General features: G+C 40.0%; 1 protein-coding gene across 1 annotated transcript; it reads left to right on the top strand.

Moving 5' to 3' along the window:
• Window positions 1-27836: 27836 nt before the first annotated feature.
• LOC308689838 (uncharacterized protein) lies at window positions 27837-61964 on the top strand. The gene is made up of 3 exons (XM_081363875.1): window positions 27837-27908; window positions 47892-48039; window positions 59983-61964. Exons 2-3 carry the CDS (start codon window positions 47955-47957, stop codon window positions 61215-61217), a joined length of 1320 nt encoding a protein of 439 aa, XP_081220001.1. The 5' UTR covers window positions 27837-27908; window positions 47892-47954; the 3' UTR covers window positions 61218-61964.
• Window positions 61965-72089: the final 10125 nt, after the last annotated feature.

Genomic DNA, 72089 nt, shown 5'->3' with positions numbered 1-72089 from the left:
GTTCTCATTCTGTTTATGCCAAATTCTGACTCTACCATCTGAATGTCTCAACAGAAATCGAGACTCATCAGACCAGGCAACATTTTTCCAGTCTTCAACTGGCCAAATTGTAGCCTCTTTTTCCTATTTGTAGTGGAGATGAGTGGTACCCGGTGGGGTCTTCTGCTGTTGTAGCCCATCCGCCTCAAGGTTGTGCGTGTTGTGGCTTCACAAATGCTTTGCTGCATACCTCGGTTGTAACGAGTGGTTATTTCAGTCAAAGTTGCTCTTCTATCAGCTTGAATCAGTCGGCCCATTCTCCTCTGACCTCTAGCATCAACAAGGCATTTTCGCCCACAGGACTGCCGCATACTGGATGTTTTTCCCTTTTCACACCATTCTTTGTAAACCCTAGAAATGGTTGTGCGTGAAAATCCCAGTAACTGAGCAGATTGTGAAATACTCAGACAGGCCCGTCTGGCACCAACAACCATGCCACGCTCAAAATTGCTTAAATCACCTTTCTTTCCCATTCTGACATTCAGTTTGGAGTTCAGGAGATTGTCTTGACCAGGACCACAACCCTGAATGCATTGAAGCAACTGCCATGTGATTGGTTGATTAGATAATTGCATTAATAAGAAATTGAACAGGTGTTCCTAATAATCCTTTAGGTGAGTGTATGTGTAATGTCAGCTGAACACTCTTCAGGGGAGGATCTTGTGGCAGTTTCTAACATGCACTTATCTGCATCAGTCAGCTTCTCGTTCTTCTTTTTCACTCTCAGGGCCCTGTTTTAACGATCTGAAACGCAAGTATCAAGCGCGAAACGCAAGTAACTTTGTGGGCAGGTCTTGGATCTAAAATGGGTTGGTCTGAAGTAGCTTCATTATTTATAGGTGTGGTTTAGGCGTAACGTGAAATAAAGCGACATCTCACATTCCCTTTAAGAGCAGGCGCGCTTGTTCCATGGTGAAATGTTATTATAACGGTGGATTTGCTAGTAGTTCACAGCCGAGGAGACCGACGTTCTCTTCAGGGCCATAAAACACAGAGAAGTGACGTTGGGGATGGAGAAAAACACCCAAATTAACTTCAGTTAAACAGGCGTATAATAATTTGGGTAAATGTGTAAGCTAGATTTATGCCTATTTTTTCACATCTTCATGGACACAACAATGATTTCCCTCATGTGTTAATATTTTTCCTTGTAATAATGTATGGTTTTCTAAAAATGAGAACTGCTGCGTCTGTGTGTAGATGAGATAAGCAAAGTGTATGCGCGTTGTGCACACGCTACATTGATTATGGCCAAGTATGCGCCCTTAAAATAGCATATGAATAACATGCGCAACGCGCCACTTTCTTTAGACTAAGTTTTTCCTGGTCAGTGGCAGAATTGTTTTCTAAACCTGCAAAATAGCACCAGGGAACGTTTGCGCCGGAACACGCCTCCTCTTTGCGCTGAACCGCCCCCGGGAGCGCAAGTTAATTTCCTAATTTACCGACATGCGTCTGTGGAGGGAAAAGTTCGCTGTGTGCGGGTGCAAAATAGGAATGAAACATGCGTCGTGTACAAAGTCAATTGTGCTGGGTGCAAGATAGGGCCCTCAGTCTTTTGAGCAACTCAGCATATGCAAGATCATCTCTCTGTCTCATGATCTGTGTCAGAGTTATCATTTGAAAATGATCTTTCCAGAAGTCCAGCACATGGTCCTCATACACACTGAGTGGTTTTGCTCTTCTCAGAGGCAGTAGCTGGAAAAAATCTCAAACACGCGAACCAGTGAGAATGCAGATGGCGTGCACATGCACATTATGAGGTCAGTTTATAGGTATGCGCGTTTGAAAATATGTGCGCAGGCGTGTAGTCCTTCCCTACAAATCAACCCTCAACATACTACTTGTCTGGCCTTAAAATGTATAATACAGAATTTGTATCGCTTCCGCGTAGCCACGCGAACCGGAATTATCCCGACAACGCTTTATCTGTAGAGAGAAAGGGAGGGGAGGGAGGCCTTCATAGGGGAGATACTACAGTAGTTGACATTTCAGGACTGCGCTGTCGTCGCATCCAGGCGCAGGTCCTTCATCAGATCTGGATACAGCCTGGATCCGGCAGACTGTAGTAAACCTCGAGATAAACAGAGAGACTAATATTAGCGTAGACGCCATTCTTCTTATGATGAAATGAGTACATCAGGATTTCTGGGAAGTGTTCCCGGTTCTGGCTGACCTAATCTATGCAGCCTAACATTGAATTATATAAGTCTATAATATGTTATGTGTATGCTAGTGTAGCGGGACCTTGGCCCTTCACACTTGGGGCAAATATAGAAACACCGCCTCTAGCGTCACATGACTACGCCACCCTATTTAATAGGGAAATATAGATGTTACTACTAAGAATTGGTAAAAGACACACAGGAACGTAATTAGTAAGAAGGGGCTAGAGACGTGGATACCAATAATACGAAAGTTTTTATTTAAATACAATCATTTTTAAAAGAATTAAGAGCTGGGTCATTCACAATAGACACATGCAAGAGAGACCATAATCCAAAGGAGGCCGAGGCTTGATGGCAGACACACGCCCAAGGCTTCAATATCACTCTCAACACCCTGTGTATAAGTAACAGCACACACACTGCAATAAAGTCAAGAAATAATCACACAGCACTCTGTGACGAGCTCTCTACCACCACATACGGGCCTACTAGTGGTCTGCCCCAAAGCCTCAGCCTCAGAACATATGTTCTCCTTTAAAATACAAACATAAACATACTTACAATATATATAAAAACTGAGCGTTATACAAAGTGGACGTTTCACGTACCTTTAATTCATAAACCCATCGCCCATCCACGCATACACAGGAACAGGACACAACATCCCCGAAGCACGGGAATGCAAAGGGAGAGCAGCAGCCACTCAAAACTCAAACCGCGGGCCATCCACGCAGCTATGAATCACACAGTCATTACGACAAATCACATACCTGGGTACTAACTAAGCAGCCAATGCACACACATAAGGTTACCTCAAAGCATATGAGACACGGGACTGCAAGAGGCATGTAACGTGAGAGCCAGAGCCGCCAACAGCCGCGGGCCATCCACGCAGCTCAAAGCGGAAGCGCTGCAGAAACAAGGGGCGGTCCCACGGGCAATGACTGTCACGTTTAAATCAAGAAACATAAACGAGGACTCAAATGCAGATGAAAAAAAGGTAAGATTTTAATTAACAAACCAAACAAAAGTACAAAGAATAAACAAAACTCCCACGTGGGGGAAAACACTAGAACAAATACTAAACAGGTTTAAACACTAAGAACAAAACACAAGAACATAAGACAACGTAACAGCACAAGACTACAGACACAAGGAGACTAAATAGGGGAGCAAACAAAGGAGGGTAACGAACACAACAGGTGGGACAAATAAACCAATAACTAGATAACAAGATGGGAGGGGCTAGACAATGGACACGAGCACATGGCTCAAAACAACAAAACACCCAAGTGCAAAACAAGACAGGACAAGCTTGTGACATAATCCCCTCCTAAAGGAGCGGCTACCAGACGCTCCACTAGGACAGGAGGGACGGACCAAGGCGGGACGGGAGGGACAGACCAGGGCGGGACGGGAGGGACAGACCAGGGCGGGACGGGAGGGACAGACCAGGGCGGGACGGGAGGGACAGACCAGGGCGGGACGGGAGGGACAGACCAGGGCGGGACGGGAGGGACAGACCAGGGTAGAGACAGTCCAACGGACGGCCAGGGCGGAGACGACAGTCCAACGGGCGGCCAGGGCGGAGACGACAGTTCATCGGGTGGCCTGGACAGAGGAGACGACCCCTCGGGCGGCCAGGGCGGCGGCGACCCCTCGGGCGGTGTAACTGGCACCAACGGCTCAGGCACTGGAACTGGCACCAACGGCTCAGGCACTGGAACTGGCACCAACGGCTCTGGCTCTGGAACTGGCACCAACGGCTCAGGCACTGGAACTGGCACCAACGGCTCAGGCACTGGAACTGGCACCAACGGCTCCGGCACTGGAACTGGAACTGGCACCAACGGCTCAGGCACTGGAACTGGCACCAACGGCACCGGCTCTGGAACTGGCACCAATGGCTCCGGCTCTGGAACTGGCACCAACGGCTCAGGCACTGGAACTGGCACCAACGGCTCCGGCTCTGGAACTGGAACTGGCACCAACGGCTCCGGCTCTGGAACTGGCACCAACGGCTCCGGCTCTGGAACAGGCACGGGCTCCGGCACCTCCGGCTCAGGAACAGGCACGGGCTCCGGCTCAGGAACAGGCACGGGCTCCGGCACCACCGGCTCAGGAACAGGCACGGGCTCCGGCTCAGGAACAGGCACGGGCTCCGGCACCACCGGCTCAGGAACAGACACGGGCTCCGGCACCTCCGGCTCAGGAACAGGCACGGGCTCCGGCTCAGGAACAGGCACGGGCTCCGGCACCACCGACTCAGGAACAGACACGGGCTCCGGCACCTCCGGCTCAGGAACAGGCACGGGCTCCGGCACCACCGGCTCAGGAACAGACACGGGCTCCGACTCAGGAACAGACACGGGCTCCGGCTCAGGAACAGACACGGGCTCCGGCACCACCGGCTCAGGAACAGGCACGGGCTCCAGCTCAGGAACAGGCACGGGCTCCGGCACCTCCGGCTCAGGAACAGGCACGGGCTCCGGCTCAGGAACAGGCGCGGGCTCCGGCTCAGGAACAGGCGCGGGCTCCGGCACCACCGGCTCAGGAACAGGCGCGGGCTCCGGCACCTCCGGCTCAGGAACAGACGCGGGCTCCGGCTCAGGAACAGACGCGGGCTCCGGCTCAGGAACAGACGCGGGCTCCGGCTCAGGAACAGACGCGGGCTCCGGCTCAGGAACAGACGCGGGCTCCGGCTCAGGAACAGACGCGGGCTCCGGCTCAGGAACAGACGCGGGCTCCGGCTCAGGAACAGACGCGGGCTCCGGCTCAGGAACAGACGCGGGCTCCGGCTCAGGAACAGACGCGGGCTCCGGCTCAGGAACAGACGCGGGCTCCGGCTCAGGAACAGACGCGGGCTCCGGCTCAGGAACAGACGCGGGCTCCGGCTCAGGAACAGATGCGGGCTCCGGCTCGGAAACAGACACCACCGGCTCGGGAACAGACACCACCGGCTCGGGAACATACACCGCCGGCTCAGGAACAGACACCACAGGCTCAGGGACTGGAACAGACACCACCGGCTCAAGTGTGTGCGTAGCCCACACACACCACATGGCTGTGGCCATAATGGCCAGTGTCGCGGTCACTGAAGGCTCAGGAACAGACGCCACCGGCTCAGGAACAGACACCACCGGCCCAGAAATATACACCACCGGCTCAGGAACAGACACCACCGACTCTGGAACAGACACCACCGGCTCAGGGACTGGAACAGACACCACCGGCTCAGGCACAGGCACCGGCTGTACGGCCATCTTGTCCAGGGACACCGGCTCAGCAGGCATGACGTGAACAGTCTCTGGCTGGGCAGACGTGACGTGAACAATCTCTGGCTGGGCAGGCGTGATATGAACCTTCCCGGGAACCTCCAGGATCTTAAACAGCGTCGAAAAATAATCCAACAACGTTTCAGCAGGCGTTCTGTCAGGGGACACAGACTCAGTGGCAGCCATCTTACCCGGTGACACAGACTCGGCAGACGTGACGTGAACAGTCTCTGACTGGGCAAACGCGATGTGAATAGTCTCTGGCTGGACGTGAACAGTTGCAGAGGAAGCCTTTCTTCTCCTCCTGCGTTTTGGAGTCCCCGAACTCTGGACCACCGGCACCGAGATCACTGGGACCATCGGCGCTGGAACCACCGGCGTTGGAACCATCGGCACTGGAACCACGGGAACAGGCGAAGAAAGACGCTCGGGGCTGAACCTCGCCGGTCCATGGTCAGAGAATGACCAAACTGGAAAATGCTGTCGGTGCTCACCTCTAGTATCTCCTCCCCTACGTCCTCCACGAGTTCCCCTAAATTTGACCAGCCGTGTTCCTCTAAAAGTCTCTCTGTCCCATGTGGTAGGAGAAAGCCCGCGAGAATCCATACTGCTGAGTCCTCAAATGGCTGTTACGTTCTGTCACGTTTAAATCAAGAAACATAAACGAGGACTCAAATGCAGATGAAAAAAAGGTAAGATTTTAATTAACAAACCAAACAAAAGTACAAAGAATAAACAAAACTCCCACGTGGGGGAAAACACTAGAACAAATACTAAACAGGTTTAAACACTAAGAACAAAACACAAGAACATAAGACAACGTAACAGCACAAGACTACAGACACAAGGAGACTAAATAGGGGAGCAAACAAAGGAGGGTAACGAACACAACAGGTGGGACAAATAAACCAATAACTAGATAACAAGATGGGAGGGGCTAGACAATGGACACGAGCACATGGCTCAAAACAACAAAACACCCAAGTGCAAAACAAGACAGGACAAGCTTGTGACAATGACGCGACGCTCAAACGCCAGGCACACACAGGAGGTGACTACATGTTATTTTATACTGTCCCACCCTGCTCGTGATTGGACCTGCACTACCCCAAGCACATTAGTCCAATTACAACACGTCCCACTACACTAGGTCAAAGAGATGTGTTTTTAGTCTAGATTTGAACTGACAGAGTGTGTCTGCTTCCCGGACAATGTTAGGAAGACTGTTCCAAAGTTTTGGTGCTAAATAGGAAAAGGATCTACTGCCAGCAGTCGATTTTGATATTATAGGTATTATCAACAGTCTGAAATTTTGAGATCGCAATAGATGTGATGGACTATAATGCATTAAGAGCTCGCTCAAGTACTGGAAAATTGAAAAATTAGTTCATATTTAGGTTACCAATCATGTTTATGTGACCCTGGACCACAAAAACAGTCACATGGGTAATTTTTTTTTAAATTGAGATTTATACATCATCTGGATAACTTGGTGATCTGAGTATACCTGCTGTGTCATGGCCAGTTGGCATCTGGCCTAATCACTTGGATAGTATGGAGGAACAAGTTTGGACTGGTCTCCTGACTCTGAGTGTCTCAAGTTAGCTGGGCCCAGTAATTGACTCCCCCTCCTGTCAAAGAAGTAACTAAACTCAGAGGTTCTCTGGTCTAGTCAGATAAGTTGGTGAATCTATTATGTCAAGCCATGCTCTCTCCCCATTGTAAGGAATAAAACCTTGAACCTGAATTTTCTATCACTGCCTGACTGATTTTTAATTTCTTTAATAAAGAAATTATTGTCATTATGTCACAGTTTGGTTATAGTTTGTCATTTTTATCTTTTACATTTTTGTTCACCACATATTTTACTATGTTGACAAATGGATAAACAATAGAATACACTTTTCTTTCTTTTTTTTACAACACATGGTAAGATCACATGCAATACATAGTGTAGCTGAACTTGCAACCCTGATACTGCATGCTCAGTGATGTCATTGAACCTTTTGATTATAGGCTTAATAATTGAAATGGACTATGATCGTGGTTTAATGTACCTTTTGTGGCACAGATAACACAAATATTGCTTTTGAAAAAACATGGATGCAAACAATTGTAGGATCATGGCATATACCATATGGACGGCGACATCATTGAGGATGGCGAGGAAGAAAAATAAAGACATCTCATGGATGACATAACACAAACATGCACACACTGAAAGATGGGTAGAGTGACCCCATTTTATTTTCATTCTTGTACCACTTTCAACTATTTTGTCAGTACACAATTATAACATTAATACATCTTGTCCAAAATGCTCTCCAAATTTGGGGAAGTGGTTGCAGATACTATGAAGGAGAACATACATCAGTTTTTAACTTCATAAACAATCAAAAAATTTGATGGTCATCAGAGTAACTTGATAAAGGGTAGTCTTTTTTAAGCACATATTGTCAGCATGAAAAAAATTGTAAATTAAAAATTAACTATTTGTTGTTGTTATTCTATAGTTGTGGTAATAAAACTACTATAGTAATATAAACAAATTACTTTACCCAATACTGTACTAAGTTTTCTACAACTATAGTACTATTATACTACTACACTACAGTTTACTGTAGTAAAAACGAAAGAATACTACAGTATTTATTACAGTTTTTCAGTTAACTAGTACAGTATGCTGTAGCATTCATTAACAAAGTGTTGTAAATACTATAATACAGTATATAATTTACTATAGTAAATACTATTGTTTCACATCCGAAAGTAAACGCAAACTAAATACAAACAGTGCCATATTCACCCAAAAAGCATTATTCATATAAAGCACCTTATTATGCTGCTAACACAAAATGCATTATTGTGTAGCTATGCTAACTCCAAATTTCTAAGCACAAGGGGCAGTTTAGTAAAGCCATATGGCCAAACAAACGTTTTAAAACTTTGGGTGCAGTAAAACCTTTATATTCTGTTGATAGATGGTTTTATAACCCTATTTTAAACCCCTATTTTGCCAACAGGACGAGCTGTGGTGCTGCTGATGTTTTTATTAAGCTGCTCCAAAATATCTGAAATAAACTGTTTGCGCTACTATAGGCAATTGTAGTTTTAAATAAATATAACTTATTAGAATCGGAAGTTATAAATACTGAATTAAGAGTACACTTATGGATTTAAGTGGATGTTAATCGCATTTCTGTGATAATATTTTAAATATCGAACTGCTGAATAGGTGAAAATCAATTTTGAACATAATTGACTGCACCCCCTTTTAGTGACTGTATCCATAAGAGTATAGTCACATAGCTAAAGTCAAGAGGTCTCTATAACAACTGGTCCCATGTCTGTAGCCCTGTTCCTGAATGACAAGGCTTTCAACATGCACTGAGGTCAAGGTTCAGAGGTCAATATTTCAAAGCAGGAGCCATTTCCAATCTTCATACTGGCATATATTACTCTCCAGGCCGAGACCTTTCCAACGATGTATTTGGTTTAGTCCTACGTCAGGCTTTAATTTCAACATTTCATGGACACAGCCCTGTCCCAGGCAGAGGCCATGTCCACACTGAGACAGCGTTTTTATTAATAAAAACGAAGCTTTTCTGAAAACGCACTCCAAAGTGGATACATTTGAAAACGGCATTTTCACGTTGTAGTGTGGACTGTGAAACCGGTGGTGTTTAAAAACAATGACGTAAATTTAGTCAAGTGACGCATATTGTACAAATAGATATTCATGTTTATAACAGTATTGTGCCTGTTATGTGCTATTCACTTTCACACTGTTGCTAAAAATATTCTACAATGCACACTCTTCATATCACAGTCCTGCAAAGATGACAGAATTTACTCACATTTGCTGTCCTGCGGCAATACATGAGAGCAGTTTTAGCGTTTTAGACCAAACATATGGTGACTGCATGCGACCTGGACCGCATCAGTGAATGGTGAGATATTTTACTAAATCAAATTTTTCTGTCAGAAGAATTGCGCGATAACTTCATTATTTATTTTTCCATCTGAATCATATCAGTGATCTTTTGTGGGGTTTTACGCATGCGCAGTAAGGGTGAATTTAGCGTTTTCAGGCGTTTTTCAAAAGTTTCTCATCCACACTGTAACGTCCGAAAACGCTAGTGTGGATGGAGAGCGTTTATAAACGAAAACGCCGTTTTCCAATGTATCCGGATTAATGTAGACGTAGCCATAGTTTCAGTGAGGCCCAACCTCCAACCTCACAGGCAATGCCATCACAAGTGTGTTTATTACAGTAGTGCACATATGTATGTACCACACTCAAGGAAAATATGCACTATTTAACAATAACACTATAAGTGTTTTTGCACGAGTCATGAACTTGTGAGCATCTGCATTAGTCTAGTCAGCCAATTATGTGTCCAAATGGTATTGGAAGTTCACACAACAGGCAATGCCATCACAATTGTGTTTATACCAGTAGTGCACATATGTATGTACCACACCCAAGTAAAATATGCACTATTTAAGTGTTTTTGCATGAGTCATGTATCTGCGTTAGTCTAAAGCAGTGTTCTTCAACTCTGCTCCTGAAGGACCCCCAACACTGCACGTTTTATTTGTCTCCCTAATCAAACACACCTGATTCAACTCATTGAATCAGGTGTGTTTGATTAGGGAGACAAAGAAAACATGCAGAGTTGGGGGTCCTTCAGGAGCAGGGTTGAAGAACACTGGTCTAAAGAGTCAGCATGGTGCATTTCATTTTTTATTTATAATTTATTTGATGAATAGAAAATTTAAAAGAACATATTTGTTTTAAATAGAAAGCTTTGTATCCTTGCTGAATAAAAGTATAAGCCATCTGCAAGAAGTGGTCGTACAACAGGAGAGAACATTAGTCTGTGAGTGTTTACTTTTCCAAGTAGATTTTAGCGCGGGTTTGTGTTGCTAGGAAACTTTGTTTTATTTACTGTGTTTTTACTCTGGTAAAACACGCGCCCACCTGGCTTTTGTTTGGGTGTGAAGACTGAAGAGTGTAAAGACCAATGACTCTACCTGTGCGACTCCACCGAGCAAGGACACCGACAAGGCACTTGAGTATTAATTTATTGTTGTTTATTTAATTTTCTTGTTGTTTCCTTTCTCTTCTACGCAACTTTTCTGTCAAGTTCACACAACAGGCAATGCCATTATAATTGTGTTTATTACAGTAGTGCACATATATATGCATCAAGACAAAGGAAGAGATTCCATATAGTTTTACAGGATGTCAGTGAAAATGGATTTGATTTGTCTATATTGATGTACATTTACAGTCGGAGAGATCCCTGTCAGAGAGATCTTCAACTTCCATCTCCGGCAGGGCTTCGACCGGATCCCGAGGGAGTCTGGAGATATTGAGTCCAAGTGGGCCATGTTCTCCACCTCTATTGTCAACACGGCCACTCAGAGCTGTGGCCATAAGGTCTCCGGTGCCTGTCGAGGCGGCAATCCCCGAACCCGGCGGTGGACACCGGAATTAAGGGATGCCGTAAAGCTGAAGAAGGAGTCCTATCGGGCCTGGCTGGCTTGTGGGACCCCTGAGGCAGCTGACGGGTACCGGCAGGCCAAGCGGACCGCAGCCCGGGTGGTTGTGGAGGCAAAAAATCAGGCTTGGGAGAAGTTCGGTGAGGCCATGGAGAAGGACTACCGGTCGGCCACGAAGAGATTCTGGCAAACCGTCCAGCGCCTCAGGAGGGGGAAGCAGTGCCCTGCCAACGCTGTTTACAGTGGAGGTGGGCAGCTGTTGACCTCGACTGGGGATGTCATCGGACGGTGGAAGGAATACTTCGAGGATCTCCTCAATCCCACCGACACGTCTTCCATCGAGGAAGCAGAGGCTGGGGGCTCGGAGGCTTGCAGCTATCTCTGGTCTGTGCAACACATTTGTTGTGCAACATCCCTGTCAAATAAATAAATAAATAAATAAATAAAATAAATAAATAAATAAGTAACTCCTCGGTGGCAAGGCACCGGGGGTGGATGAGATCCGCCCCAAGTACCTCAAGTCTCTGGATGTTGTGGGGCTGTCTTGCTGTCTGCAATATCGCGTGGCGGTCGGGGACAGTGCCTTTGGACTGGCAGACCGGGGTGGTGGTCCTTCTTTTTAAGAAGTGGGACTGGGGGATGTGCTCCAACTATAGGGGATCACACTTCTCAGCCTCCCCAGGAAAGTCTATGCCAGGGTACTGGAGAGGAGAATACGGCCGATAGTAAAACCTCGGATTCAGGAGGAACAGTGCGGTTTTCGGACTTGTTCAGACTTGTTCCCGGTGCATGTTGGACTCCGGCAGGGCTGCCCTTTGTCGCCGGTTCTGTTCATAATTTTTATGGACAGAATTTCTAGGCGCAGCCAGGGGCCGGAGGGTGTCAGGTTTGGGGACCACACGATTTCATCTCTGCTCTTTGCGGATGATGTTGTCATGCTGGCCCCATCAGACCAGGACCTTCAGCATGCACTGGGATGGTTTGCAGCCGAGTGTGAAGCGGCTGGGATGAGAATCAGCGCCTCCAAATCCGAGGCCATGGTTCTCAGTCGGAAAAGGGTGGTTTGTCCGCTTTAGGTTGGTGGAGAGTTCCTGCTTCAAGTGGAGGAGTTAAAGTATCTTGGGGTCTTGTTCACGAGTGAGGGAAGGATGGAACAGGAGATTGATAGACGGAATACATCACATCCGGTCGGCCGGTCGCATACGGTCTGTTCATAGAAGTTCAGATATTTCAATGGATCCAAAGCTCAAATCGGATCTGAATTTTCCGCATACGCATATGATCGGAACTCCCCGCAGCTCCCGTACGACTCTCCATTGGAAATTAATGACTTCCGGTCCGACGGCTCTCGTTTGTCGTGTGCAGTGGTAAGGCGGCTTACGCCGCCTTCACACTGGCAGTTGAAATCAGCTCCGTAATACGCAATACGCCCCCAGCAGACGTCGTACTACACCGTTGAAAAGTGTCGGAAGCGAGTAGAACAAAAATGGCGGAGAGATTAGAACGGTTGATTTTGTCAGTGTCAGAATGTACAATTCTGTATGATCTATCTGATGAGGGTTATAGAGACATTAATCATTGATCAGATGACGATTTGCTGGCTGTATGTGTATGAGTGGGGGCCACAATATTTAATTATACATTTTAATTGTATTAACTGCCCTAATAACGTTAAAAAATCATGAAAATAAAAAAAATGACATGCCAACTTATCGTTATAAAATCATTATTTATTTTATTAAAAGGTTTGTTTATCAGTACCATAGCAACGCTAACTTCCGCTGGAATTGTCGGATAGGAACCGTCCGTAGCCTTTCGCAAGAGTTAAATTTGTTGAACGCATCCGGATGACCAACTGATATGATTTTTTTCGCACCACACTCGTTCGGACCCGTTTTGGACTCATTTGCATGCAGTCTGCGAATCTCCAAAGGAAATGAATGACTTCCGGTCGTTCCGAAGCCGTATCGGAGCTGATTTCAACTGCCAGTGTGAAGGCGGCGTTAACCTCAGTGGGCAGAAGGGGCGGCAGTGGCTCAGTGGTTCATGTAGGTTGTCTACAAACTGTAAGGTTCCACCTGACCAAGTGTCGAGGTGTCCATGAGCAAGACACCTAACCCCAGCTGCTCCCGACGAGCTGGATGGCGCCTTGCATGGCTGACACCGCCGTCGGTGTATGAATGTGTGAGTGAATGGGTGAATGTAAGGCTATGTAAAGCGCTTTGGTGGCCATAGGTCTGTGAAAGCGCTATATAAATGCAGTCCATTTACCATTTACCTGTTAACATGGGTACAGAAAAAAATAAGAACCGCATACGCACTGCAAACGGAGTATGTGTGAAACATACAGTCTATTGGAATATGCCTCATAATTCTGACAAGTTACTAATAATAACTAATAGTAAATAATAATAAAAAAATTACAAATATTTGTGGATAACCCTAATACTAAATATAACTCATTAAGACACTCAAAAGCCAATTCAGTAGGGGTTCAGCGAGAAATCGGCAGCTGGCAGCAGGAAGTAGCTGCCACTGGCAGCAGGAAGTAGCTGCCGTTGACAGCCGGAAGCCCTGCCATATTAGGCCATATTAGGCGGGACCTGCTATTTCGTGGCAGCCAATCAGTATCGTCCAACGTAGTAGCAACCAATCACATTTAACTGGCGAATCTTCAGTAATGGCGGCGGTATTTGGCTTGGTAAGTTCGTATATTAATGATCAGATTAATAAATAATTGTTGCTCTGTAAGTTGGATTTTAACTTTTATGTTAGAGACAGTGTATCTGTGACTATTTTAGTTGAATTGGTTAATTTAATAATTTGTAGAAACGCAGCTTGTGCACCGTGTGGTCCTGGTTTGTGAGGGGCTGTATCATTCACTTAAAATACTACGTTACATTACCATTTGTAGCTACCATTAAATATTAGCGTTTGTTAACATGTTAACTTAATCTATTGATTAGAATAAAACTCATGCTGATTTATTGGAATTATTGACAAGCTTAGCCTCGATGATACACGTGCAACACTAACCATATCGTTTTTTGTGTGTGTATAAATTTTTCAGGGGATTGTCTGATATCCATCCATTTGTTGATTTTTGTTTTATTGCTATTGCATTTTTTGACAAAACAGTTCTTTTAAGAACTAACTTTTTTCTCTAACTCTGTGTTCTACACCTCTTGTGTAACTTCCTATCAATTATGGCAGGTAAGAAGCCATTTTTTTTTCCAAAATCTTACTAACTGAAGTTAATTTGAGCAGAACATGCAAACACCTGTCCATGGTAAAAATGTAATTAGACTTCTAAAATGTTCTACCTTTTATATATACTATGAATTTGTGTTGCTATTTTGAAGTATGTTATTTTCTTGTATACACTGCATGTGTAGGAATACCCTTTGCTTTTGGAAAAGATGACGTCTTTTCTGGGACAGGCAGCTATCCCAACAGTACTACTGGGGTGATGTCAAGTCCTGAGCACTTTCAGGCAAAGCATGTAAAGCATGCCATATATTTTGAGGACAATGGCATCCGTAAGCATTGTACAAAGCACACATGCATTTCACATGTTTGTTGTAAGTTCAAATGTATTGACTTTCTCCTGTCTTTCTAGAAAAATATTGTATTCCTTGCTTTTGTTTGAATGCCCAACAACAAAAGAGGTCCCATTGGCATTGCCCTAAGTGTCAGCACATCTTGTGTTGTGCCCCTGACTTTAAAAAGCACCTACATAATCATAGTATGTGCAATGTTATTATTAGTTTAATTTTAAAGTCTTGTTTCACTTTGATGTCATTTATGTTATGATTAACTCACCCCATCTTTTGTCCTTTTTGCAGATCTTTCAGTTACATGCAAAATTACCAACAAGCCAGACAGTATGTACCTTCTCTGACACTGGTATTTAAGAATGTTAACTATTTATTGATCTTTGTCTACTTTAACATGTTTATATATTGTCCCTCAGAAGGGCCATCTTCAGAAAAACCACAGGCAGTTCAGCAGGTCAGGGAACAGCCACCTGTTTTTGTATTGATGAACGAAATGGGATTTTTGTCACCCCAAAAGATGCCCATGGACCTAGAGTCCCTGTTCACGTAAAGAAACAAATCGTCTCTGGGTCTATTGCCTGTGAGTCCCCTCTGTGTCGAGATTTTATGAGGATTGGAGTTGAAAGTGGCAATCCAGGCATTGAATGTGATCACCTTCAGAGGACAAATAGAGCAGTGTGTTATTCTGCACCAGCAGCACTTAGAGAGGACTCTTTGCAGTCAATGGTTGACAGTGGCCTGCTGTCGAAAACCCGACAAGATGAATGTGTGCAGCTAAGAAACCAAAGTATTGCTCGTGGTGTGGATTGTGTTTTTCCCATTATTTGGCACAAGCAAACCTCTGTCAGGTTTGTTTATTTTTCAGTGTTTACTGGAGTAAGAGACAGCTGGTGTCAGTTTGAAAGGACCAGAGTCTCTTTTGATAGCCATCTGGGCAAGTGGCACTGCCAGTGCCGGAATAAAATAAGAAGCTGTGTCCACAGATACCTGTGCATGTGGTGGCTGTTTCAAGAGAAACCCCATCTCCTTTCTTGTCAAACTGACACAAATGCTGAAGACAGTGATGTGGATGAAAGGGTCAGAGATGTTGCAGAGACAGAAGTGGCAACACTGGCTTCTACTGACATACAGGATTTGACAGATTATTTGTGGAGGCAAAAGAGGGTGCCAGAAAACCTTCCACAGGATTTGTCAACAAAAGAACGCCAAATCCCAGACTTCTTTGAACCTCAAGAGTCCAACTGTCCCTATTGCCCTGGTCCCACTCCACCAGCTTTGGGGGAGAGGGTACTAATTACACGGCATGGGACAGTGTATGGAATATCTTCAGTGACTCGAGGTTAATTTCAGAAATGTATAGATCTTTTTCATGCATTTTCCACATTGTTTAATATTTAATATTTTTCATACAATTTCTGTGTTCTCCAGATGTGCCAGTGTATGTGAAGAACTGCCTTGTTTGTAGACGTCCAGTGAGGTTTCAAGAATATCAGTCTGGTTTTCACAATTATGAAAACAGGACCTTTTTGACCATTCCCTTATGTTCTCTTCTGACATCTGGATTGGCAGTGAGTGACTTAACATGACATGAATTTCATAAATACTTCATGTCAGTAATGTCTGTGTTTTTATAGAATCATATTGCCCTTGGACGTTTTTTTGCAAACAATGGAGGATCATGCCAACATCACTTTTCCACACAATTTGATAAGAAAAGCATTTTATAATTTCTCTGCTCTGAGGGAGTACTCCTATAACTACTCTATAATCTATATAATACCTCTTGGTCAGATCCTCCGCCGTCATGGTTTTAATTATCATTTTTACGCTGACGACATTCAATTATATACTACCTGTACATCTACTTTATCTCTCACAACTGACAAAATCTCTGCTTGTGTACATGAAATAAAAGATTGGCTTCATTCAAATTTTCTAAAACTTAACATGGACAAAACTGAGATTATTTTCACTGGACCTCCGTCACTCACTAATAAAATTCCTACCAACTTCACCTGTGAGATCGCTGGCTCTCTTATCAAACCATCTAGTACTATTAAAAATCTTGGTGTAATTTTCCATTCCAATCTATCTTTCCACTCTCACATTAATTCTATCACTAAATTGGCATTCTTTCATTTACGTCGTATCGCTCAGCTCCGTCCCTTTATCAGTATCTCAGATGCTGAAACTGTCATCCATGCATTTGTCACCTCACGTCTCGATTACTGCAATGCACTTTTCATTGGCCTATCAGCTAGCTCCATTTCCAAATTACAATACATTCAAAACTCTGCTGCCAGACTACTCACCCACACCAAGCGTTCTGCACATATGACCCAAATTCTGCATGATCTTCACTGGCTTCCTGTGGCTTACCGTATCAAATTCAAAATTCTCCTTCTCACTTTTAAGTCTCTGCACGGCCTGGCTCCCCCCTATCTCTGTAACCTGCTTCTCCCCTACACCCCGACTCGCTCTTTACGATCCGCTGATTCTAGCCTTCTCGTCGTCCCTCGGCATCGTCTTGCTTCAATGGGGGGCAGATCATTCAGTGTTGTTGCGCCCAAAATGTGGAACTCTCTCCCCCGATCACTCTGTTCTGTTGACACTATCTCTGAATTCAAATCCATGCTCAAAACTCACCTATTTTCTGAATGTTATAATTCTTAATTAATTTTTTTTTTTTTTTTTTCAAAGTTATATCTGTCTGTATTATGCTGATTGCCTCCTCATCTACCCATTTTCCACTTACTGTACTTGCACTCTCAACTGCCTACTGTTGTTCTGTCTGCTGTCTTTGTCAACTGCCTTTATTGTTGTTTGTCTATTGTAAAGTGTCCTTGAGCTCTGGAAAGGCGCTATATAAATAAAACTTATTATTATTATTATTATTACTCATGTGTCAGATGTGGCCACAGCCCTCCGGTTTTGGTTGCAGATGGAAACTGGAAAATTGCATTTGATTTACCAGGTAAAACAGAGTGAGGGGGTATTGTTTGAATTGTTAATTGTGAGTGCATATAATGACTGGTCTTGATATATATTTGCTTCTTTGCTCATTGTCTTGGTTGTGTATGTATTAGCACATCTGTTTAGACGGCCAAATTTGGACAAAATCAGCCAAGAGGATACTCAAGTTAATGTGAGGACAAGATGGGAGACACTTGAGAAGGAAATGACTGCTTCTGGGTTCTGTGATGGTGAGTGCTATTTTGGGGGTGGAGTGGTGGTACCTATTATAGCTTAAATCCTGAAATGAAAGTTATATTTTCCTTTTTGAATTTTAGGCAGCAAAATTGCTAATCCTTATTCACGTCCCTTGACATACACTGCGTTTACTCCATGGCTGGGTAACTGCTCTAGGGTAAGCGATATTGTTCCAAAGACAGAAGTGTACAAAGGTCTGTCTCAGAAAGATCGTGCTTTCACCTCTAGCTGTGGCTCGGAGATAGATGAAGAAGCCATTTTGCAAGTGCTGGAGTCCAAAACTGTATGTAGTGTATTCTGCTAAGGATGTTTTCTTTTACCCTTTTTTTATTTTTTTATTTATTAACCATGACTTTTATATTTAGCCAAAGAAAGAAGCCTTGGTCAAAGCCTGCAATGCATTGCAATGCAATGCAATGCCTTGGAGTATCACACGTGGGGAGTACCACTGACTTAATCAACAGACTTGAGGAGCTACTCCTTTACAAGGACTTGTACCCAAAAATGTTTGTTAAGCTTCAGAAGGCTGGTGGTAAGAGATTATCATATGTTAAAGGGTTAGTTCACCCATTTAGGAAATTGTTGTCATTACTCACCCTCATGTCATTCCAAACCTGTAAGACCTTTGTTCATCTTTGGAACACAAATTAAGATATTTTTGATGAAATCCGAGAGGTTTCTGACCCCTCCATAGAATGCAACGCAACAACCACTTTCAAGGCCCAGAAAGGTAGTAAAAAGTGTGTGTCTCCAGTAGTTCAACCTTAATGTTATGAAGCGACGAGAATACTATTTGTGCGCAACCCCCCCCCCCCCACCACCACCACCAAATAATGACAACTATATTCAACTATATCTTCTCTTACGTGTCAGCTATTCACATAGTGTGAACAGTCCAACGCTTCCTGGTTAAGGTAAAACTATTTTAATGTCTTTTTTACTACCATTTTGGACCAATGCTTTAAATAGTATTTACATTTCTTTTTAGTCATGCAAATAAAATGTTTTGAGGATGTTTTCTTTTTAAATTAACAATTTTTATCCATTTTTCTTTTTGTTTTGCCAAATGGAGGTGGTGTTTTGCACATGTCCTGCCCACACTCTGTGGTGTACTACCAGTCAGCACTGTGGTGGCAAGAGTCAGCCCGTGATCATGGAGATGCTCTTTTGAGCTTTAAACACCCTCCCTCAGTGTATGTTTCCGACATTGCTGGACGTGTTGCAAGACACGTTAATAATCCCACCAACCAACGTTTTTTCCAGCCACATGAAGGACGACTTTGTGAAAACACATCCAGGCAGCAGCAGAAAAAAGACTTGAAGTCCGGTTCCCATGGGTGACAAGTGTTGGCTTCTCATCTAGAAGAGTCTCTGAAAATGAAGCCACCTAATCTTCTGACACTTTGTCCTCACTGCATCCTGTGACAGGAACCAATGCAAGATTCTCTTTGTATGATCGGTTCCATCAAAAAAATCAAAGAAGACCAGAGGAGGTTTTGAGAAGTTTGAAATTGGCACCACACTTAGCTGCTCTTGTTAACTCCTCTGTAGCTGAACAGCTAAACCGGGAGTTGTCATCCAGCAGATATTCTTTGTGTCAGATGAGGGATGAACATTATATGTTCTCCCTACGACTGTACTTTCATCTTCACAACAAAAGAGTAAATGAAAAATACACAAAAACTTTGGAGGAACAGGCAAAGCATTCCATCCACATTGGCCTACATGGGAAATTGACTTTCAGGAGTGAAGGCAGTTGTTTTAGTGAGTACTAATTTTCAATATTGCCTGTAATGCCCTTTAGATTGTTTCAATTAGCCATAGACTAGGGCTGTTTTCGACTAAGGATTTTCATAGTCGAATCTGATTCGTTAGATTTTGCCGTAGTCGACTGATAGTCGAACCTTTTTTTTTTCTTTTTTTTTTTTAGATAGCAGCTAGATTTTTTCCATTTCAAACAAAAGAGCTAAAAAAAACACATATATATCACACATATATCATAACATTTCATAAACATGAGGAGCAATATGAGAGAGAAATTTGGTGATGGTTGTTTAGGTACATTAAACCACGTAAAGCTTTTTCACGCCCATGAGAACCGCGTGGAGTCAACTCACAGCCGCTCCGCTGCCCTGCTGAAAATGTGAAGCAGAAACATATCAGATAACGTCCATAATAATTGGACTCTGGGTTCGATTTTTTGACCATTTTCAGTGGTTATGAGGAGCAATATGAGAGGGAAATTTGGTAATCGTTGTTTAGGTACATTAAACAACGTAAAGCTTTTTAACGCACATGAGAACCGTGTGGAGTCAGCTTTTTAACGCACATGAGAACCGTGTGGAGTCAGCTTTTTAACGCACATGAGAACCGTGTGGAGTCAGCTTTTTAACGCACATGAGAACCGTGTGGAGTCAACTCACAGCCGCTCCGCAGCCCTCCTGAAAATGTGAAGCAGAAACGCTTAATATCAGATAACGTCCATAATAATTGGACTCTGGGTTCGATTTTTTTTATCATTTTAAGTGGTTATGTGGAGCAACATGAGAGGGGAATTTGGTTATCATTGTTTAGGTACATTAAACCATGTAAAGCTTTTTAACGCACATGAGAACCGTGTGGAGTCAACTCACAGCCGCTCCGCAGCCCTGCTGAAAATGTGAAGCAGATTTTTGAATACATTTTTATTTATTTACATTAGTAAGCTACAGGACATCGTCTTTCAAAACATGACCTGAAAAAATAAAATAAAAATGGTACCCAGCCCTTCTGAAAATGCGAATGCATCTCTGTCCCCAGCACATTTCAAACCAAACTGACGCCCATGTATTCGACTATGAGGTTCATAGTCGAATCAGACCTCTCCGAATCGAATCGTCGAATCCTCGACTATTAGAAGTCAGCCCTACCATAGACAAATACATGTTTTTTTTTTTGTGTGTGTGTGTGCTCTGCAAGGTAGTTTCACAGAACTTCAAGAAGGTAAAGTTGACTTGAATCACTTAAGTAATTGTAAATATCAAGGTTTAGGTTTTTATACAAATCATTATTTGATAGGCAATATCCCAAATGTGCCATGTTTTAATACAAAACGCCATTTTAATCAACATTACTTCACCATATTCTAAATTTCTGTTTTTTTTGTAGTTTCACCAAGTTCAGCAGAGCCTGACACAGATTGCTGGGGACGGACACACATACGTGCCAGGAAGGAAACTCCAGATTTCCAGTTACAAAATCAACCAAACCCACTGGTATGTTTTCACATAAGGGCCATAATGTTCAAATGTATTATATCCTGTCTTGATCAAAGGCATTTTTTTTTTTAAATATACAAATTCTAGATTGTATCAAATTTGACATTTCAGTGTCTGTTTTATTTTCTTAGTTTGATCAGGTTTTGGATGGGACCCAATCACCAGATGAGATCATAGGTGCAGTGGGTAAAACAGTGTTGAAAAGATCTGACTTGATGTCTTTAGGATTGAACCAGGAAGTGGAGGCAACAGTTAGTGGATATGTTACACAACTTTATTTGAATATATTTGAAGTAACTTGTGATCAAATTTTTTTAACCTAACATTCCGGATCCTCATGCAATAGGTGATGAACTGTTGCCTTTCTCAGCTATCCCACATTGCTGAAGAGAAGGTATTATGAGTGTCATTGACAAACCTGGTTAATATAAACTAATAATGAAATTACATGATATGTTTTTAAAATTAACTTGTAAAGTGTGTTTTTGTTGTTGTTTTTTTAACAGGGCAAGAATGTTCATGTTCTTGATTCATATGTGGTGGCCACTTGGCAACCACCTCTGAATTGTGATCCATTTCTGTCCCTGCCAGTAAGTGGTTTTAGAAATGTTTGGTTTCATTTTGATATCCTGCTTTAAAGGGATAGGTGACATAGGTCACCCAAAAATACAGGTTTGAAACAACTTGAGGCCGAGTAAATAACACAATTTAAAATTTTGGGTGAACTATCAACTTTAAGTTATCATTATCACTTATTGTAATTTCTCAGGTGAATTGCCACATTCAACAATATGTTCTATGGTTGTTCCTCTGTTCAGTCCAACAGACTGATGCATCCTCAAAAGACTGCATCCTATTTCCGATTTGCAAATCAGGTCACTGGACCCTATGTGTAAGTAGTTGATTTCTTCAAATAACATTCGTTTAATTTTTGGAAATATCTTAAATCATTGCTTTCATCCAAGGTTTTGCCTGACAGCCATATTTGATAATGTTAATTTCTATGGTAATCATAAGTTGGCATATTCATTTGTTTTCCCTCTTTATCTTAAGATTGTATACTTAAAATTTCAAACAAGAAATAACAAACAACACAGGCAGGCTATATTGTAGGAAGTTTGCTTTGTTTATTCTGCAGGTATTGCTCCCGAAACTTAAAAGGATACACATCCTCGACTCCACTGACCCTAGAGGTTATGGAGATTCTGACTGTGTATCCATGTTCAGGTTTACATACTGTATAATTCCATTCCATGGAGTTCCGTGGGACAAAAAACTGTTCTGTGTTCCAGTTTTATGCATTATATATATTGATAATATTATGGAACTGTTCAGTTTTTCCATATAACTTTCACCCCCAGTTCCGTGGGACAAAAAAACGGTTCTGTGTTCCAGTTTTATGCATTATATATATATATATATATATATATATATATATATATATATTAGGGCTGTCAATCGATTAAAAATTTTAATCGCGATTAATCGCATGATTGTCATGAGTTAACTCGCGATTAATCGCATTTAATCGCACATTTTTTATTTGTTCTAAATACACCTTAAATTAATACTTTTCAAGTTTGTAATACTCTAATCAACGTGGGCATGAATAAATATAGATGCTTTATGCAAATGTATGTTTATTATTGAAACCATAGTCAATATAGCATGAAGACAGACATGTTTCAAAGGTCATAGATGTTTTTGTTAGAAAGAACAAAGAAATACCAGGTTCCCATTACTTCTCTTTCTTTGCACTGAGCAATTTACTAACACAAAAATGTTTAGATTTTTGCATGACAGGGCAGCTCTTCTGAAAATGCTAAATGTACATTTAGCATTTATTATTACATTGTAGTTTGTCTCTCTCTGTGCCCATTTTGATGAAGCTAAATTCTCAATAAATTCTCAATAAAACGTATATTTTACTGTTTCTGTTGTCAAACAACGGAATGAATTTGAAATGGTGACTGAAACGCGACCAAATAAACATAACCAGCTCTCCCTTCCAAGACGTTAATCTGCACAAAAATTCTGATAATCGAGCCGTCGTCTGGTGAAATCAAATACACATAAGCTAAAGACAATATCCGTGCTCTGATTTCGGCTATATTTGTAAAATTAGAGAAGCAACATAATATCTGTGTTTAACTGAATTAAAGCGCTGCTCCTCCGCGTGAGACGCAGAGAGAGAGAGAGAGAGAGAGGCGCGCGCGCGTGCTGAGAGAGCAGTAGCCTACCGGCGGTACCGGTATATTCTCAGAAACTAAATAAGGTTTGGGCGCTTTGTTGAAGGGAAAAAAATCGCTAAAGGGGTCTGCAATGTCGCTAAGTTGCCAACACTGTGTATCTCCATTTCTCCAACTAGGGGTTGTGTCACGGGTCAAACAGAAAATACGCGCTGCGTTAATCGTGCGTTAAAAAAATTAGTGCCGTTAATATGATATATATATATATATATATATATATATATATATATATATATATATATATATATATATATACAGTATATATATATATAGATAATATTATGGAACTGTTCAGTTTTTCCATATAACTTTCACCCCCAGTTTCACAGACAAGGCTCAAACTAGTCCCAGACTAAAATGCATGTTTAACTGAAAGCAACTTACACTTGCATATCTTAATGTCAGTGCCATTGTTTCTTTTAAGATTCACAACAGTAATGTTTTTTTCTAAGGCATATTTATAAAAGCTACTTAAATGTCCTAATTGCACTAAGGCCTAATCCTGGCATAATCTAAGCCCTATCTGTGAAACCGGACTTCAAAGTTTTACATATTAGTCCAGTGGTTCAGTTCAACACTTTGTTCTCTGGCTTTATATAGGCATAGACAGTGGCATTTAAGAAAATAAATTACTCCCGCTCCCTAGTTCAGGTATGCTACTGTCTACTGCTGCAACATGGCTAAGTGGTTCAACACGGAGTTCATCTCTCTCTTTCTCTCGTGTGTATAAAATAACTAAAAAAAATTTCCCTTCTTTTTAAGCTCAATTGCAACAAAGATGGATCCAGGATCTTGGAAGCTTGTTAAAAATAAGGTATTGATTTCATGTTACAACATTTTTGATTTCTTTGCTATATTTAGTGTATAAATAAAATGTTAGGTTTTCCATTTAGAATTTTTTTTTTCTTTTTTTTTTTCTAGGGTGTTCCAGCACAGTTGGGATCGGTGGACTGCGGTGTATTCATGCTAATGGTAAGTTAATTATGGTGGTTTTGTTTCCCCATAACATTTAATTTACGGATAACCCAACATCTATAATAATTGTCATCAAAAGACATCAGGCTGATCCTAATGAATTGTGTTTTTTGTGTGTGGTCACTAGCCCAGGAGGAAGCTTGTGTAGTCCCTACTATATATATATATATATATTATATATATATATATAGAATCTCTTTGATCGTCATAGCTTATTTATATTGCAGATATTGTTAATGCCTTGAAAATTAACATTGCTCTAAAGTTAGAAAAGTAAAATCATAATCAACCACCCCTTTAAAAATGTTATCTGTTTGACAGTATGCACTGTACAAGGTGTTTAACTGGGAGTTTGACTTCACCCAGGTAAGCACTGTCCCTTCTTTCTATTTCTAGGAAAGGTATTACTTTTTATACATCCTTTTCCAAATGTATCTTGATTTTCAGCATGATATGGCTGAAATCAGGCGGTGGTGGGTGAATCTGCTCTTGTCAAAAATGACACATGGAAGGTATAGATAGTCAAAATGGTTTTAATTTACATATTCTAAGTAATGTTTGGAAATATAATGCATGTTTTTTTTTTTTCAGAAAGAGGAAGTGCACATCAGCCTTGCCAGAAGTAATCAGTGAGGAGACAAAACGACAGGAGGCAGGACATGTACAGAACATCGAAATCTTGATGGTAGTATTACATTCAATATGACAGAAGCAAAGATTGAACCGATTTCAAGCCTTTATTATCTCACAAACTATTGTAGTAGCTTTATGGCAAATACCTTGTTAAATTAAATGTTTTCAGGTATTACCTGCACCCATATGCACATTCTGTTTTAAAGGAGGATAGTTCATGATGTTTGGAAATGGCAGTATTCATTTTTTGTTTTGTTTTTAATACCCAATAGTTGCCAGACTCTGTCCTGTCTGAAATTCTTCTTCACGTGGTCCTTGAGGAGGGTGATTCTGGATTGTTAAATCTGTCTTTAGTTTGTTCCAAATTCAGAAGTCTGGTGGATACAGACTCATTTAGGAGGAGGGCACACTTCTGCTGGCTTGACAGTATGTATATATTTTTTTCTTTTGCACATTTGATTTAAATATGGTTAAAATAGAAACTGAGAAATTTAATGGTTTGGCAACATGTCTTCAATTATTCTTTTTAATCATTTTAATGCTCCTCAAATTGAAATATTCAGGTGTTACAAATTGGAAAGAGAAGTCTGTGACATGTCAAGAATACTACCAGATGTACACACTGCAGCCCTGCAGACACTGCAATGAAATTTACAAGAACTACTTACCAGGTGTATAAATTATGAATGAAAATGTGATCACTGCTAGCTGCTTAATGACAAAATGTAGTAAGAATATTCATTCATGTGGCTGCATCCATGTGTTACCTGTTAATAAGGTAATTTGGATATTAATGTCACAGTTTTCTTATGAATCCTCTAGGTTATGTTGGAAGAGGAAAACGAGGAGAAATGCAAGGCTTTTACTCGGAAAACACCCATCCAGGGTTTTGCAGTGATTGGTGCCAGATGCTGGAGAGTGAATAGTCGTTCAATCAACCAGTTCCAGTCTGAAAGCCTAGTTAATCATCTAACTAACCTTTAACTTAACTAAATTTTTCTCTTTCTTTCTGACTAACTCCTTTCTTTCTTTCTTTCTTTCTTTCTTTCTTTCTTTCTTTCTTTCTTTCTTTCTTTCTTTCTTTCTTTCTTTCGATTAATTCTTTCTGACTAATTCTTTCTTTCTTTCGACTAATTCTTTGACTAATTCTTTCTTTCTTTCTTTCAAATAATTCTTTCTGACTAATTCTTTCTTTCATACTTTCTGACTAATTCTTTCTAATTCTTACTAATCTTTATTTTTTCTAACAAATCCGTCTTTCTTACTAATCTTAAGGTTACAGGGGTTAAACACAACATGATTTATATGATCTGATTCACAGAATTGTACTTTTGTGTATTTCTTTAAAGTGAACATTATCTGTACTACTTTCTGAGGGAATGTTTTATCAGTGTTTTAGTAGTCTGTCCTGATAATGGTGAGCTCAGGCCCTCTACAATCTTGGAGGACCCCAAGACGCCTTTCTACGACCTCCGAGGTCATTTGTGTACAGTAGAGTCTCTGGCCTGCGAACCCTGTAAGACTTTGACGCCTGGCTCTACTGATGTACTGAACTATTCTTCAGTAAATTTTTGCTTGTTTGATTGTACCTTATGACTCCTGGTGTTCTTTCATCATATCTGGCCCTGGGTCTTTAACCTGTTATCCCCTAACACTAGAAAATGTTAAACCATGCTAGAACATTGTAAAACTTTTTCAAACTCTCTGGCTTGGCTTTTTCAAGCCAACTTAGTTTTTCAATTAACTTTACCATTTAGTTCAGAATTGTTGATCATTCTGATTTCAGAACAACACATAAAGCCTATTTTAAAAGTTACAGCTGTTTTATAAAACAAAGACAAAGTATTGAAATACTACAAATGTAAAACTGAACTTATATGATAGCAAAATATAATTTAAAATAAAGGTCATTCATGAGACAATGTTCTTTTTTCTTTTACACAGGACTTTTAATAAGTTTAAAGAGTGTTTATGTACATTTAATAAATATACTATATGATTATAGGCAATCATTTATGTATACATTTCATTATTTAACAAACATGTACATAAGTTATATTTATAGATGTACAAATTCATAATTTCAAGTGTAGCTTTATTTATTTTTTGTATCATGTCTATGATCTTCGTTACTTGATTTATATTTGATAAATCTTTTTAAATCAAATACAAAATAATTAAAAATGTAAGTGTTTTATTTAAATAAGTACTAAAATTATATATACATTTATGTAATAATTGATTTACATTGCTAAAAGCGGCATCCACCTCTGACTTCCGGTTATTAGCGGCAGCTGTCGTCAGCTGTCAACGGCAGCTATTTCCTGCTGCCAGCTGCCGATTTTTCGCTGAACCCCCTCTCAGCCAATTTTAATATTTTTTATGTTTTTAGGAAAAATTATTAAAGAAAATTGCATCTGCTAATTGGGAATATTTAACATTATTGGCCTACTGAATACATTGAAACAGACTGATTTTAATATGAAAACACATTACTTGAATCACCAATAGAAATAACAGAGATAATGGATCTCCTTTTCTGACACCTCTACCTATATTGAATTGTGGTCCAAAAAGGTAGTTTAACAGAACTATTGCAATTATCATCCACATATGAAGCCAGATTGACAGTCATCTATGATTTCATTTAAACATGACTAACTTTAGTCGATTTGCAAAGATATGTGAGAATAATTTAGAACCATTATTGATTAAAGTTAGGCTATAGGCCTCCAATTCTCTATTAATCTTCAACCGGCTTAGGAATCAGTGTAATCAATCCCTGTAACATAGTTGGCAACAATACTTAATTTTCCAAAATTCTAAGATATCTTATTTAAATTCTTTGTAAAATTCACAGGTCAAGAAACGATGGTTTGAAACGGAACATCTTCCTCTTTGTCACCCTCCAGCACATTAGGTGGCGCTTTGCTCCCTTTTATCGGTTTGCAACTCGCCAGTGAATGCACAGAAGAAGAATCACACGTCATAAGGCTGCGCCGCACTTTCGTGTCTGAGGTGAATCGACTGAAGAAAGGTTTGTGTTTTGAAGCATTTTAAGTGTTTAAGTTAATAAGAACACTTCATTCAATGGTATAGTTTTTGCAAGCGCTGTATAGTGAATGGATTATTATTCAACGTGACATTGTAATGCTGTATCTAACATTTATTAGTCTTATTTTTGTGAGTAAAGTGCATCCACACAAAAGTAATAGAAAAGATGCGTCTCGTTTTCTTGGTTAATAACTGGAGATGTCCTCAATGCAATATAATTTAATTTATATTGAATGTGCATAAATTTTTTCATCGTGGGAATGACTTTCTCTCTTAAAACATTTTAGCTTTTTATTATTTTTATTATTGCTTTTTATGTACTGGACTAAACATGGGCTACATTCATTCAGCCATCGCTAAGAAATACCTCCTGAACTTTTTTGACGGCGATCAGCTGTAAAATGGTCCTGCTTGGTTTTCGTTGACTGAGTAGCTACAAGTATTGAAAGTTTTTTAAAAGATCCCCTGGGGTTAACGTGTCAGCATTCGACAGAAGTTTGACGCTGTCGTGTGAGAACAAGCAACAGTCGACATTTCTCTTCCTCCCGCGTGCCTCATCTTCTTAATCTCCTCACGTAAATGATAAGGCTAGATTTCGATGGCTTACGTTTCTTCCCTATGGCAGAAATCACCACAGGTGATACAATGCCGTCAAATGTATTATTTTTTGTTGTTTGTTTGTTGATCAAAAAGTACAAAGTAGATAAGGAAAACTAGGATGCCGGGTGTATTCAAAGCGCCGCCGTTAATGTTTACAATGCGTGGAATGGTGCGCTGTGATTGGTTGAGCGGATTTATCGCATTCTGCAGAGAAAGGAGACTGGTGTTTGTCGCGGTTTGGAAAGAAAGGGAGAAAACATGACAGAATAACACGGCGGCCGGTGTGTGTGTGGCGAGCTGTACCTCCGGGAATGGTGCAAAAAAGAGACGACCACCATTCAACCCGAAAAATGTCAAATAACCATTCCAATGACTTCAAAGCTGTTCAATTTAAAGGGATAGTTCACTTTGAAATGAAAATTCTGTCATCACTCACCCTCATGTTGTTTCAAACCTGTATGAATTTCTTTCTTCTGCTGAACAAAAAGGAAGATATTTAGAAGAATGTCAGTAACCAGACAGTTTCTGGGTCCCATTGACTTCCATAGTAGGAAAAAAATATACTATGGAAGTCAATACGCTGATTTCACGCAGCCGTTATTTTGAAATCGAAAGCGAGGCTCCGGTGGGAAGAAAACCGGAAGTGCCGCCTTTAATCACAGGAGAGTCATGAATGCGATGGCGTATTGTTGTGTTTAATGATGTTGTGTCAATTCTAAAACTGTACATACATTTCTTTAATACTTTAGACTATATATAGTGAAATTCATTTATAAATAATTTTTTTTATATATAATTCAGAAAGTAAAAAAAAGAAGCAGGAATGAACTATATACATATCCTATATTGGATATTAACATCCAAAAGTGTAAATCACGGCAGCAGCTTCAGGTTGGTAGTCCAAAGGCATTGTTGTTTATCTTTACTTCCGGGGTTTTTCCCACCGGAGCCTCGCTTTCGATTTCAAAATGGCGGCTGCGTGAAATCAGCGTATGGGACCCAGAAACTGTCTGGTTACTGACATTCTTCTAAATGTCTTCCTTTGTGTTCAGCAGAAGAAAGAAATTCCTACAGGTTTGAAACAACATGAGGGTGAGTATATGATGACAGAATTTTCATTTTAAAGTGAACTATTCCTTTAAGCTAAAAAAACTGCATAGTGCTGCTTTAAGCCTTCATGACAAGCACAGTCAGGTTCGCTTGAGCATTCGCAGCATCTTGTGTCGTAAGTTGTAATATGTTTATTTTGTGCATATATATCTGATTAATCTAACATAGGATGTGTTTGGTTGAGTTAAAGGGGTGGTTATAATGCCCTTCTCACAAGATGTAAAATAAATCTTTGATATCCCCAGAGTGTGTATGTGAAGTTTAGCACAAAATACCCTACATATATTTTTATATAGCATGTTAAAATTGTACATTTTTGAGGGTGCACCAAAGCGCACCGTTTTGTGTCTGTTCCTTTAAATGCAAATGAGCTGCTTGCACTAGGGCTGCACGATTCTTGCTAAAATGTGAATCACGATTTTTCTCCATGGGAATTGAGATCACGATTCTCTTACACGATTCTCATTTTTTTCAACAAATTTATTGCACTCAAGTACAAAAAAACAACAACAAAAAAAACCACACAGGACATTCAGTATAATAAAGTGCAGGAGTAACAAAAAATCGTCTCTACTCTCTTTTCTCATGTCAACATCATTCTCTTGAGAAGAAGCATCAGATGGTGCTGCTGCCTCATTGCCCTTTGCTGCTTTAAAAAAAACTGCCTAAGGTCTTTCTCTTCTTTTCTACAGGGGGCAGCGAAGGCTGGGCGCTGGGGGCAGTTGTGGGGGGATTTTGCTGGAAAAGAGAACAGATCAAATAAAAATCTTAATATTCTACACTTGTTAACAAAAGTAACATCTCAGCAGTTAAAAACTATGGTGGGTTAGCTGAATCCATTTTCAATTATTTGCAGCTGTAAACAATGTAGCCCAATATAAATTTCTTACTCTGTGAGACAATAAATATTGTGAATCATGTAAAGATATACTTACCATACCAATGCTAGTCATCTCATTCTTCAGTCTGTCCTTGACACTGACTTTGTTGTCCTCGCTGACATAGTCCAGTTTAAATCGTGGATCCAATACTGTGGCTATGTCGAGCAGCTCCTGAGTGTGTGGATCACTATACTTTTCTTTAAGGTAATGCAGGATTTTTGACTTAATTGATCGTGCGAGATCTTCCTGCACTGCCATCATTGTCTCAAAAAGGTGGAGGACCGGCTTGACTGAGGAGACTGTAACATACTGCTCTCCTGACAGAGCATCAGTAAAGTCTGCCAGTGGGGTGAGTGTCTTGTTGATCACTTCAAGGACTTCGATATCCTGCCAGGTTGGTGTCAGGTGTCTTGCCTTCCGGTCAGCGGAGAGAACATGTCCAATAGCAGTTTGCTGTTCCAGGATTCTCTGGACCATAGCTTGTCGGGATCCCCATCTTGTTGAGCACTCCGTTTTAAGCTGGTGTTCAGGCAGGTTGAGCTCCTTTTGGGCAATAGCAAGCTCCCTCCTCCGCTTCCAACTATGGCTGAAGTAGGCCACAAGCTTTTTGCAAAGACCCACAGCACGGTCAACACGGGAATCTTTCATTGCATTCTCTATAAATAAAAATATGCTTTATCAACTCTGCAGTAAATTAATTTAACTTTCCATACATTTTCTTGCATTAAATGTTAAAATGGGACAAAAATATAGCAGAATAAACTTAATTGTGTGTGCTTATACTTTAAAAAAAAACTTAATCAATTTTAAATAAAAGTAATTAGTTACAATTAAATTAAAATGTAGAAACATACAATACAATCCTCAATGTTCATTTAAGACTCAGAATAAAAATGGGCCCATTTATACTTTTAGATATTAGATCATTAGATTAATTGTGCAGTCCTAAATACTACCTTATGTGTTATGTGTTCTTATTTTATTCTGTTTTCTGTCATATGTTTATGTTTTTATTATTATTAAAAAATTAAGGACACATTTTTCTGATTTAAATGAAAATATGAAAATTTTACTGGGTGTTTAATACACAGCTCACCTATAGCCAGATGTAGCCTATGGCCAAAACATTGAAGCCTTGTCCAGTTGTTCAGGGAGGCTGCTTTTACAATGTTTGCTCCACTGTCTGTGGTGATGCACACCATTTTTTCCTCCTCCAAACTCCAGGAGTTGAGACTCTCCTTTAGTCCCTGTGCCAGTTCCTCGCCAGTGTGATCAGCAGGGAAGAACGCCGTCTGTAGACAGCGGCTTCTCATGTTGAAGTCATTTGTTATGAAATGCACTGTCAAGCTTAAATACGGCTCCATGGTTCGGCTTGACCAGAGGTCTGCTGTTGCCGCGAAGTTCTGCATATTGTGCAGTTCTTACTCGACTGTCATTCGACACTGGGTGTACAGACCTGGCAGTGCAACGGATGAAAAATAGTTGCGAGAGGGCAAAGAGTAGCGCTTGTCTAAAGTCTGTATCATTGCCTTAAATCCCTCGTTTTTAACGGTGTTGATTGGAGCCATGTCTTTAGCTAAATAATAAGTGATGGCGTTTGTTATATCTTTGTGCTGCTGGGAACTGGGAGGGTATGGCGATGCTCCGTACAACGTCTGAGTTATGGAAGTTTGCGTGGTCTGGCGGGTGGTATTTTGTGGTGTGGCTCCCTTGTCTCTCATAGCTAACTCGTACTGTATCTTGTGGTGACGTTTGAGGTGATTGTATAGATTAGTGGTGTTACCTTGCGGTGCTGCGACGATGCAAAAACACTGTTTGCAAATTATAACTCTTTGCGCATCGTCTTCAGGTTTAAACCCGAAAAAGCTCCACACGGTGGAATGTGCTCCTTTTTTCTGTACCAATGTTGTTACATCCTCACTCTCACCGTCGCCACCAGGATTTTCCACACTGGGGTTCATTTTTACCTCTTACCGCTACAAATCCACCAAGTAAACTGACTCCCGTTTAGGTCTGCCGCCTTGTTACACGTCAGTAACAGTGGAACGTGGCCAATAAGGGAGAGGAGAGAAGAGGAGATTTATGATTGATTGGTTAGTGTTTTGTTATTGTGTGAGTGAGACGGGCTCTGGTGTGACCAATAACGCTTGAACGCAGCATGATCTTAGGGAAATACACGGAAGTGAATCGCCATCATTAAGAAATGAGATCGCATTTATGTTTGAATCGAGATCTTGATTTTTTTTCGATTAATCGTGCAGCCCTAGCTTGCACTCACACAGACATGCACTGAAAATTTCAAAAACCTTTAGCCTTTTATGTTCAACCCGGATTCAGACAATGATAGAGATGAGACTTGAGAAGAGGTGACATGTAGAATGCAACAGGATGTTTCTGAATGGTTAGTTGATGAATTTATGTAGCGGATGTGTAGTTATCTTCTAGTCATTGATTAGCATATTCTGTCATGATTATCTATAAAATCGTGTTCAGGGGTATGAAGGGTATGAAGATTTTGCAGCATGAACATCACCAGAAAAGGAAGAGAGGAGAGATTTATACATACTCAGGTCAGATGTGTCTTTTGATTTGCGCCATTTCCTTTCCGCTGCCCTGAGTTCGGTCCGGTGTTCACGAAGAACCTCAGACAACCAGGGGTTAGATGGAGTAGCGCGTGCTGGCCTGGAGGAGAGAGGGCAGATATTGTCTAGAGAAGAGGTTAAACTGGAGCATAAGGTATCCGTTGCGGTATTCACATCCAGAGGTGAGAATTGTGAGGGTGGGGGAAGAGAAGAAGACACGGCAGAGGAAAGATGGGAGGGAGAAAGTGAGCGCAGGTTTCGCCTGAAAGTGACTGGTGGGGGGGTTGGTAGTGCAGGGGTAGAGAGTTGTAGACTGAAAGTAATGAGGAAATGATCTGAAACATGGAGAGGTCTCACCAAGATGTTGTCTGTGGTGGAGTTGTGTGTGTAAACCAGGTCTAGTTGATTGCCTGATTTGTGAGTACCTGTGGTGATGAGTCGTTTGAGATCGAAAGAGGCTAGGAGAGAGATGAAGTCAGTTGCATGCGGCTTTTCGAGATGAATGTTGAAGTCACCAAAGACTAGAAGTGGGGTGCCGTCTTCAGGGAAAGAGGACAGCAGCACATCCAGCTCAGCTCCTCTACGAAGTTACCCAGCTGACCTGGGGGGCGATAAATGACTTCAAATGAGTTGTTGTTGCATAGAGAGGAAAGCGCTGAGTATTTCCAATTGTTAGAAATGAGAAGCCCTGTACCCCCACCCCTCCCTGACTGGTGAGGGGAGTGAGAGAAAGAGAAGTTGTTAGAGAGAGCAGTAGGGGTTGCTGAGTCTTCTGGACGAAACCAGGTCTCAGTCAAGCCCAGGATACTCAGAGTAGAATGAGATGCAAAGGCTGGAATCAAGTCAGCTTTATTGACTGCTGACTGATGATTCCATAGACCCACGGAAAGAGAGAGAGGTGTGTGTGAGGATGAGAGAATGGGACGCAGATTAGCAGTATTGCGCTGCCTTTTGTGCGTGATGAAGGGGCGTTGCCGAGAGATAACAGGGATGTTTTGAAAACACATGTTGATTAGGTTGTAAAATAAGATTAAAGTGGGAAGGAAAAGGGAAAAACGAAGTACTTAAGTGCCTTTCTGGTGTCCTTGCTCGGTGGAGTCGCGCAGGTAGAGTCGCTGGTCTTTACCCGAGTCGGTCTTCACACGAGGTGGCTGAACACGAGAGCTGAGCTGCTGAATGCTCCTGCTGACGCTTCCGCGACAGCGCGCAAATTACATAGATATAGATATAATGCTATCACCGCTTGAGTGAGGACAGCTGTCTCAGTCGGCCAATTAAGTCAATAAAGCGCAAATGGGGCAAATCGAAACTGCTAGGAGTCAATACTTAAGTGCTATTAGAACTGCAATAATAATAATAATTTCCACGCGCGGCCGTTGATTAATGTAGCAACGCGTCTAAATAAAATACAGAATTATGTGAAGTTAAAAATGAAAAATAAACAGAGAATCGAAGATAGTCTTACCTTGAGTCAAATACAACACTGAAATAACAGGAGAACTGAGTATTCTGAAAAACCACTAGCGCACTCTTGCCGTGCGTCCTTCTATGCTGACCGCTGGTCCTCTACGCGCTGAAGTGCTGAAATGTCAATCACACATCACTGTAACCCATTACGTCCTATAAAATTTGGCATAATGTTTTTTACCGGACCATACGATGATTAACATTAGAACCACCACAGGGTAAAATTTACCGATGGCTGTTTTTCAAATGTAGCTTATAACAGATTTTCAATAAAATATCCAAAGGGAGGGGGTTGGTTTATGTGGAGCAACTGAGTAAATAAATGCGGAGGCAACCGTGCTTATAGCCCATTGCACGTAGAAGCGCGGATTCGCTCTCTCACTTAGAAAAAGTGAGAGAACGGTGTCATAGAGTTGTTTTAAATAATGCAAATTTGTTAAATGCCCAACATAGTTTAAAAGAAGGTCCATTTGGAAAAGGCATATTTATTTTAAATTACCCAAGACCCGAGCCCACTAATACCGAACCCGACCCGTGTCCGAGACACTTATCGGAGTTTTGGACCCGAACCCGCTCGGATCTCGGGTCGGACCGCGGGTTTTCGGATCCAAGTGGACCCGTGAAGACCTCTAGCTTCAGGATACTTTCCTCGTATGTATCTCAGCACTGGGTCAAGATGAGCCCAGGTTGCCACTGCATCGTGCTCTAGGCAGACTGAGAGGGATGCAAAGGCTTCCACTCTGCACTTACTTAGAGTACCCCGGTGTGGAGGGTTACCTGATTATTCCCAGTTCCAAAATGGGTGTCCTTGATTTCTTTGGCATATTTGCAGCTGTAATTTTCGCTGTAATCCACATGCACAGCAACAGCATCATCTGTCAGGGTATCTTTCATTGCTTTCAATTACAAATATTGGTGCTTGACATTAAACTTGAATGGCAAAACCTGGAAGGTCTTCTCTTGTTAGGGCCAGCAACCGCTCAATGGATGAGGTACGCTTTTCGAGGACAGTTTTCTTTGTCTGCCTTTCCTCTGTAGATCCATCCTTGAGGTTCTTTGTTACAGTGACAGACCTTGTGATCAACTCTTGCCAGATGACAGTGTTCCCCTGAGTGAGAGGATCTAAGGATGTGGGAAAGGTCTTTTCAATGCATTTTTGACATCTGCCATACATGCAGGACATGTTGCCAGTGTCACACACACTGGACTGCACAAGATCCTCTGGGCTTGATGTTTCAATGATACCCAGTTGTTGCATTCTTTTTATTTTAAAGTCAATGTTCTTGTGCATTTTACATGCACACGTCTCTCTGTCTTTAACTTTAGGCCTAATAATCCAAAATGGCCTCAATCTAAAGAACTGAGCTTTCGACAAGGTTTGCTCAGGATGTTCAGCAAGGAAGCGTTGATGGAGTTTTGCCAAGGTGTCTGTGAGTGCTCTTTTTCTATAAATTTGTCCCTTGCGACGAATCTCTTCAGCCTTGCCATTTATGACAGTTGAGACATCATACCGATGTAGGAACATTCTCACAACCTTGCCAAGTTGTTTCCGCCTGCTATTGATTGGCAGTCCTTTTTTAGCCTCACTGATCCTGACCCTCTGTGAAATATTTGCTAGTAGCCTTGGCATTGCACTTTTTGTTCTATTAGCCGCCAGCCTTTTAATTTTTCTGTTTAGTGTCAGCAGTTGTTTTGTCTTTGCCCCAAGTTTTTCTTCAACATACCTTAGCTTTGCTCTTAATTTGGCCACAGTCTTTGATGCTCGCTCTCTTTTTTCAATGACTGGCCATGTTCTCTGGGGGGTGGATGCCTCAATTGGCCCTGTCAGGTCTAAACTTTCTTCTGCTGGTGTTCTGTTCAGACTTTCATTATTTATGTCTAGTTCCTGTCTGTTATTTTCTTCATTTGCAAAGGAATTTTCTGCCTCACTTAATGAAGATGCTGGGGTTATATCTAGAAGTGCTTGCTCTTGCTTTTTTTTTCTGTAATATTTTGCTGAATTTTTCATCCAATTTTTTTTTTCTCTCATGCTGTCTATTTGAGTAGTCTTAATTTTAACATTTTCCTTACGTTTCCGATACCTGGAAAAGTAAAAATGAATAAAAGGTGAAATGCTGTAAGCACTGACATAAATACAAACTTTTGACTATTATCAAAATTGCACACAATTGTTCATTTAAGAATGGTAGGTGTGTGTGCGTTTGTGTGTGCATGCGTGTGAGTGTAAGCACGCACGCACACACACATGGGCATGCATGTCTGTGTGTGATGTGTGTGAAAGAAGAGTGTGTGTGTGTGTGTATGTACAATATAGTGTATACTGTACAAAATGTCAGCCTTCACGTTTGCATACATATATTAGGGGTGGAACGGTACACAGAAGTCACGGTTCGGTTCATACCTCGGTTCAGAGGTCATGGTTCGGTACGAGTTCGGTACAATGGAGGGAAAAGCAAAACAAAAATGCAGATGGCTTGTGCATGTCTCAGGCTGTTCCACCAAAGGAAAATAAATTACTTAAGCCTTGTATTTTTTAAATAAGTTTTATTAAAAAGTAAAGGCATAGAACCAGTTTATTTGTAGTGCACTGACAATAGTTTTATATAACTAGTTTATTAATTAAATTAATAAAAAGACAAAAAGACTTTGAAATATGTTTGGTAATTGTACCTTAATGAATTGAAAATTAATTTGTTACATTTCAGATCAATATATTTGTTTTCCTTAATTTTAATCAGTAACTTAAACACTTTGCAGTTTGAATGATGTCCTGTATAAACAAAATGACAGAGTATGTTTTTATTAGGGCTGGGTATTGTTAGGAATTTCACAATTCGATTCAAATTCGATTATTGAGGCTTGGATTCGATTCGATTTCGATTCGATATTGATTTATTAGCTTCGATATCGATTCAATGTTAAGTAAATACACAAGTAATTAAGTACCTGAGTATATTTTTAAATAATGTGTGCAGTATTACCAGTGTTTAAGAACAAATTGACCCCAGTATGTTTCCTGTCATGGTTTATTTAGCAGAACAAACTGTACAATATTGTACATGTGTTGAATACAAAACACAACTGTAACAAACAGTTGCTTTATTAACACCTCTAAAGTGCATGTAACTAGTGATGCACCGAAATGAAAATTCTGGGCCGAAACCGAAACCAAAAATTTAGGATGCACTTGGCCGAAAACCGAAACTGAAGCCGAAAATGGCTTCTTTTAAAAAACTTATACATTTTATATATATATTTAAATTGCTTGAAATTAATGGATCTTAAATGAAAAATCACAATATAATAATCAAACTTTTATTAACAGTTACATAACAAAACATACAATATTTTAACAATAAATATAAATAATAATACCAAATAATATTATCCTTCAAGTTTTATGTTCCATTAAATAAAAAAGTTTTTTAAAAGTTGAGCAAAAAAAAAAAATCCACAATTTTGGAGATTTTTGCAGAACAAATGTTACATATTGCAACTTTGGTGTCCTCACGTATAGGGCTGTCACTTTTGTGAAAAAAATCCTGTTCGATTTTTGAGACATAAGTGTTCATTGAATCGTTAGTAAATTGCCTATATTTGGCGTTGATGCGTTTTCAACATAGGCAAATCCACGGACAACTAAACAGGCATTAGGACGAACGTAAAGACAGTGCTTGAGACGCACACAAGTCAGCAATGTGGACTGCCATAACATCAATGAAAAACATTACTGAAGGCTACATTTATTATGCGCTATATTATACATAAATAGGCTATTTTGTGAGTGTGTGTGTGTGTGTGTGTCAGAACCTGCAGTTGCTGTGTGACGTACGTTCGCTGCGGGCGTATCGTGACGAGCTGGACGCGCTCCGAGAGAAGGCCGTTCCCTATTTTCGTTTTCGAAACATGTGTTGGTTGGTCCGATCGCTTGTGCAATAAGTGACAGCCCTCTGACATGCTTAATCTTTGATAGGCAGACGCGTGATAACAGCTCGACCGTGAGTGAAACCTAAACGCTTGCGCACGGATGGGAGGGGCGGGTGGCATTCACTTTCGGTTTACGTTTTCGGCAGTTTTTTTTATTTCGGCCCGAAACCGATAATGGCATTTTCGGCCGAAAATTTCGGCGACCGAAATTTCAGTGCACCCCTACATGTAACTGTAAGTAGTAGAAAGTATATTTCTTTCTTCCTATACATTCAAGTTATAAAATAAATGTAAACAGAAGCAGTGATCCAACGCTGGATACTCTTATAGGTTACTCCCGGGATCACGGCTGAACGCGTCTTCTCAACACTCACTTACAAACATTTTTCACCTATCGTGCGTCTACTCTACACCCGTACCACTTAAAAGACGGATTATATCTAAGACGCTTGTCAGAAATTAGTATTAATTGATAGCATCACTGGTAGTGTCGTTGCTAACTTACTGTCCATCTGTTAAAATGGCGAATATATCAGATGTATGTAGTCTACCTTTTGGTGCAGGTGAGGACACATTTGAGCTGCACGCGGTACAGTCTGAGCTGGAAGCTGTTGAGAAACAGATCCACGACCTTTTAGTGAGACAGGCCGAGCTGAGAGACCGGCGTTTGGCTCTTGAAACATCACGCGCTGATGCTCACAAATCAGAGATTAATGTTACTAACCCGCTGACTCCGACCTCGTCTCCTCCGTGCGTTACTCGGCATCGGTCCCGAGCGCCAAGGTCGCGATCAGCCATGGTCTCGTTCACTCCAGCTCCAACACGCCACCACGAAGCCTGGATATTTCCGCAGCGGAAGACGCGAGTCAGGTCTAGACCAAGACCCTCTCTGACCCTCCCGGTTTTCGAGTTATCCACACAAAACCGCTTCTCCGCTCTTCGCGAAACAGAACGCGATGCTGTGATCATCGGTGATTCCATTGTTCGGCACGTCCATGCTACATCAGGTAAAAGTAAGGTGCACAGTCACTGCTTTCCTGGTGCTCGTGTTTCTGAAATCGCTGCTCGCGTTCCCGGGATTCTGAACGATAACGAGCGCGTCGGAACTTTGGTATTGCACGCGGGAGTGAACGACATCAGGCTGCGCCAGACGGAAGTTCTGAAGAAAGACTTCAGGAATCTGATCGATACGGTACGCAGCACATCGCCTGATATAACGATCATTGTGTCAGGACCGCTTCCCACGTACCGTCTAGGACATGACAAGTTTAGTAGATTATTCACGCTAAATGAATGGTTAACGTCATGGTGCAATGAGCAGAAACTGCTCTTTGTAAATAATTGGAATCTGTTTTGGGAGCGTCCTAGGCTTTACCGTGCTGATGGCTTACACCCAAACAGATTCAGATCGGATGTTCTGTCGGATAACATCTCCAAAATGTTAAATACCTTTTGACTAGTAACCAAAAGTCCAAATCATAGTCTCTGCTGCACCAAATTAACTGATATAAATACTAGTGTAGAACATTGCATAGTGTCTGTGTCTATTCCTCGTTTAGTGCGATCAAATAATAAATCTACTGCAGGATCTAGGAAAAATCTAATTGTTATTAAAACAGAAAATGTTGCTATTAGTAAACAAAAACAATTTCTAAAGCTAGGTCTTTAGAACATTAGATCACTCACACCTAAGGCAGTTATTGTAAATGAAATAGTCACAGATAATAGCATCGATGTACTTTGCCTTACTGAAACCTGGCTTAAACCAAATGATTATTTCGGTCTAAATGAGTCTACTCCATCAGGATACTCCTATAAGCACGAGCCCCGTCTGATTGGTCGTGGCGGCGGTATTGCAACTATCTATAGAGATATTCTCAATGTTACTCAGAAAACGGGTTATAAGTTTATTTCATTTGAAGTACTTGTACTAAATGTTACGCTCTTAGATGATAGAAAAACATCCCTATTATCTTTAGCCTTGGCTACCCTATATAGACCACCAGGGCCTTACGCTGATTTCCTAAAAGAATTTGCAAATTTTCTCTCAGATCTATTGGTCAATGTCGATAAAATATTAATTGTTGGAGATTTTAACATACACGTAGATAATCAAAATGATACGTTAGGGGCTGCGTTTATAGACTTATTAGACTCCTTTGGGGTTAAGCAAAACGTTACCGGACCAACTCATCGTTTTAATCATACACTCGATTTAATTATATCACATGGAACCGATCCAACCGATATAGATATCATTCCGCAAAGTGATGATGTAACTGACCATTACATGGTAACTTGCATATTACGTACCCCGGTAATATATCATGCTGTGCCGCGTTATCGATTAGGCAGAACAATCCTTCCATCCACCATAGATAATTTTTCAAATTGCTTATCGGATCTGTCTCAGCTGCTGCCTGAACCTAAACAAACAGTTGAACTAGACGAACTAACCAGCACTATGAGCACCATTCTCTCCGGAAAATTGGATATTGTTGCACCTATGAGACTAAAAAAGGTCAGAGAGAAAATTAAAGCACCATGGTACAACAGTACTACTCGTGTTCTAAAGAGAGAAACCCGTTATTTAGAGCGTAAATGGAAACAAACTAATTTAGAGGTTTTTAGAATCGCTTGGAAAGACAGTACGTCACGCTATAAAAAGGCCCTAAAAGCGGCCATGGCTGAGCACCTCCGCAAACTAATAGAAAATAACCAAAACAATCCTAGGTTCTTATTTAACACCGTGGCTAGACTAACAAATAAACAAGCGTCACCTGAACAAAATATTCCGTTACAGTTTAGTAGTAATGATTTCATGAATTTTTTCACTGAGAAAATAGAAAACATCAGATCCACAATTGTAAACGTTCAATCTTCAATCGCGCCTTATAATTCAGCCTCGATTATCACCCCGCAAGAACAATTACAGTGCTTTACAACTATAGAACAAAAAGAGTTAAATAAACTTATCATTTCCTCTAAAACAACAACATGTTTATTAGATCCCATACCAACTAAACTATTGAAAGAAGTGTTACCTATAGTGGAAGAGCCTCTCCTCAATATTATTAACTCGTCTTTATCTTTAGATCATGTTGCAAGAACATTTAAACTGGCAGTTATAAAACCTCTCATTAAGAAACCACAATTAGACCCAAATAACCTAGCAAATTATAGACCCATTTCAAATCTTCCTTTTATGTCCAAAATATTAGAAAAAGTTGTGTCTGCCCAACTGGGCTCTTTCTTGCAAGAAAATGACACCTATGAAAAGTTTCAGTCTGGGTTCAGGCCGCATCATAGCTCTGAAACTGCGCTTGTTAAAATCACAAATGATTTACTCTTAGCTTCTGACCAAGGCTGTATCTCAATACTAGTTTTACTTGATCTTAGTGCTGCGTTCGATACTGTAGATCATACAATACTCTTAGATCGACTACAAAATTATACTGGTGTTCAAGGACAAGCATTAAGCTGGTTCAGATCATACTTATCTGACCGCTACCATTTTGTTTATTTAAACGGAGAAAAATCGATCATAACTCCAGTAAACTATGGAGTGCCGCAAGGATCTGTGTTAGGCCCTCTATTATTCTCAATATATATGCTGCCACTTGGAAATATTATAAGGAAACATGGAATTAGTTTCCATTGTTATGCTGATGACACTCAACTATATATTTCATCACGGCCGGATGAAAACGCTAAATTATCCAAATTGACAGAGTGTGTTAAAGATATAAAAGATTGGATGACGCACAATTTTCTTTTATTAAATCCAGATAAGACAGAGGTAATACTTATCGGTTCAAAAAACCGCCCACAAAACCTCTTACAATACAACTTTAACATAGTAGGGTGTCCTGTTACTTAATCCTCTACAGTAAAAGACCTGGGTGTTATATTAGATTGTAACTTGTCTTTTGAAAATCATATTTCATATGTTACAAAAACAGCCTTTTTTCACCTTAGAAATATTGCTAAGTTACGTAACATGCTATCAGTTTCTGATGCAGAAAAGTTAGTTCATGCATTCATGACCTCGAGACTAGATTACTGTAATGCTTTATTAGCTGGTTGTCCTGCATCCTCAATAAACAAGCTACAGTTAGTCCAAAATGCCGCCGCTAGAGTTCTTACTAGATCAAGAAAGTTTGACCATATAACACCAATTTTATCATCACTACATTGGTTACCTATAAAGTTCCGTATTAATTACAAGGTATTGCTACTGACTTATAAAGCCCTAAACGGCTTAGCTCCAGTTTATTTAACGGATCTTCTATCGCCCTATAATCCATCGCGCTCTTTAAGATCACTAAATTCAAGGCTTTTGGTCATACCTAGTATATCCAGATCCACCAAAGGAGGGAGAGCATTTTCACATTTAGCTCCAAAACTCTGGAATAGCCTTCCTGATACTGTTCGTTGCTCAGATTCGCTCTCCCAGTTTAAAACTAGATTAAAGACGCATCTCTTCAGCCAGGCATTCATGTAATATTTTAATCTTACAGTTAAATCCGGTCTCTACTTCATAAACGCCAGAGGAGAACTGGCCCCCGACTGAGCCTGGGTTCTCCCAAGGTTTTTTTTTTTCTCCATTAGGTCACCTGATGGAGTTTTTCGGTTCCTTGCCACTGTTGCCTTTGGCTTGCTCAGTTGGGGATACTTAAATTGATTAATCGATTCAACAGTGCTATTGATCTGCATTACCAAACGTGGATGTTTTACACCAGAAACAAACACTGATGTACTATTTTATTTAATACTGTGAAGCTGCTTTGATACAATCTGTATTGTGAAAAGCGCTATATAAATAAAGTTGACTTGACTTGACTTGAAGCACAAAATGTGCATACTCATAAAAAAAGTGCAACCATATATTATAACATTACAAAGTGCTATTTTGTCAACACAATAAATAACACTGCCAATTAAAAGTTCCTATTTGTGCCCTTCGAAATATTATGATAGTTTAAAAAACATGGCTACAAGTGAGACTGTGTATCGTGATTCTGTACTATTCTGCTAGTTGAAAATGTATTAACGTTATGCAGTAACTTAATATTACTCTGAGAGTGTGTGTGTGGTGATTTATGTGCATACATGTCAGCGCGGCATCGCTCATCAAGTTCGTAGAGAGCTTATTCAGTCCATTTTAAATTCTGATTTTGGCCGCCTCTCAAATGGGTTAAACCATAGATATATTGCCTATGAAGTTCAAGTAAATGCGCTAGAAATCCGCGCTCATTCGTGGATGTGCATTTATTGCATGAACGGAGAAAGCGCCGACGCCTGCATGATTTCACCTGACGGTATAAACATATTATAATCCATCTGTTCCGTGAGAGCAGAACGAACAAGCCTTTATTGACGTTTTTAAATCTGAAAACTCCAAAAAGCAACGAAATTGTCAGACATCCATTAGTGCATGTTCACAGAGGAAAACAACTGAAATGCAGCGCTGGTTGTTCTCTCGAACAATACTAGACGACAACGACGGAATCCTAAGCCGTGGGGGAAGTAACATTAATGGGTGTATTAAATTGTATGAAATAATCCCGGAAAAAAAAGCACAAAACACTCTAGAGATGGCAAGTTCAGCAGCTAAAATTTGCTGAGGTGAAGTGACGGCTAATAACAGCAGACAAACGGCTAGCATTAACATCAGCGGGAATCCACCTGTCACTCAAAAGTGGACACACCCTTAATTATGCAGAACTTTAAATATTAATCAACTAAACGGATGAGTTATAAAAAAATTCACCCTCCTCACAGTTGTTATGAAGGGCAAAATTAGCTGTATAGAGACCGAAGCCACATAGAGATCCAGGCTGTAAACATGTTTTTTTTCTGCTGTAAGAGACGGGTAGGTTGCCGCTTGCTTGTACTGTTAGGGGTTAACAGTTTAGGACCCAAGGACCAGATGTTTGAAAGAAGACCCGGAGTCAGAATTATAAAAAATTGAAGAAAAGTTTTACTGAAAATAGTTTGCAGTTTCATCAGCAGAAGTTCAGCTTCAAGACTCACACAGGAGTTCGTAGGCCGCCCCACTTACAGTTACAAAGATCACAGCAGTTATACCATTTCCAAGGTCTAAGCTACGTCATTGCTTACAGGTTGAATGATTCTCATTGGCTAAGAAATTGATAAACATAGTAATTTTCCACACATATACAGATAGACAGAAGCATATCTCCATAGATTATGCCGCTGACACTCGGACCCTGAAGTTAGGCACGTCGTGACCTTCCAGGTCACAGATCTGGGTGGCTGGGCGCCAGCCTGTCCCGAACAACAACTCAGTCAATCTCCAATAATGCCAGTGGTTCCTTAACCTGGAAGCAAGAAGACTAACACACACACCCAACACACATCTTTTCCGAGGTTGAATATGGCCAGGCTCTAACTATAAACAGAAGTCTCGTCTCAAAACATCAAGATAACAAGTTCTTTCTCTCAGGACAGGACAATTTATTCTAAATGGAAAGTATAGGCTTTAAATGACAAATGGTCCCTTAAACTATAGACTTTAATGACCCCTATGTGTTTTAACATGTTGAAGACCTTTCTCAAACACAAAACCAGTCCCTATTTCATTTCTGGAAGCTGGGATAAATAGGCAAGCACTGTTACTGCATTCAAATATCAAATACAGACATTAAAGAATATATGAAAAGAACATTTCAGTGATCACACTGGTAACTTCTATAACAAAGTAAAATCTCCAGAGAAGTCATTCAACTCATTTGATTTTTAGAAGGAAAAGTATTGATTAATACCTTGATTATAATCACTCATTACATATACATTGAAGCAGCAGTGGATTCCAATCCACCCCCTTCAGTACAATGCTGAACGCTCTCACTATTGTGTTGCCCACAGCGCGGCCACTGGCCGGCGGGCTGAATCGATTCATAGGATTTGATGAATCGATATTGAATTGAGAAACAAATAATTGCAATGCATTGATGAATCGATATTTTTACCCAGCCCTAGTTTTTATGTTCCCACTATTCGATCGCGCCCGCGCCTCACACACACACACACACACACACACACACACACACACACACACACACACACACACACACACACACACACACATATACACATATTCTAACATTGCAAACTTTACATCTCAAACTTTAAGAACCCGCGTATCTAACAGTAGTTCCGCATTACATTAATTAATTTGCACGCGAGTTTTATTTATTTTTATACTGTGCATTCTCCGTGTAAATTTATGCACCGAACCGTGACCGTTTTTTCCCTATTATCACCCTGTCTCCTGACCTCTCTCTCTCCTTTCTTCTGTACTCCTCAAGAAGGATTGGATTGTTGAATATTTTTTCCAAAAAAAAAAAAAAAAAAATTGGATTGTTGTCTTTTGCTGATGCCCTTTTTTTAGCAACTGATGCTTGCCTGTAACAAAATACACAATAGCCATCTTGAATGCAGCATTTCATAAAAAAGACAGAAATACACTGTTTCACAGTAAAACTATTAAATATTAAATAATATTACATTTATAGTAGGTGGCCTATACTGCATTCATACTGCTTTTTGAGGAAGCACTTCATAAAAATGAAAAATTAGTGACTCCTGCTGGGGGGGTTGTAATAGCTATTTTGTTTACGAAATCTGTTCAAGTAGTGCTAAGGCAAATATCAAGTTATATTGAAATGAGCAAGAGTTATAGTGCATGTCCCTCCTTCATAAGTCTGTTTCTCATTACCGAAACATTGAGTATCTCCACCGCAACAGGCCTTCAATTGTTGCGGTGAATGATAATGGTGTTGCGGAGGATGAGTGACCTTAAAGGAACACTCCACCGTTTTTTGAAATAGGGCTTATTCACCTTCTTTCATACATTTAGATAGGTGGGCAAATGCATTTTTGTCTCAGTGCATGCATTGTTTTAGTTTGACAGGGTCGGCGCTAGCTTAGCTTAACATAATGAATGGAATCCTTTGTTGCCAGCTAGCATGTCCTGAGTAAAAGAGATATAAAAAATAAAAAAAAAACACCTAATTACTTTGTGGCCTGCGTATTCACAAGTACAAATAGTGATGCAGATTAACACTAGGCGATTTCCTAGGCAGATATTGACTTGGGACTATATTAGGGGGAAGAACAGGCGAAGCACTGCTACTTGGGCGCAGAGATATCACGCCCAAGTAGCAGTGCTTTGCCTGTGCTTCCCCCTAATATAGTCCTTATATCTGCCTAGGAAATCGCTTAGTGTTAATCTGCATCACTATTTGTACTTGTTGTGAATACGCAGGCCACAAGAAGTAGGCTAATTAGGTGGGGGTTTTTTTATCCCTTTTACTCAGGACATGCTAGCTCAGAGAGCAATAGCCTTTGTTAATGTTAACAGATACAACTTTGGATCTTAAAAATGTCTTATAAAATGTTGACCTTAACATTAATTAAGATTAATAAATGCTGTATAAGTATTGTTCATTAATTGTTGGTTCATGTTAACTAATGCTAACAAAATTAAACCTTATTATGAAGTGTTACCATTTATTAATAAAGAAAGTTGGCCATAGGAGTATAAAATTAATTTTAAAAGTTAAGGAATCTTGCACTGGTTCAAACTAGGCTACTGTTATGTATATATTCGCTGTCGGGCGGAAACCTCCTATGTCCAAATTTAGTCAATTTCATATTTTTTCACAAATCGATGCTATTGGTCAATCCCCAAGTGGGTCTGGGTCTACAAATTATTAACCAATCTAAAATGTTGAAAATAGCTTGAGAGCATATCTCTTAACCCCAATTGAACACTTCAGCTGTCTGAGAAGTCTCGTAACTCCACCTCTTCTTCACTCCGTGGGAGCCTCTGGTAGTGGGAAGTTTGGATCTTTTTCCCTCCTATTCTTCTCATTTGCATAAAGTTGAAATTTCGGAAGTTTTGTTGCATGTCTCGCTTCGCTTGACATGACCACATTCTGTTTCCAACGGTCACTGTCTCTCGCGTTGCCAGAAGTCACCCGCCCTCCATGAAATGAATGGGATCACGTCGCTTTGTGGCTGTGTGATGCTGGCGTTGTGAATGCGGCTTAATGTCTCAAAGCACTTCACATTACAATAATTTGGACTGAATTCATTGATTGGACCTTTTTGGTCCTGAGACTTCAACTGAAGATGTACATGTTTTAAAATTTACACCCCTTCTATTATTGATTGCTATTAGGATGTGAAGAGAGTTTCAATCATAATAACAAGTGTTTATGGAAAAAATTGCTTACCCTAACTTTAACTCTCACTCTGACACTCCCTTAGCAGTGCATTAAACTAGAGCTGATTGAGACGCACCCAGAGATTTAGTTTGGATTCATTTTTCTTTGTTAATTATCCTCATTATTCTATTATCTTTAACAGGACAGAGTGTCCAAACACACAGAAAAACTCCCGGTGAAGCAACGGAGATCCACGTGACACAATATGGCGTTGATTAAAAAGGAGAGTGAAGAAATGAAGATTGAAGAAGTATTCAGTTTGAAACAAGAAGATACTGAGGAACAAATAGGTTGGTTTCATACTCAAAACTGAACTCAGTCATTTAAAATGTCGATGTCTACAGAAATGAATGATATTTTTCAAAGAATGTCCTATTTAAAGCTGTTTTATTTGACGTGTAGTGGGTCGCTCTTGGGCAGTAGGGGTGGGAATCTCTTGGCACTTCAGGATTCGATTACGATTCAGAATGGTGCGATGATGATTGATACATCTTTTTTTCTATGATTGAAAATGATTTCTTCTTTTCTGACTGTGACGTTAGGGTGAATCTTTATTAACTTCACGATTCGATTTGATTCGATTCAGTGAGTCATGATCTGATTCCAAAACTATTCTTGATCTACATATGTTTTATTATTAATTAGGTTACAGACTTTAGATCTTAAATTTATTTGTACTTTTTTTATAACAATTATTTTTACATAATTTTATCCACAATTGAATTATAAATTAGAAAAACTAATTATAAATAGGCCTACTTTTTAAAATAATCTAAAATTTTTAATCAAATTGTAATCTTTTTCAGCTAAGAGTATAGCTTCAAAACATGCAACCAAAAATGACATACAAGTAAATAATAAAGAGGAACAAAGAAACATTACAAGCAATAAACGAAGAGTTCTTTCAATATCTAAGGCAACTCTCTACAATGCAAGTAAATCACTCACAATGCGACTAAATCTTCACTCTGGGCAACTAAATAATGTATATCATTACCCATTGTCTAATAAATTTAGATTTTACTCGCCAGTGTGTGTGTTAGATGCCAAGTTCAGCATAGACATATTTTCACTCACTGAACTCTGACTGAGCGCTTCAGGGTTTCACTCTCCGTCATGCGATCTGTACCATTTCAGTTCAGTCTGTACTATTCTGTACTATTTCTGTATTTCAGTTCAGCTCAATGGATGCGCAGGGTATTTGACGTACCGTAAAGTCTAGTGTGAAGGCGCACGACTCGCTGTCGCTTTGCTGAGAGCGCTGTTTCTCTCACACACACGCAAAGAGAGAGAGCAAGATTCTTGCATACCACGCAGAATCAGCACGCTACATGTTAATGATATTCTTTGTTGGATTTTCCTGTCAAAATTAGTTCATTTGAGATTATTCAGCTTTTAAGTACAAGCAGAAGATATGCAGGTTTCTCCGGGAGTGGGGGGAACTAATGCGCAAAAAATGGCTGGAGCTCATCCCAGTTTTGATTTCAGCAGGGCTCCAGACTAACTTTTCCACTGGTTGCACTGGTGCTACCAACTTTCTCAGTTGGTCGCACCAGCATATGATTTGGTCATTTATTTTATTTTTATTTTTTTTTGCTACATGCCATGGGATTAATCAATGCATGCTGATGAATAGTGGTCTTAATCTGCATACCCTAGTTTTGCACTGATGTAATAAGACTGACAGTGACACAAGACCTCATGTTAGCAAAAAAATCATCTTTTAACTCTAAAAAAAAACTAATAAAAAAACATTTATGTTCTTTAATGTTTGATTATAATTTTACTGTATTCACATAGGGATGGGAATTGATAAGATTTGATCAATAATAATGCCACTGACGATTCTGATTATTGATCCGATTCTTTAACGATTCTCTTATCGATTCTTGATAGCACTGTGTGGGAAAATGTAGTCAAATGCTTTTCAAAAAAACAATTGGTTTTATTTATTTTAAAGCTTAAGCTTGAGTAAGCAAACTGTACTTTTTATGTAATTTATGTAATAAATACCCAGCTAACAAAAAAAGGTCCCCAGAACGTCCCCTAAATGGCCTGTGCGAACGTCCCCCCGAACGTCCCCATGTGGAGTCCGCTTGATGTCCCGCGGACGTTCGCGAAGACGTCCTCCGTACGTTCAAGAGGACATTCACAGGACCACCAGCGGCCATTCGGAACGTTTAGGGGACTTTCGCGTTTAGTCCCCTGAATATCATTATATTTTATTCTACTTCTGGCTAACCAAAGAAAACACACACGTTGTAAGGAACAAAGTAAATGTATTTTATTTGAACAAACGTGTTGTGCTCTTTCAGTGTGTGTGTGTCTTCAAACGCGCTGGCAGCTGTGTGTGTGTGTTTGTCCGTCAGCTGTGGGGTTAGTCCACCAATTCTTCCCCTTGGCATCTACCTAAAACAACAAAATAAACACATTCAGTAGTATTATGATTGTATATGTCTATATAATATATCCATATATGTTAAATATAACGTCGTCTCTTCTCATCATAACATTAACGTTAGCTTCGTAGTGTTAGCATACGGTTTGCAGCGGTACACGGCAGACAACTTAAGCAAACGTTTTAAAAGGTAACATTTTCATATAATTTAAAGATGGACAGTGGTTACGGTAACTAATGTATACTAATTTAAAAATTAAAAATACCTTTTAGACAGACGAAAGAGAAAACACAAGGCCGTGTCTGAGGAGGACCGTTATAACTGTCACTACAGCTGAGCGTTGCCATGGATACATGGTGCGTGCCATAAGGAATGACGTCACTCGCTTAGGTGCACTTGATCGTCACTTGCTTGTTTCTCCCCGTGTAGCTATATTACACTCTTTTTTTGTTATTTGAGCTGCATGTGCTATCAGTCAGAATAATTGTGCAATAATTAGAATAACTTTTTTCCTAAAATAACTTCTTTTGAATAAAACCAGTCACCTTCGCCTGACCAACAGTTTGATAATTTAGGATAGGATAGGACAGTTAGGATAATTTTATGTCTTACCTGTGTTATTCTCCACTTTCTTCCCAGCAATGTGCTTTTCCATTCTTCACGTTTTACTTGGCTGCCGTTTTCCTCAAGTCGATGCATTCTTTTAGAGCTCCTGCATTCAACCTTATTTTCTTCATGCATGAATAGCCTATAAATTGTAGCTTATATATGACCCTGGATCACAAAACCAGTCTTATGTTGCACGGGTATATTTGTGGCAATAGCCAACAAAACATTGTATGGGTCAAAATTATAGATTTTTCTTCTATACCAAAAATCTTAGGATATTAAGTAAAGATCATGTTCCATGAAGATATTTTGTACATTTCCCACGAATCCCACCTTAACCCTCTGATGGTCTTCGTTTAGGAGTCACGTTCGTGGCCAGATGTATAAATCTCAATTAAAAAAAAAAAAAACATTACCCATAAGACTGGTTTTGTGGTCCAGGGTCACATATTAAAATATGATATTTGAATCAATTATCATATTTTGATGTTTAAATTATAACGCTGAAAACAGTCTTGTGATTTGATTACATCTTTAACTAGTGATATAAGTTACTAAGTTTATTATCTTAACATAATTAAAACACTAACATTTTTAACAAACTTAATTTTACAATTAATTCAAATATTTTTAGTTTATTTGCATTTAGCCTATATTTTTGTTTAATTATTCTTTTGTCTGAGTTGCAAGCTGTCAGGTCTGATGATAAAAGAAAACGCATGTGCGACTGGATTTTGCAAGTGTTGTCATGGAAATGGCAGGTGAGGGACGAAATAGGGACGTTCGCACACTGGCCCGGACAAATGTCCTCAGAACGTCCGTCACCGAACGTTACAAAGCGGACCAAATGCGAACGTCATTGGAATGTCCGTCACCGAACGTTACAAAGCGGACCAAATGCGAACGTCATCGGAATGTCCGTCACCGAACGTTACAAAGCGGACCAAATGCGAACGTCATTGGAATGTCCGTCACCGAACGTTACAAAGCGGACCAAATGCGGACGTCCTCCGAACGTCCACTCGGGAACGTTACAAAGCGGACCAAATGCGGACCTAAGGGGACGTTCGAAAAGTCCGGGGGACGTCCCCTGTTAGCTGGGTAGAACCTTATTGTAAAGTGTTACTGATTAGTACACCGATTCAGACGTCTCCTGAGTTCACTGTTGGAAAGATCAGTTGTTTTAAACATTCATTAAAATGAATCGGTTCAAAGGAGTCATTAGTTCGCGAATTGGACGTGTCATGCGCGTTGTGTGATTATCCCAGCAGTTAGGACATGGACATCCAAGATTTGTGTCAACACAGAAAACATTTCATCACTGGATAGTTTTTTTTCGTTTAATTAAAGTGTGTTTTTTTTTTTTTTTTTTTTATGTCAGCTGAATGTCCGGAACGCTTTTCAGAGAAGATAAGGCAACTTATTTAGCACAATTCACACCCAGCGGTAATTCAGGAAAAAAAAAATCTCCGAATGCTCCACGGAAACTCTTCCGACCTTTTACCACCGTGTCGATTTATATTGATTAATATGCGCGCGGGAGAGAGAGCAAGACAGCGCCTAGTTTGGAGACGGTGTTGTTTACACTCTCGCCTGACTCCTGACGAAGAGAGAGAGAGAGAGCGCGCGCGACCGGGGCTCGCTCTCTCTGCTCTTTCTTTCAGTTAAACATACGCAGCAGTTCATCTACATTACTCACCGATCAAATAAGACTTTGGCGGGCGCTAAAACAAGTTCAATGCAGGAAAATTCATGCGTGAATTTAACTGAGTAGTACATGACCATGCACTCGCACAAATGCGACCACATCAAATTTTAACTCGCACATTCTCAAAAATCGCAGTCTGGAACCCTGTTCAGCTAAATAATAGCGAATGCTGACAACGTGATTAATATTCATGAACCCAGCAGCTTATCAATCCTTAGTGTGCTGTATATTGTTATTGGTAGTAAAATTAGTAGTATTATTATTATCTTTTAATAATAATTACTATTATCTATTCCTAGATAATAGATTTTTTTTTTTTTTTTTTTACAGAAATGCTGAATGACCAACAATATCTTAAGCACCAGTTTAGTTTAAGTTCAGTTTAAATGACAAATATGCATTCATACATGCTTATCAAGTTTTTGTTCTAATTACTAAAGTGCTATCTAGATGTCAACCGATATGGGTTTTTCTCTGGCCAATGCTGATATTTAGAAATCAATTTATAATTGATTTTCCTTTTTTTCCCTCCCTTCATCTCATAAAATCTAACAGTAAATAAGAAATGATACAGAAAATTGCTTAAATGTAACATTTACTGAACAACACAAGCCTCTCCAATCAGCGTCACAATGAGCATCAAGAGGTTAAATTTGATTTTAGTGGTCAACCCTAGTTGATAACTAAGCTGGGAGCCCTGATTTCCACTCTGCCATATCAACTACACCTCTGCAGCCCCTGCCTCGATTGGACATTTTCCCCAATATGTTCCTAAATGCTGTCAAAAAGAGAAATAGGGTATATGTCCAGAGTAGGATCTGCTGCACCTGTCTGAAAAGAGGATGCAAACACCTTGGTTATATATGGAAGCCTTTCAACTGGTCGAGAAAGTAATGCAGTGCCAGATATACTGCCCTCAATCTAAGGGCAGTTTTGTGCCATTAGATATGAGGACCCCTCCAAAAAACCTTGTAAACCAGGGTATAAGGCAAGTATAATATTGGACGCATCCAATATTAGTACCTTTGAGTACTTTGAATTTAGCAGAGGGATACATTTTTTGATAGGATAAATCTGCTCATGGAACCCCTGAACAAGCTGGACGAATCAATCACTACGTACTTCAACTTCCCAAAACACCACTGGCAGCGGGATAACCAGGAGCACCCTTTGAGGCTGTTGCAGAAGATCTGGCACCGTTTTGGTGTAGCCAGACCCACCACGAGAAGGCGTGCCACCTGGGGGCATGTAAATGTGCATGTTGTGGCGGACCTGACAGCCTGGAACTGGGGCTGACAACCTGGAAAAAAAATAATAATTTTTAATAATAATGGAGGAAAACCTTTTTTTAGATAGTCATGCTATTTATAGGTTTATGGGTGGCTCTTACAAGAGCTGTTGTGGGTAAGTCATGAGGAGGACTTCAAACACTACTCTTGTCAGCTGCCATGGTACTGCTCCCTCCGCCGAAAAGTGTGCCATGAAGACATCCCTCACCCGGAGTGCCTCTCTGGAGGAGTTATTTGCCACAACCCGACCCAGACCTGGCAGTGGCTCCTCTCCAGCATGTCTCGCACCCCTCACAGCAGGTGCCTCTCTCCCCTCCGAACACCTCATAAAGTTGTGGAGAACACATGTCGCCTTAACACACTTCTCCGCAACTCCACTATGCGGAGAGGATGCCAAAGGCATTCTCCACCACCAGCCGGGCTCTGGAGAGATAGTAATTGAAGTCACACCTCTCTGGAGGAAGGGTGTGTCTAGGGAAGGGCTGCATGAGGTTCCTCCGCAGCGGGAACGCCTCATCAGCCACGAAAACATGGGGCTGGGGTCCTCTTTCTTCAGTACCAGGTAGAGGCTGGTCAGGAGGCAGATAAAGTGTGCCAGCCCGGAGAGCCTGTCCAAAGGCGGAGTTCGCCAGAATCTCACCGTGGCTGGTCCTGCCGTACCGCCCAACATCGATCACCCGGAAGCGATACTTTGCATCCACAACTGTAAGGAGAAGGTTTTCTTGTAATTGTGGAACTGGGATCCTGAGTTGGGGGGTGCCTTGATCACCACGTGCTTTCCATCCACTGCTCCACAGCACAGAGGGGAGTTCAACCGCTCCTGGAATCCCTCTGCAATGGACCTCCAGTCATCGGTGGTGGGCACAGCCATGTAGTCCTCCACAAGGCAGTCCCAGATGGCAGTCACTACCTGGGGGACGAGTTGGCACACTGTGGAGACACCAACCCTGTAGCTGGACGCTATGGTCCTGAATGAGTCCCCAGTGGCAAGAAACCTAGAAAACATTGTTATAAATATTAGAAGTACTCTTGTAGTTACATATTCAACTGTATACAATAACCAATCTATTTTACTTAAATGCACCATATTTGTTTGTTTGCTAACAATTTTACAAAGTTTTGAATCTCCAAAACAAAAGGGTATATGGTGTATTAAAATCACTAGTTTTCCAATAACCAATAATCAAGCAATACATATTGCTTCAGATGTAGCAAAGTCCTCAAATCGGGTCTCGAAGAAATCTCTCAAGATTCAAAGTTCCAGGTTTCAGAAGAAGTAACTTTACTGACAAGCAACAAAGTGAGATGCAGCTGTTCATCTGATCTGCAATGGTTGGAACCTCAGGTCTTATACCTTTTCTTATCACTAGGTGTCCAATCAGCTATCTTTCTCTTCTTGCTCCACCTCAAGATCTCGCTACCGTTAGCATCATCTTTCCCGGAGACATCTTTCTATTGGTGGAAAAATCTTTGGCCATACCCATTTTTAAAGAATATCTCGGGTCACATGATTCTCTGCACCTGCAGTGTTCTAGTGCCATCCATCATTTTTAATTAATGTTTTTAGTACCATCTTATCAACTACCTATACACATCTTCTCTCTGAGCTTGTTAGGTACTTTTCCATCCTCACAGACCCCTTGACCTAATTTAACCTGTTTTATCCTGATTTAACCTGGTTTCTGACTGAGACACAGCAATACAGACTTTTACATGAGGCAAAGGAAAATCTCCAACACTTACAGATAGAGACATGTCAGTATCATGTCTGCCAAGAGAATATTATAATTTTTAGGTTATAGCAGTTATAGCAACTGAGTATCACTAGAAAGAGCATTAACAGTGGTATCCGTACCACTAAAGACAGATGGACAGGCGCTCCGCAGCTGGGATAGAGCGCCTGTAGTTGGTGTCCTGGAGGGTGATCCTCGCTCTGATGCGGGACAACAGGTCATCAAACTGGGCCGTCATCCAGGCGCAGCTCCTGGAGCAAATGGTGAAACTCGCCAAACTGGGTATGCCCCCGGAGGGTCTGGTGGACCCAAATACGGTGACGATGACCCCTATGCCGCTGTTCTGCTCTCTAGAGCAAATACAGAGCGGTGACTCTCTCGATGAATGCTCGATCAACATCAGCCATCTTGCAAACATAACAGCCAAGCACTTGCCCCTCCCACAAGAAGTGAATTTTGCCTCGAACGCGCATCTATTTCACTTCAAACGCTCGCTTTGGACGCGCAAGTGGATTCAAAATGATCAAGCGTCCAACTAGACGCGAATTCACGTGCGGTGTGAACGCAGCATTATGATGAACTACATGCCTTTCTCCACTGATGCTATAGTTGTCTAAAGCGTTTCAGCGGATGCTGATTTTTAGAAGGCTGCTGTCTGATTAGCTGTTTGATGACAGTCAAGAAAAAGGCTAATCTAATTAATTACCGTTGTGTGTCCAACGTTGTAAAGAGTGATACATAAAATGCATTACCATTCTTATACATCAACTTTGTAGACCATGTAGCAAATTAGCTCAAAATAAATATTAATAATCAATCATAACTTGTAATAATTAATTATTAATATTTGTATCAGTTAACAGAATTAATTTAATGTTGTAAAATTAATATTACAATCAATCACCCTGTTCGTCCTGTGAATACTCAGTGTTAATTGTTTATTAATTCTAAGAAATGTTCATTTCCGGGAGAGGGAAATGTCTTTCTTACTGTATAGTACTTAGGGCTGTTTTCGACTAAGGATTTTCATAGTCGAATCTGATTCGTTAGATTTTGCCGTAGTCGACTGATAGTCGAACCTTTTTTTTTTCTTTTTTTTTTTAGATAGCTAGATTTTTTCAATTTCAAACAAAAGAGCTAAAAAACACATATATATCACACATATATCATAACATTTCATAAACATGAGGAGCAATATGAGAGAGAAATTTGGTGATGGTTTAGGTACATTAAACCACGTAAAGCTTTTTCACGCCCATGAGAACCGCGTGGAGTCAACTCACAGCCGCTCCGCTGCCCTGCTGAAAATGTGAAGCAGAAACGCTTAATATCAGATAACGTCCATAATAATTGGGACTCTGGGTTCGATTTTTTTTACCATTTTAAGTGGTTATGTGGAGCAACATGAGAGGGGAATTTGGTAATCATTGTTTAGGTACATTAAACCACATAAAGCTTTTTAACGCACATGAGAACCGTGTGGAGTCAACTCACAGCCGCTCCGCAGCCCTGCCGAAAATGTGAAGCAGATTTTTTAATACATTTTTATTTATTTACATTAGTAAGCTACAGGACATCGTCTTTCAAAACATGACCTGTGCGAAAGCGAAAAAATAAAATAAAAATGGTACCCGTCCCCAGCACATTTCAAACCAAACTGACGCCCATGTATTTGACTGAGGTTCATAGTCGAATCAGACCTCTCCGAATCAAATCGTCGAATCTTCGACTATTAGAAGTCAGCCCTAATAGTACTATTAAGAGCCTGTAGTCAAAATCTAACAGACATCACAGACATCAACCTGAAGAAGCAGCAGTAAAAGCCAGAAGAAGAAGAGAGGTCACTGTGAATTTGGCTCTAATAAAGCCAGAGTAAAGTCCCAACTCTCCGGGTTTGCTTGACCAATCAGAAAGGTGGAATTTCCAAGCGGGAAAATTCCTCTTTTGGAGGTTTTTATTGCTCTTTGTTTTCAAGTGTGCTCATTTGCATGTGCAACTGGATTGGTTGCTGATGAATAAACTATTAAAGGTACCGTATGTAGGATTGTGGCCAAAACTGGTACTGCAATCACTTTAAAAATACTGTAGAGCAGTGTATCCCCTCCCCCTCCCCCCTGACTCGAGGTTGCCAGATAAGCTGCAGGATTCAGCAGAAACGTAGGCTGCTTCAATGAGCTTCCAATAGCAAGTGACGACGAGACGTTCACAGTAAGTTTTTTTTCTGTTAATTGTGTTTATGCTATGAGAGATATTTTGATGAGTAATTACTTATTTAAAAAATGTACTAATTGTTGAGGTGCTGGGGCCATAATAGCTGAAGAGATAAGCATTTTTGATTTGATATTTAATTTGATTTGATTTCTTTATTTTGAACATATAAATAAAAATCTGAGAAAAAAAAAGGATAATAGTAAAACAAAACAAAAAACATATAGGCCTAAACAACAAAATAAAACTTCCTTATTTTTCAATACGAAAAAAAAAAAAACTCGATTGCTAAATTTTTTGTCATAAGTAGGCTAAAAACAGAATAAACATTTGCCACAGAAATTATAACACGGGACAAATTCATTATCACCAATGGCTATCACAGGGTTGTTTTCAGTCCCATCAGAAAATATAGTTAGAGTAACTAAATTACATTAGCAATGGTCATACAGGTCAACTTGCAGCATGTGTAACTTAGTCCACGATATACGTGAAGAACGAATGACGAATAATTTTTTTCTGAGGTAAAGTTAGGCTTGTCTCAATTACGTTTCAAATTGCCATAATGGGTGTGCTAATGTTGTTTTCATCAGCGTCTCAGCATAAGTACAGAGAAACGGGATCCTATAATGCATTGCTAATGCATACGTCCATGTGAGCTAACGTTACGTTGCTTGAACATGCATAATTTTGTTCGACTGTCATGAATATATGAAATGTCCATTGACATCCAGTACAAGTTAGCCAAGCATAGATGAATCTTACCTGTCTAGGAGAAAATTAGCAATGTTGGCGTTTCTGTTCAAATTCTTCTCCGTTTTCAGCCGCCTCCATCTTTCAAAAGCATCTCCAATACAAATTCTGGTTTTATTTCGGACTTTGTCACGAAGAATTTCTGAATTATAACGAGGTATTTTTGATTTAGTTACGTTAGACATTTTTATCCAACTAGAGTTAGGGTAGGTTAGGTTAGAGCAAAGCTGGCAACCCGGATCCCGAAACACTACTGACTTTGTGATTGGTAGATAGGTGGAGGGAGGCGGTCAGGTCAAAACACAAAATGACAACATCAACATCAGTTGAGGGCTGCAAGTCCACTTTTTAAATGACAATATCCTAGCCATACTACTGTTGTCAGTGATATAAGTATTTGAAATGAACATGATTTCTTAATGTCTAGTGACACATCAGGGCAATTTTATGATTAATTGAAATAGATTTCTTACATACAGCTCCTTTAAAGATTCTTGTAAAACTAATAAGTTGCACAGCAATCGACATGACAATATACACCGAATCATTTTGATCTTCAAAGTACCAATTTATAGAGACCAAACATGGTATAATTGAGGTTACATTGATCTTTGGTTCTATCATAAAATACATTGTATCAAAGAAATAATAGTATCAAAAGACACTACACAAGACAGTATGTCATTCACACAGTGTCCTGTGATGCATGTTTATTTATAGATCAGTTTGTCAATAAATTAATGCAGGAAATCTGTTTTAGGGTGCTTTCACACTGGTTTGCTGCGGTCCGAGCCTGGGCGCGACTGTTCCTGGCGTCCCCCGCAGCGTTGGTCTGGTTCCACACTCAACTTGATTCTATCGAACCCTGGTGCCTTTGCGCATGATAGAAAACAGAACGTATAAAAAAAACGTTTAAATATGTAATTTTGGTGATCAAAGATGAGTTTTAAGGGATAAAATTGACTACAGGGGGACTTTAACCCCTTAACTGTCCCCCCCTTTTTCCCCCGCATTGACATGAAAATTACTATGCAAACTTAAATGGTTATTCAAGAATGCTTTGGAATATAGATTTATGGTTGGTCTTGTTTTAAAGAAGACATTTGGCAGATTATAATAGAAGAGGGTTAAGGTAAATTAAAAATTGTTATAGAAAAAAAGTTATAGAAGTTTGAGTTTATGAAAATGTACAATATAATTATTTAAATTTTAAATAAAAAATATATGTTTTAAAACATGTTTTACTCTAAAACTGCCAGAAAATCAAAGCCAAAAATCTTAAGTTATGTTCCCAATTTTAGGTTGATATCTCAAAAATGAGCTTTCAGTAAGATTTAGTTTGGGTGCAGTACCAAACCTTTTCACTAGATGACATCCAAGCTGCATTACTGACCATATAAGGGCACCACAATTTCCATGTATGGTTTGAGTGATCTGAGCCTTAAATTTCCATAATTTTCATACAATTTATGAAGTAGACATCCTATAAAACTGGTGTCAACTTGTATTTGTCTTCTTTTTTTTTTCATCTTAGACCTGATGGCGCTGAAAGAGGAGAGTTCTAAGGAAATGGAAGAGAAAGATCATGATTTCATGAGAAAAAAATCTACACAGATTGAAAAGACCTCACGGAAAAGAGCTAAAAAATTCAACTGCCAACACTGCGGAAAGAGTTTTGATCAAAGTGGAAGCCTTAGAGTCCACATTAGAATTCACACTGGGGAGAAACCTTTCACCTGCAAACATTGTAAAAGGAGTTTCAGTGAAAAAGGAAACCTTAATGTTCACATGAGAATTCACACTGGAGAGAAGCCTTACACCTGTCAACAATGTGGAAAGAGTTTCACTCAAAAAGGAAATTTTACAAACCACATGAGAATTCACACTGGAGACAACCTTTTCAACTGCCAACAGTGTGGAAAGAGTTTCAGTGAAAAGGGAAACCTTAAAATTCACATGAGGATCCACACTAGAAATATCTCATTCACTTGCCAACAGTGTGGAAGGAGTTTCACTCATAAAGGAAACCTTAAAAAGCACATGAGAATTCACACCGGAGAGAAGCCTTATACCTGCAGACTCTGTGGGAAGAGCTTCACACGGGAACTAGGCCTTAGGTATCACATGCAAATTCACACTGGAGAAAAGCCATTCAAATGTTGTAGAAAGAGTTGTGGAAAGAGTTTCACACGTAAAGAGACCCTTGAGGACCACATGAGAGTTCACACTGGAGAGAAGCCGTTCACATGTGGTCAGTGTGGAAGAAGTTTTGTAGGAAGACAAAACCTTAATAAGCACATGAGGATTCACGCAAGCGAGAACTATTTTAAATGTCATCAGTGCGGAAGTAGATTCGGAGACATGAATCGCCTTAAGAATCATGTGATAACTCACTCTGGAGAAAAGCCTTTCATGTGCAATCACTGTGGAAAGAGTTTTACAAATAAAGGAAAGCTTAAAACTCACATGAGACTTCACAATGGAAAGAGGCCTTTCACATGTCTTCAGCGTGAGAAAAGTTTCACAAATCAAAGAGACATGAAACGTCATTTCCAAATTCCCTCTGGAGGAAAGAAATTGGATTGTGATCAGTGTAATAAAAAATTTATTTTGCCATTACACTTACAGATACACCTGAAAAGTCACACAGATTTGAGACCATATTTGTGTTCTTTGTGTGGAAAGAGTTTCAAATGGTTTAGCAATTTAAAATGGCACCAGAAAAAGCGTATCTGTGTGAAATTGAAGCTACGTTCAAGCCGTAGATGAATGTGGGCCAAATCAGATTTTCTTAATGTTTATTTGTCGTGAGACTGTTCACATGACCTTTATACACTCACTGGCCACTTTATTAGGTTCACCTGTTACTATTTATAAACACAAATATTTAATCATCCAAACACATGGCAGCAACTCAATGCATTTAGGCATGTATACACAGTCAAGATGAAGTTGAAATATCCGACCGTTTTTACAAGAAGGGACAGAGCAGTGTAGAATAATGGTTAAATATGTGAAAAATAATGCGAATTTTTAAAAACGAAGCATGAACACATATTACAGTGAACCCCACAAACACAATCAAGCCTTCGAAAAAAGGTGTTTTACCACCCCTTTAAAGTTATAGCAAAGATGTATTTTTATATTTGAAGTAATTTTAAACCCACTGCTTCACTATTGGTTTTTCTGATTCAGAATGAACAAAATGTGACCCATAGCCATAGAAATCATGAAAATAATCTGTCATGTTGAGGGTTCCTACGCAGCTTAGAAAGTCGTTTTGATTGGGATAAAATGTTTGTCAATTTTTTATTTTTTTTTATTTTTTTTTTTGAAATACTTTATTTTCAGTTTTCATTTTACAAGAACGAGAACAAACACAAACAAACATACCCATCCCCCCTCCCCAAAAGGATGCTCCATTATTTTAAAGTAGGTGTACAATGTTTCACATTCCAATATCACATTATCCACATAATCTAGATAGGGCTGCCAAATTTTAATAAAGGTGTTGTATCCCTTTCTAAGGTTATATGTTATTCTTTCTAAAGGGACACAGTTATTCATTTCTAAATACCATTTAGTCATAGATAGAAGGGAATGTGACAGCAATACACTTTCTGGCCTTTCTATTTCCAAAAAATTTATTTGAAATTTGTGAAGTGGTTTATCGATTTTCATAAAGTTCCACAGCAAGCAAAATTCTGGGTCAACAGGTAATGAAATTCGAGTAATCTTAGCCAAGACATCACAAAAGTCAATCCAGAAATCTCTCACCTTCACATGCAACCAAGTACAGTGTAGGAAAGAGCCCACATCTGCAGCACATCGGAAACATGCATCAGGTAGATCAGTCTTAAACTTGTGAATTTTCTCTGAAGTCAAATACAGCTGATGAAGGAAATTATAGTGAACAAGCCTGTACCGTGCATTAATAGTGGCAGATAAACTGTCTTTACACACCTCTGAAGTTGGTCTTCAATTGTGATATTTAAGTCTGATTCCCACCTTTCCTTAGACCTATACAGAGCCGGTTTAGGACATTTATGGAAGTAAAATAATGTCAAATGTTTTTGAAACAAAAAGCCTGTTGAATTGCACTACTTGAAAAAAAAAAAATAGGCATTGCATTAACCATGCTTGCATTTTAAATTCAACATGGTTAAACTTATGCCAGTCTATCACTGGGAAACGCTCAGCATTAAACTTTGTGCGTTATTCTGATTCAATCTGCTTGCCTGCGAGTTTGGTCTTTTATATCACTGTAATTAGTCCATTAAGCTACGTTAAGCGTTTTATATGTCCAGCTGGGGAATCCTTAAGTATTGAGGGAAACCCTAATAGCTTGCATGCAGCACATCGCCACCATATAAAGTTAAGGCTACTAAACAACCAAGAGAAATATGTCAACCTCAAAAATGTAACATTAGATCTGTATATCCGCATCGGGGAATAACATTAATCTCGTTCACGGTAGAGAAAGATGCATGTAGGCTACACAGGGAAAGTACCGTAAAGACACTGAATTTAACATAAAACCGCCGTCATAATAATCACAAATACACTTACATTGCTGTTAAATGAGTTTTATGAATGAATGGCTTGCTCTAACTGTTGCTCTGTCTTCGTCAACAACAAGCGCTTTTGCACCACCTGCTGGTGAGGTTGACTAACAGCATATGGAGAGTATCTTGGTAATCTACTGCTTTTCCTGCAGTTCAGTTGAATTTACTGTCGAATTTGAACCACTGAATTTGTGGAAGCGAATTTGCAAAGCGAAATAAAATGGACCGAAAATTGCCTGTTGAATATTATAGGTTGTATTTTTAAACAGTCTGAATATTTTGGAAGTGAAATATGAAAGGTGAATATGGATTATTGAATTTTTAATAATGAAAATGTGTTTGAAATGTTTTTAATTGAAATATTCACAGCTTAAATATTCAACCATGTTGAATTTCAGCCCATAAAAATGCAAGCCCTAAAAATACAATGCATTAAAATGCAAGCATGGTTAATGCAATGCCTATTTTTTCTTTCCAGTAGTGCAATTCAACAGGCTTTTTGTTTCAAAAATATTATTAAAACAACAAGACATTATTTTACTTCCATAGACATTCAGATATTAACAAAGAGTATACTTTAGAAATAAGCTTACATGGTCCACTATCATGCATCAATTTTTCCATTTCAGTGAGTCTGGGTAAAGCCATAGTGTCGTTCAAAGTGCTTCTCAGAAATGACCGCAGTTGAAGGTAACAAAAGAAAGTATTGTTAGGCAAGTTATATTTTCCTCTTAATTGTTCAAAAGCCATGAAAAGTCCGTTCTCATAACAGTCCTCCAATTTACGAATCCCATTATGATGCCATGCTTCCAGGATCTTGTTGTTTACAGTCATAGGGATCAGTTCGTTTTGCTTTAAAGGTGATTTAGGTGACAGTCCTATCTCCTTGTCTTATGTACATCATACCAAAGTTTGAGATGTAACTAAATTGGGTTATCAGTCTTTTTTGACAAAATTTGGTAGTTGTATTTGTAAACAAACTCACTAAAAAACTGTCTTTCAATTAATCAAATGCAATATGAACCCAGGATGGAGTTGTGTCATTCTCAATCAGAGACAAAATAAATCGCATTTGGGCTGCAAAGTAATATTTTTTAAAATTGGGTAGTTGAAGTCCCACTGACTTGTAGTCCCACATCAATTTCTCCAAAGATATTCTTGGTACCTTATTATTCCAAATGAACTGTCTTACATTTTTATTAAGAGCTTAAAAAAAGGTTTGGGGTAATGGAATAGGCAGTGATTGAAAGGTACTGCAATCTCGGCAAAATGTTATTTTTAATGCAATTAATCCTTCAGATCAAAGTGATGGGGAGGCTAATCCATCTGTGTAGATCTTCCTCAATTTTTTTAAGTAGTGGACTATAATTCAATCTATAAAGATTTTTTAAGTTATTGTCCACAACTATACCAAGATATTTTATTCCAGTTGGGGCCCATTTGAACGCAGATGCACTTTGACACACAGAGTAGTTGAATGCTGTTAATGGAATTATTTCACTTTTATCATAGTTTACCTTATATCCTGAGACAGTATCATAGATGTCCAATAAATCCTGTAGTCGAGTAAGAGAGTGAGAGGGGTCTGTTAGATATAAGAGAACATCATCAGCTAATAAGTTAATTTTATGGGTTGTCTGACCAACCTTAAAGCCCTTTGTATCAGGGTCCCTTTCTGATTGCCTCCGCCAAAGGCTCAATGGCTAAGGCAAACAGACTTGGGGACAGTGGACATCCCTGTCTACTGGATCTATGTAGGGAAAACGGTGACGAAATTTGCCCATTAGTAGTAATCTTTGCTTTGGGTTTATGATGAGGGTTCTCACCCAGTTAATAAATACTTGTCCAAAACACTGTGGCTTTCTCGGCGTCTAACTCCACAGCCACAGTGTGATCAGATCTTGATTTTGCTAAATGAAATTTTATTAAAGAATCTACTTAAGTTATTGGCAGATAGGCATTTTTGAATAAAGCCACTCTGGTCTGGGTTAATTATTTTTGGAAATATCAGTCTAAGCCTATTTGTTAACACTTTAGAAATCAACTTATAATCTGAGTTCAATAATGAGATGGGCCTGTAAGAGGCACATTTTAGTGGGTCTTTAGCTTTTTTTAATATAACTGATTATGGCAGTCGAAGAGGATTCGGGAAGAATCGGCCTCTCCTGGGGATTTATTACACTGAAGTGAATTTAGGGCTTTTGTAATTTCTGCCTGATTGAAAGGAAAGTCAAGATTCTTTTGGTTTTCACTCATTTTTTGTAATTCGATTTTAGACATAAAATTGTCAATATGGGTCAAATCGCTGGGCAATTCTGATTTGTACAAATTTCAATAGAAGTGTTTAAATGTATCATTTATTAATACCTCTGTTTAGTTCTTAAAATAGCTCTTTCAATTTTGTAGGTATCTCATGTATTGTATTGAAGTTTTTTTCTGAACTAAAGATTGATATGTGTCTGAAGAACCATTTCTTTGATCTTTTTCCAAGAGTAAAATTTCCTTTTCTAACTTATCAATATCCTGTGTGTATTGTTTTTCAGACCTTTTGTATAGGAGATAATCTGTCCCCTCAGATAGGCCTTAGAACGTATCCCATAAAATAAAACTGTTGGGAGAGGAAGCACAGTTTGTTTCACAAAACAACTTAATCTGATCCCTTATGAATGTGCAGAAATCAGCTCTCTGAAGGAGGGGAGGATTAAGGTGCCACCTAAAAGGTGTTTTAGGCTTATCTGGGAACAAAATGGACAAGGTCAATGGTGAGTGATCAGATAAAGTTCTAGATAAAAAGTCAGCATTTAAGTTTTAGTCAGTTTTAGTCAATTTAGTCAATAATCAATCTCTCGCCCCGCACAGTTTCTGCTGAGCTCGGGATTCCAATTGCACGGGTTAAAACCATGGGTTCAGACTCATCCATTGAATTCTGAGCATTAACTTGGATGCAGTTGATTTCCAGGCCTCACTGCACAAGGAAAATCGATAGGATATTTCTGATCTCGTCCACATTCCCAGACAGTTTAAACTGTTCTAAACGCGAACTGCTATCTTTACTCGGCCACTTAAACTTCAGATGTGCATAATGGATTAATGGATAAGGATTTCATCTCTCACATCTTCTTCCTCGCATCTTTGATTAACGCGCAAAAAGATGAGCATCGGCCCGCCAGTCCCCACTCTCCTCCTCCCTTCTCTCAGCCACACACCGTGGTTTTTCCAGGCACCGCATCCCATACAACAATACCCACTCCTCTCAAAGAATGCCTTCCCCTTAGTGTGAGGTTGCCTCAGCTAATGGGGCAAGCTCAGCCTTCTCAGCCATTTCATCCTGCCGTCTCTAACTCTCCCCATTGTCCGTGGCCTGCAGACCCTAGCTTAAGGATGCCTCAGCTAACGACGCAGACACAGATAACACTTCCTTTTCCTCCCGCTGCCTCTAACATTTTCCCTACCAGGGGCCTACAGCTCCTTCAGCAGCACCTAGCATGAGGCTCCGTCTCTGGCTAACCTTCTTCACTGTCGCAGCAGTACCTTCTGCTCTCACATAATTCCAGTTTCTCTGGCTAACCTTGCCTTCACTGCCACAGCAGTGTTATATCCCTGCTCCAACAGGAACTCAGTTCTCTATTAAAATTTCCTTCATTGCCGCTCCCGCAGGAGCTCAATTTCTCCAGGTAAGTTTCTCCACTGCCGCAGCAGTAATGTCTCCTCTGCCCCCGCAGGAGCTCAATTTCTCTGGCTAATTTTTCTTCAATGTTGCAACACTGATGGCTCCTCCGCTCCCGCAGGAGCTCTGTGTCTCTGTCTAATTTCCTCCACTGCTGCAGCAGTGATGTCTCCTCAGCTCCTGCAGGAGCTGTTTTTCTGGCTATTTTCTCCACTGCCGCAGCAGTGATGTCTCCTCTGCTCCTGCAGGAGCTCTGTTTCTCTGGCTAATTTTCTCCACTGCACAGCAGTGATGTCTCCTCTGCTCCCGCAGCAGCTCTGTTTCTCGCCCTCCCCCGGACAGCACGCCAAATATGCATAATCTTTACACTGTTTAAAATGATGTAAGTGTGAACTAGTGGAAGGAAAATGTTTTTGTTGCTGTTTTTGAGGCAACCTTTCAATGCTAAATGTATATACATGTACGACACGAGGATGTTTTTCGATAATAAAACACTGCATGATAAAAGTAGGGTAGTATGAGAGTTTACTCTAATATGGTTATTATTATAATGTTTAGACCCTTGTTTACTGTTAAATACTTTGTGGATATCTGCTCAAATGTAGATGGTAACATAGTTTGGAGTGGCTCGATCACTTCAGTAAATGTTCTCTGCATTTCTCTGTGCGTTAGGCTTCATGTTTTTACTCCAATCTCATTGCATAACGTCATAACGAATGGAAACATTTGAAGTAACATATGATAATCAATATATTTTTCTCTAGTGTAGTGTTACTGATATGTTCCTTTTTAACGATTTATAGGCCGCCTGCTAGGCTATTGTTAATATTATTTTATGCAGCACTGCATGTATATGCCTACAATGCACAACAAACCTGGTGTTCATGTCACGGGCGTGCAACAAGATGAACCCAAGCGCAGACAGTACACAATACAAACGAGATTTATTGATATAAAACAGAAAACAAAACCCACGAGGGGGCAAAACAACACAGGTAACGGGTGACTAGACCGACAAGGCTTAACTATATAAAGACAATAAACTTCACTAACAAAAACTCTAGACAAGGTATTCACAGCAACAACAATTCACAGATACACATTTCACAATGAACCGACAAAGGACAGCAAACACAAGGGGATTAAATAGGGACAAACTAATGAGGGAAACAGGTGATAATTAGGAGGAGATAATTACTAAATGAGGGTAACAAGGAGGGCGGGGCTGGGAAACGAGACAACACAAGCACATGGCCAAACTAATGACCAAGCGCTTGTACACAAAACATGGGTCTGTCATGATCCTGCCACAAGACTAGAGAACTACTAAAACACAAGGCAGAATCATGACAGTTCATTATTTATATATACGTGTGTGTGTGTGTGTGTGTGTGTGTGTGTATTTTGTACATTTTAAATTGCAATTTAAACCAGAAAAATCTCAAATGTATTCCCAAAATAGTACAGCCCTATAGTTTCTCTTGATATCAGCATGTTCACAGGTGTTTATTTTTATTTATTTTTATATACAGGGACCAAATGCCCCACTGAGGAGTCCTGCTAACTTCAACATTCACATGAGTACATGAACATGGTAAATGAAATATCAAACACCTTGGAAATGGCAGGTATGTACTATGTTTCATGAATGGCAAAAAGGTGTGTGACTGTTCAAGTGTCTGGCTCAATCAGTGTGTACAATAATGTGCTTTTTTTTTCCTTTGTTGTGTATCTTTGGGTTATGTCTTGTAAACAAATCCAAACAATCAAAAAGCCATTCTTTTTTAAATCTCCTCTTCTTTGTGCAAGGTTTCTCAGAATGATTTCCATTATGGGAGGGTCTTTGTCGCTTTTATAAAATTATTTGGCCCGCCCCGCACCACTGTATCTATTTTAACAACCCCCAAGCCCAATATTTCAATATTTACAAAGCAGCATTTGTATTTATCTAATTCATCATTCACCTTTTTTTCTTTTAATTATGTAAAATCCCGACCTCAATTTCTCCCGCACCTCATCTTTACTTTTATTTCTCCATATTTGTTGTTGTGGCTGGCGGCGGGAGCTGCTTGGCACGAGCTGCTTTGCGCGAGATGTGTCACGTGACGCCAAAGGTTTGGGGAACCTTGCATTGCTACGGCCTTATCAAAGAACCTACTAAAATATGATTAGATTGATATTCCCAAATATTTAATATAGGCTGGACATTGCATGCAACATATATGGATTTTTATTTTATTTTGTTTTTAATGACCCGCCCAACAAATAAAGTGACAATTTCTTTACCCGCCCCAACCCGACCTGCGGGCTACGCGTGGGGCCCGCGGGTTATGAGACGACCCGCGCATCACTAGTTCACGCCTCCTCGCATAAAGCTTTCTTACACAAAACATGTCTTACAAATTTAAAATCGATATATTGTTTTATCTGAATGAGTTGTCAGGATGATTTTCACATAGTTTTGGAGCAAATATTCTAGGATACGTGATACAATTTTCAAAAGTCTTGTAAACAAATAATCAGTATGGGTTTTATGACCTTATTTCAGTGACAATTTTTCTTTTATTTTTCACAAACCATGCATAAACATCATTATCTCAAAACTACAAACTTTTAAATACATGCTGCTGACATATTATTGTAGCAAAGTTTGTGCTGAATACAGTGTAATCGGACTTTAGCCATGAAAATGTCACAAGTAACAGAAATAAGCAGAAATGTCAGAGCATGTCATAACACCTCCAGGACCCAGAAAACACCTCAGACCCCAGAGGGTTAATATTAGCACAAGTTTTGCCTCAAACCACCTGACAAATGAAGCCACGCAATGGTGATGAAGGAGTTAAGTTTATAAGTTAAGATGAAGTTTATAAGAAAGAAAAACTTGTGGTTTTTAACTCTGGTTTCGCTAGCTATTTGAGTAAATGTAAACATAATACTTACATTTAAATGTGAATTTGCTGTCCACCACCAAACTTTTTTATATAAAAATGCTGTCGTCACCGGCATGCAATGACTTATGGAGTAGGATAGGCTGCTAAGGATCCTTTTATGTATCCTTCCTTTCACGGGGAAATGAAGGGTGCATTTGGCGTGTCGCTTTTGAATCAGGGTAGCCTTCGTCGCGCCGCGATGACGCAACCGGCCTTCGAAGGATGCAGAATTGAATTGGGACAGCCTTCATCACACCGCGGTGACGCAATCAGCCTTCAAATGCGACCTTCGAAGGGTGCAGCATTTGAATTGGGACATCCTTTGTTCTGCCACTGTGACGATTCGTCGAGCCACTGTGACGCAATCGCCCTTCAAATACGGCCTTCGGATGCAGCCTTCACATTGGGACACAGCTACAGACCAAAAGATGCACTGCCTGCTTGCCCAGCTACGTTAGCAAGATAGAACAGAAGAGAGATGTACATAAACTTAACTTTACTGTTATTTGCTGACATCAAACTTCGAGAGGAGAGAACACAAGTTTACCTGATTGCTATTCCCGCAATTCACTCTCATGATGTTTTTTTTTCTCTTTTCTTGACTAGAAGGATAGTTCCACTTCATTTTATCATCGATGTTGTAAACATTGATTGACGTGCTATGTTAACAGAGAAAAATGCTAAACTTTTGGCCAAAGTTGTGGATCTCGAGTCCCGTAGCCGGCGTAATAATATAAGAATTATTGGACTACCTGAATCCATTAAAGAACCTCAGCCCTCGGTCTTCTTCTTGGAGCTACTCGCAGAAGTGTTTGGGGATGGAGTCCTGGAATCTCCGCCAGAATGTGACAGAGCGCACCAGTCACTGTCTGACAAACCGAGGCCAGGGCAGAGGCCTAGGCCTGTTATCGTCCGGCTACATAAGTTTTGGCAGAAGTATCTCCTAGAGTTGGGTCCGAGTCCACCTTTGTCGAGTACGAGTCAAGACCTAGTCCTTAAACATCAAGTCCGAGTCCGAGACCGAGTCCAACTAGTCCCCTTTTGGACTCGGTCTCGGACTCGGACTTTGTTTAACCCTCTGAGGTCGACAAACGCGCCCGCACGTTTTGCTGGATTTTTTTCACATATCAGCAACATAAACTTAAAAAAATCTGTCATTTATGGTCATATAAATAAAATAAATACATGATTATAAACTATAGAGGGTCTTCTTTTTTTGTGTACACTCACATTAACATCTAAACCTTGTTTTTATTTTTAAATAAATAAAATAAACAGGGTGCGCTTTCAGCTCACTATGTCTCTGCAAAAATCTTTCTGAAACAAGTCTGGAAAATGAGCTGAAACTCAGCTAATACTTATCACACAACCATGAAACATGTGTCTAAAGAAAGCTTTAAATTTCTACTTTTAAATAAAACAATTCACATTCAAAACAAATATTCCCCTGCAATGTAATCTGTATGAAACTAAAGAGAAGTACAGTTTCTTCCGTCTCATCTAATTAACTGTAATGAGTTCACACCCACTCGCAGAGCGCGCTATTCATAAGATAATGTGCTGAGGTGATCTATGCAAAATAAGGCAAACGCCCCCTGAAATGCCTTCAAACCAGCAAGTTTCATTCATTCACTTTCCTGCGCTGTTGGAAGATGACACGAGTTCAAATTTTGCTCAGAAGAAGAGCAGGACTCTGACGACGAACGTTTGCATTTTGAGCGACGAACGTTGAGCGACTTGATCCAGCCGTGGATAATATTTCGGGTGAGTAAGTCTTTTTAAATTTACTTGCATTAGTTGACACGTGTTCGCATTTATGAGGAAAAAACAATATTACGTGACAGTTTTCCATTATGGACGCGATCGCTCTGAAAGCAGCACTAAAAGACTTTCAAATTTTCACAGACCTCAAAACAGAAAACACAAATCCTTTCTTTAAAACGAATTTCGTTTTGTATTAAGGACTTGGTCTTGACTCGACCGAGTCCAGAAAGTAATTAAATTAAAAAAGATTATAAATTAAGATTATAAATTAGTATTGTAAATTTTTACATTCTATTAATATTTTAACCTTTCTGAAAGATGAAAATACAATTGAACCTGTTTTATTATTGTATCACACTATATTGCACACCTCCAGAATGCAGCATGTCTCCATTTGCTGTGGCCTCAACTTCTGCAGTCAAAGTATCTGAAAAATATGAAATATACACAAATAACAGCAGTATACAGAGTATATGGTAGACAAGTAAGAAGTTTGCTTCAGAATAAAATGCAGACAAATCATTTTTAGGTTATTAAAGCAAATAAAATGCATTACCTATAAGTGTTCTTTTCAGATCCTCTCTGAATTTCTTCACCGAATCTGGACTCTCATTGTTGGTTACATCTAGATCAACCCAGTTCAGGCCAAACTGAGGATCAAGCATTGTTGCCAAGAAGTAGACATTATGGTTGAACTGGTCCTCTTTCCCAT

The sequence above is a fragment of the Scardinius erythrophthalmus genome, assembly GCF_964197995.2.
Source record: "Scardinius erythrophthalmus genome assembly, chromosome: 4".
NCBI classification, from domain to species: domain Eukaryota; kingdom Metazoa; phylum Chordata; class Actinopteri; order Cypriniformes; family Leuciscidae; genus Scardinius; species Scardinius erythrophthalmus.
This window is presented reverse-complemented; position numbering and strand designations above follow the sequence as displayed.

Bases quoted from the DNA above. Each gene is read 5' to 3' on its own strand.
- LOC308689838 (XM_081363875.1), top strand. From the start codon at position 47,955: ATGGCGTTGATTAAAAAGGAGAGTGAAGAAATGAAGATTGAAGAAGTA. The intron at 48,040-59,982 runs GTTGGTTTCATA...TTTTCATCTTAG, and splicing joins AGATACTGAGGAACAAATAG to ACCTGATGGCGCTGAAAGAG.